Genomic DNA, 69,131 nt, shown 5'->3' with positions numbered 1-69,131 from the left:
GGCTGCCTTCCCCCTGCTGCGGGTAATGGAGAATTGACTTCATCCCTGTTGCTGATCCTCCCTGGGAGCTGTGAGGAGGATACATTCCCTAGGGACCAATCTCCACTGGTCTCTCTCATTTCCAACCAGCCTGTGTGCTCAGTGTAGCTGGAACAAGGGAGAGTGAAAGTGTCTCTCTGACATGCCTCGGTTAGCCAACGATGGTGCTTGCTCCCTTGTGGGAACACCACTGCTGCTGGAGTATTAAACTAGAGGTATTTGGGGATTTGAGAGGAGAGCAAGGGAGCCAGGGATGAGCAAGACGTTGTTGTACATCTCTTGAAAAAGACACCACCACTGCATGGAGCTGAGTTCAGGAGACTGGGGAGCCCTGTCCCTGGCTCCGCAGAAACAGGGGGTTCTGCCACTGACGGGGTGGTTTGCAAATCTTTCCTCAGATCTCAGCCGTTAGAAGGGGATTAAATCCATTTTATAGTCCTCAACCTCTCAAGCCTGTGCTAGCACACTACAGCCCTTCCTGGCTGCTGGGCATGAGCCAGCTCTTGGAGACATTTGATGGCAGGAAGCTCAGGGCACCTTGGCCAACACTACAAGTGGCCAGGATCAGGATAAGAAGCACAGGAAGTCATTCTGTCCCTCCTCTAATTTCTGTGGCTGCACTGTCCCCCTTGACCCTCCTCTCTTCAGCCCTTTCCTACCCTCAGGGTAGCAAAATCCAGTTTTGCCCACATCACCACCCTGCTACCACCTGCACTGGCTCCTCTCCAGTTTCCCCAGTCCTCAGAGAGGTGTATCTCGCTCTGCCCCTTCCTGTCAGTGGTCCCTGTGAGGTACCCACAGCTCAGCAAGGCTGAACAGAGTTTTCTGCATCTTGCTCATGCTTCCCAGGCTCCTGTGCACTTCTCCAGCCTGCTGTCCACACTAAAACCCCCACAGTGGGAATGACTCCAAAACCGAGCGCCGCAAGCAGCTTGGCTGCACGTGAGTCCATTCGCCAAGCCCAGCTGGAGAACTGCTCTGTCTGAAAAAATCCTCTTTTAAATTTTTTTTTTCTCCTGGCTTATTTTTTAATCCAAATCAGTTCCTCTACCTGGTTTCCTCTGGTTCCTCCAAAAGAGCCAAAGGGCAGCCTGGGATTAAGCGAGAGGATGGAGACACTGCAGAGTTCAGCCCACCAGCAATAGAGCTGCAATGTCAGCAGTCCAAGATGAGTTCAAACACTAAACTCTGGAGCTGCTTCCTTCTCCTCTTCCCCATAGATCAGGAGTGACACCTATCCAGTGCCCAGAGAGCACGGCCACTGCTCTCAGTTAGCAGGAGCTGGCTCGGAACAGAAATTCCTTCTCCTCTGCTGCTGAAGCCCTTTGAAATGTGTTTACATACCAGGCGGGAATAAAAAGTCAGAATATCATTGGTGTTTGGCCAGGGAATCATTCCTATTTGAAAACACTTGTGTCACTTGGATTTTTTGATTGTGCTAGCAAAAATAAATGGAGGCACTGAAACAGGCATGGAGAAATCAGCAGATCAGGATGCTTGGACATCCCAGCTCCATAGGGCTTTCTCACTGGAGGTTGTCCAACGTGGGGCATCACACCAAACCGTTTTGATTTTGATGCCCATTATATTTTCCTAATGTCTCAGTGGTTTGTGCCCACCAAATCTACATGCCCTAGCCCACTTTTGTGCTACCTCTTGGCCATGTGCCTACCCTAGATGGTCTGCTTAATGAGGTTTAGTGAACATACCTTATAATGAGGCCATCACGACCCCAGCGTTGCTGCCTGGGAGAGTTTCTGCAGTGACACTGCTGCAGCTCACGCTTCTCAGAGCCATTTTCCAGCATAGGGACTTCATCAGCCCTGGATAAGCTGGGAGGCTGTAGCAGCTCCCTTTGCCATCCTCCTTTGAACCCATTAGTGAAGGTGCCAAGGCTTGACTAGATATTTAGTTCGCTGGCACTTTCTTAGGCCTCTGTGCCCTAAATAGCACTCAGCAGTCATTTGTCATCGCAGTCCAGGTTCTTCAGGCAGTGCACTTTCGCATAGCTGTATTTATAGCCTTGTCAATTTTCATTCTCTTTTTCGGAGACACAAAAATGCTTATATTATCTGCTGAAATTTCCTGTCGAAGCTGCCACCCACCTGTGGTTCAATAAACTCCAGCCACCTGGAGTTGGTTGTGACAACATAATCTTCTCTCATCCCTCAAACTCCAGGCATGTCTGCTCTTCTTCTGGAAACTGCCCTCATTTCTCTGCTGCTGGGCATGAAGTTGGCTTTCCCAGTGAATGCAGTACCTTGAACACTTGGACTTCACATCTCTCCCCTGTCATATAGTAGAATTGTTTAGGTTGGAAAATATCTCTAAGATCATCAAGTCCAACCATTAACCCAGCACTGCCATGTTCACCACATTTTTGTTTGTGTCATGGGGTTTGGCTGCCCTGAGGACACCAAAACCGGCATGCACCCATCTAGTTGTGAGGTGTGGGAGAGGCTGTGGCAAAAGGCTCAGTGCAGCAGCGTACTTCCCAGCTTCCCTGCATGGGGGGTCCTGCTAAGTCCATGGCGGGTTTGGCAAACAGCCTGTGGAGCCGTCCATTTCTATAGGAATCGCAGCCCTGCTCCAATGCCTGGGTTTGAGAAATTGGTCTAATTAGAGAAGAGTGAAATGCTTCTCCTGCTTGGAGAGCCTCAGGTCCCCAGCCTACTCAAAGCTCCACATAAGACCATTAGCACGATGTGTCTCCCCAGAACTACACATTTGCTCACACGCTTGGCAGGCGGCCGACCAGATGTAGCCAGGCTGTCTGAAGGTGCCAAGCATAACAATTAACAGCGGGTTTGTGGTGGGATCGGCAATGGCAGCTGCAAATTGCAGGCACGTTCGGCCGCCCACCTTGCTGCCAGGCACAGCACAGTCCTCCTGCACCCCTCCAAGAGGCAACGCTGGGGTTCAAGGAGATCACAGCGAGGGTCCCTTGGTGCCCAACAGCTGCAGGACCTCAATGACTTAGCGAGAATGAAGTCCAATGGTGAAGAGCACCAGCTAATGTGCACCTCAGCTAAATCGTTGGACACTGTACCTTATTTCTGTCAAAGTGCTGCATCTGTTTGAGTTTTTTCATGCTGATTTAAGCTGCAGTTCTGCAAACACAGAGTAACTTCATCCAGGTGAACAGCTGTGTGGAGTTTGGGAGGGATGCTGCCACGTTCCTTGCTTGCAGCAGCAGGCACAAGCTGCTTTATTGGGTCTTAATTACATCCTTGCTATCCAAAATTCTTAAATTTGCCACTAAAGGCAGATAGAAATAAAAATGTTGCGCTTTTGCAGCTCAGATATTTGTAGCCATGAATAATACGCTCACACACTCATTTACTAATGGATACACTTCTCCTCTAATTTCTTTCCCCCTCCAGACATTTGCAAAAGCTCTTTTCATTCCCATCACACCTTTAGTGAGCAGCAAGCCATTCTGTGTTTTGTTGCTCTTATCTCTTCTCTGAAAGCTTTTATTGACTGCATCTCGGTTTTGTTTCCTCACCTTTTCCGTTTCCCGTATACCCTTTTTTTTTTTTCTTTTGCTGTTGTTGTTTCAAGCCTTCAGATCACCAAGAAGTCCCTTGTGGAGCTATTTTGGATATTTCTCACTGCAGCAGCTGAGAACTCCTGGAAGAGCTAATGACAGGAACAATAAGGAAAAAGCAGTTGGCTCCAGAATACATTTGGATTAGAGGGTGGGGAGTTCAGTAAATTATTGAACTACCTGGATGAAGAATTCATATTAAAACCCATTTTAATTCAGTGCCTGACTCATTTGTATTTAAGAGTTGTGAATGTTTTAGGGATGAGCTCTGAAGCTGCTCCTCTGTATGTTTCTTACTCCAAACAGAGGGATGACCCTCTTCCCTCTTCATGCAGCAAGTGGCTGCAGGTAAAAATTGCTGTGGGTCACAGAAGGGCTGACTGGGGCCAGTCTCCATGCTGAACCAAAGAGCACTGCCTGGCCAGCCCATTCAGAGATGAGTTTCTGTTTCTGCTCTCACAGCCACCGTGCAGTGGCACCCACAGGAAACCTTTAGCCAAGGCTAAACTGTGTGACCCAGCCTGTTTGCTCTGCTTTGCCTAAAACTAGGCCCAGAAGTCATCCTTTCCTGACGTGGGTGGCTGGTGCCCCTCACACAGGGATTGCACAGTGGGTCTGTGGTGGAGATCTGGTTGAGACAAAGCACTGGAGCTCTCCCCTCCTCCCACACGGTACTGTCTGCATGAGATAACTGCCTGCCTGGCTGAGCAGGACCCTGCCCACCTTCCTTGGAGGTGATGGATGCACCAGGTTTTTGGCCATTTTGCTGAGCAGGATTGCAGCCAAGACAGAGTTTGAGAGGCTCTGGCACTGACAAGGGCAGGAGGAGCCCAGAGCACACAGGCAAACGAGAGGGGCTACCTGTTTTGCTTCAACTGCCAGTTGCCGCTGGCTGGAGCGAGGGACTTTCCGAACCGCTGAGGCATAAAACCACTAATAGCTCGGCTTTGATCCCCCTACTTTGAAAGGAGTCCTGAATTTTCCAAAGCAACCAACTCTCATCAGAGGTTGGAGGGAGCTGCCTTTGCCCATTTTCATTTTGGTTGGGAGCTCTGCCCCATGTATCTGGAAAAGCCCAACTAAATGTAGGAACCTCAGTTTTGGATGACTGGGCTTTTGGCTGCTTTTGGAAACAAACCACCATGGCTTCCCAAGATATTTTGGTGGCTGCTGGCCACCTTAGTCCACAGTAGCCATAAGGGCTTTGTGCAGAAGCATTTCTATAGCTTCCACACTGGGAGGTGTAGTGTTTGCTGCCCTTCCAGAGCCTCTAGCTTTCTGAGCCTTGCCTTTCCTTGTTACCAGTCCTTTGGACATTAAAGCAGCTGGTTTGCTGAGGACCCTTCTTCACAGAAAGGGGCTGCTGTTGCTCCCTGCCATCACTTGATGTTTTTAAGGCAGAGAAAAGCTCTTTGCCCAGCTCAGGCAAAACCAGCAGAAGAAATGCAGAGTTTCCAGGTCACACTGTTCTTGAGAGATGAGGCAAAAAGCAATAACAGGTTAGAAGACTCTTGAAACATCTAGCAGTGAGAGGGCCAATGCCCAAGCACTGCACATCCCAGAAAACGGAATCCTCTTTCTTGTGGCTTGGAAACACCTCATCCGACCTGCATTCTGATGTGGCAGATCCCTTCTCACAGGCCTCTTGCTGTTTGCAGCCAGTGAGCCCATGGGTAAGCTGATGCTTGTTTGGGGGAAGCATAGAAGGAAAAATTCACCTCCAAGAAAGAAGCCATACCACTGAATCCATCCTATCTGCTCTGCCTCTCCTGAGCATTTCCAGGCTTTTTCTTTCCATGCTCCACTGGAGTCTAATCCTGCATACAGAAAATTCCTCATGCGTTTTGCTCTTATTCCTTCAGGGCATCTGTATTCTCTTTCATTCTGTCTGGCTGTTCAACAGCCTGAACTCAGTTACTCTAATCCCTCCATCTTCAGTGATGTTCTCAGCTCCACATAATAAATATTAACAGCTTACACGTATCTTGGGGTTCTTATGCAAGGGCTCCAAATAGCTTTATGGTTCATACGCACACGGGGCTCACTTTATTTGCCAGCAAAATGCAGCCACTGATCAGACAGCAGTTGTTTAGCAACCTACAGTGACAACACACAATAGTTAAGACAGGAAGTGAAGATAAATATCGTATCCATTTGAAACTCCAGGAGGGGATTGGAGTTGGCAGAATACAAGTACTCATGCTGAATTTTAGCCAAAATGCTCCGAATAGCATTCCTATGCTTGCAGAAAGAGCTATAGGATTTAAAATACCTAACCCATCCCTGGTGGTTTATTTACAATTCACGTTAATGGCATGGACGTTTTAGGATGCCAACGATGCTCTTCACCCGAGAAAAAGTGTCACTTGAGTAATAAACTATACAGGATTACTCTAAAGCCCTTCCTTAGAAATTCTAAGGAAGGAAAAATCAGACTATTTTGTATAAACAGCTATCTATTAGCTATCAAATTAAATGATACATCCTTTAGGCAGATTCACCCTTCAGCTATGGCTTTCTCCACTCTGTGACAACAGGAAGCCAATTGTGGCATTTTTTCAGTGGTGCCACAAACCCTTCTGCTATCTCCTAACACTGTCAAAACCTTAATGTGGTGGAAAAAAAACAAGGGGAACACATTCCTCCCTCTTCAGAGCATGGCAGCTGAGGGAGCAGAGACACTGGTTGAGGATGCTACATTATCCTTGCATGGTGCAGGGAGCACTGATGGCACTGACATGGCCTTCTCTTTCAGACAGCTCTTTCTGAAGGTCCTTACAGGCAGTGGGGGGCTTACAAAGCCCTTTCCAGTCTTTGCTGGGTTTTCTTCACACTCCTGGTGTGCAGCGAGGCACACATAGCTTCAGTCCTCCCCAAGAGCATCTAAAGGCTTTGGATCATCTTCAGCCCTGCTGAATCCTCCACACACCGCTTCAGCCTGGTTGCCTGCTTACCTCACTGCCTGCCCACAAGAACTGGGACCAGGACCTTCTCCTAGCCTGTCTCACCGGCCTGAGCACCTTTAATGACCCTCAGCCAATGCCCACAGCTCAGGGACATGCGGACATGCAGAGCATTCCCGCTGCTCATGTTCCAGGGATAGGGCTTCTCATTTCTACCCCTGTCTCGCAGGGGGATAGCTCTTGAAAAAGAAGATTAGCTGCCTTTATGGCAGACTTATCGTGCATAGTCAGATTTTAATTTGCCAGCTCCTCTCCAGCAGTCCTGTGGAGCGTAGCTGCACTGTTTCTCTCTCTCTCTATCTGGGACTTTAAATTTCTAGTGGTTTTGAATTTCACTACACTGCAAAAAGGCCCCTGCTCTTGTTTCTCCAGATCACTCTGTCCTATTCCATCCACTCCTTCATTTTAGAGGGGCAGAGGAGAGAAGGTTTTTCCACTGATTTTACTGCCTGCATCTTCTTATCGCTCCCTGAGAATGATATTAAATACCAATATTCGCTCATGAGCCTCCTTCCCTTGTACACAATGTTCAGTTTGTTTCTTTGACCCAGAATCCTAAGCCATGGCTTATGTAGCATGTACAGAAAAACCATTTTCCTCAACTTTTTCCCAGTGGCTGTACAGACACAGCTTAGTGTGATCCACCCGCTCCTACCCACTTTATTTTTTTGTACTTCCTAAATTGGTAATGATGCCAAAGGATCAGTTTGTTTTGCATGATCTGCTTTATATAAGTGTGTTTGGCAATTCTTAAACTTTTATCTGGAGCATCCACTTGCTGGAATATTTCCCATTGGAACTGTTCTCGGTATAAGTTCGCAAATACCATAGATAAATGTGATGGGGGAATAAGCAAGAAAAACTTGTTTATACAGCTATTGAAATTTGTGCCAGGTTAGGGAACACAGAATAGGATAAAACCTTTTCAACTCCATTTTAGTCCATACCAGGATCACACTGTCCTATTAAATAGCCACACAACAATCTGGAGGATACGGTCCCCTGGTCAAATGACATTTCGGAGCAGCTCTGCACAGCAAGGCCAGGCTGGGCTCAGATACCTGAACTCCCTGCTCCTCGCAGGGCAGAGGCAAGGGCAGAGGACAGGGTTGAGGGACAGCCAGCCCCTGCCTTGTTCAGCCTCGGGGACAAGGCACCAAACCTCACTCAACTCTGCTGCCTTTGCCTCCACATCATTGAACGCCACCTCCCTGGCGGGGCTGGAAGGGTCTCAACTGGAGGTGTCTGTGCTGGCACATTCAGCACACCCAGACTTCCTGGGAACTACAGGGAGGCAGGGAAGCACAAGCTTCTGCAGGCAGCCCAGCAGCACCCGAAACCCCGCAGGGCAAAGCTGTGCCAGTGGTACCTGGAAAGGGCAGTGGCAGAGAGCCACCCACCTACGTGCAAGGGATTCCTGTTGTGCCTTCCAAGGAAACAGGCATTTCTCACAGCTCTGATCCTGCCCACGTATTTCTCAGTGAACTCAGGTCTTGCCTGAGGGCACTCAGTACTATTTCATTTATCCAAAGGGATGAATCCCCTTCTTCTCCTTTCCAAGCTGGCATGCCACAGGTGCCTTGAACCTGCACACATCAGGTTTTGGCAACACACTGGCCTTAACTGTAGCATCCATCCCCTGCTACATCATCCTTTTACTCTCCCACTCCCCTTCTTCCTAAGGTGACAAGCCTGAAAACAAAAATACATCCAGGAAGGAACCCAGACCAGTTCTTTCACTTGCCCCTTCTCCTCTATTCCCTCTAGCCTTCTCGTGTCTTTGCTTGGTGCCTCATCACAACTCCCCGCACAGGTACCAGGCGCTGCGGCACAGCGGTCAGACCCCCCAAACCCTCCCGTGTTTGCTGGGGAAAGGCAGAGAGGGAGGCGGGCTGAAGGGGACGGTTGGAGGAGAGAGGGAAGAGCCTCGCTTGCCGCCTGCCGTCAGAAAGCTGAACTGAAGATCGCTGTGACCCCGAAGCCTCCACCAGCTAGTCCAGGCCTCGGCTCACCCGACATGCAGCCAGCAGACCAGCAGGAACCCTCCTCTCCTCCCTGCACACCTCCTCGCTCTGACACGAGGGTGCACATCTGCATCTTAAAGGCATCACGATATGATTGTGCATTCCAGCTGTGCACTACCAGGTGCCTGTACAGGAAAAATGCATTACAAACTCCACCTGCCCTATACAATTTTCCAGATGGCCTGCAATAAGGGAAATAATGTGCATTTTAACTACAAAAAACAATAACCTGAATTTATAACTTAACTCCAATCCATAATTCAGTGCCAAAGCTCAGCAAAAAAGTAAGCAAAGAGCTTATGCTTTTAAGTCACCAGCAAGAGCTCAGGCCACTTTACAGCAGAAGCTTGCCTGCTGCAAGGTGCAACCCTCTGTTCTGGAATAGAGGGTTTCACCAGGAGCTGTCACACCCATACATGACATTATAAGGAAGAGAGCAAGCCACATGGGTGCCAATGACTGTAGCTATAAGTTATTTATTCTGCAAAATAGAGGTATCTTCTATGGAGTTGAACACTGGAATCACAGCATTATGAATTGAGTTGTGGAAACTTTATGACAACACACACGCAGGCACACGTGTACACCTACACACACACACACACACACACAGCCTTTGTACAGGCCTTGCCTCTTGCACCATCCAGAAGGAGCCCTCTCTGCATCTTTATTTGCAAAAACCTGCAGCGAGGGTTGCATTCAAGACCCCTTCCCCTGTTCACAGGGCTTCCAAGGGAATGAGGCTGGTCAGGATTGGGAGCATGGCACAGGCAACACGTGTGTAGTGCACAAGCTCCCCTGCCCAGTGTCCAGCACATCCTGTGTAGGAGTTAGCTCTGGGCAGAACACAGCCCTCAGTGGAGCACTCACTCTTTGCCTCAGTCTTTGCTCTCGCAGCCGAGCTTCAGGTGTCTGCAGGAGGCAGATCACCATGTTAGGACACAGTCAGTGCTCCCTGCTCGCCATGGTCCATGTTCCAAAGCCGGTAAAACTCTGCAAAATCCACGTAGGGCTCCACACGCCCATCCTCATCTGGCTGGAGTGAGTGGGCAGGCCGGGAGCGGAACAGACCTCCATCTGAACTTGAGCTGCTGCTCTGTGTGTGAGTATTAGTCGACTGGAGCGTCACAGTTGGGCTTTGGCTATGGAGAGAAAAAGAGAGAACACAACCACCTTTATGTTAGACAAGAAAAGCACCAGAACAAGCACCAGTTTCTTCACAGATCAAGCTATCCTAGCAAACAGTTGCAGTCACTTGCTCTATGAGAACACTAGTAGATTTGAGAGCTGATTGGAATTGACAAACATCAAAGATATCTGATTCACATTAACTTGAAGGCCTTAAATACAACCAGGCATCTGATGAACAGAGGAGAGGCAGCAGAAAAAAAAAAAATTTAAAAAAGTCCAAAAAAAAAAAGGCATGCACTCTGCCAGCCTCCCCACACCTATAACAGTGCAAGCTTTATGGGAAGAGTCAGGGAGCAAGGAAAGCTATTTTTGTGTGGCCTGTGCTGCAGCCAAAGCAGCTCTAGTGTGTCAGCTTCATTGTTTCTGGAGCTACAGAACACAATACCCACAGCATTGCTTCACTTTGCAGTGTGTACATGCACCATCCTGTGACAAAGGCTCAACCTAAACCACAGCCACTAAGTAGTATGATCCCGCAAAGTGGATCCAAATAGGACCCAGTTCTAAGCTTTATACACTTTTTTCCTGGCCTCTGAGGCAGTGCAGCCTCTCCAGCAGCCTTACAGGTGGCCTGCATAGTCTCTCTTCCTCACTAAAATGAAGGGCACCCACACTCCCTCTGTGCACAGTACCCAACACACTTGACACACAAGATCCAAAGAGAAGGGCTGCTCGCTGCCAGTGCCCTCCATGAACAGCAGCAGATGCTGCTCCCAAGGCATGTTGCCAGAGCTGGCTTCAGAGCTGCTCGCTTCACTCATTCCCACTCCTCACACAATCGCTTTCCAGCTAACACAATTTGCTGGCTGTCAATACTGCAGTCAGGGGGGCCATGCTACAGATAAGGGAATGACTGACGGGTAACTGACAGGTGTCTCTACTTTGCAACCACTTTACACCGTGTGAGGTGCAGGAAAAACTGTGAGTAGCAAGAGAGCAGGACTTTACTTAGTGAGGGTAGGCGTGGCTTCATCCAGAGTTGAGCTGCTGTGGGCACCATTGACCATCTGGCCTTGGGAAGGCATTACAAGAGACAGCGTGACACTTGTCTTGCTTGTGCTTTGGGAGCTGGAATATGGCACAGAGACTGGGTAGACACGGCCTCCTGAGAAGGGAGAAAACAGAAGTTATAAAATGCAGTTGAGACATGAGCAACTGAGGGTGCAGCACAGCAGCAAAGAGGGCCCAAAGAACCCAAGAATTTATTAGAAAGTGCCTTTATTAGATGCTGTACTGTATTCTATAAAATTGTCACAGACTCCACATGTCAAAAGCCAATAATCTGTTTAATAAGAAAATTCCTTCTACCCCAAGTACCTCCTCTCCTGATATGAAGTCAGTTCTGGATCAATCAAGAGATTTTATCTTCCCCCCCTCCATTTTGTCTCATTCTCACCCCAACACACCTTGCGTTGGTGTCAGCGTGGGCTGGCTCATCTCACCCAGGGGGTACCCAAAATTCCTCACAAGCAGCGTCATGTCTTCATGACGGGGACAGAACTTGGATCGCTCCCCACCACTGGCAAAAGTGTCACAGTGGATCCGTTTAACCCGGTCCACTACTGCTTGTGCCACAGCATCCAGAGACGTCTGCTTGGCAAACTCTGTGGCTATCATGGCTGCAATTTCCTGAGCAGAGAAGGAAAAATAACATCAGAGGAAGGATGTTTAGGAGATTTTGAAGGAAACCTTTTCCTGCCATCTGATCTAAGAGTTTTTATGGCAACTCATCTCACTGTGAAGCTTGCCCATCTCACCTGCTGATATGTGCCCTTGTGCCTTGAATCATCCCATTCCCTTTTGATGGGCTACTCTTAAGGGACGGGCAGCTGCCTAGAACTGGCTTGGCAAAGCAGCTCCCATACTATTACAGACTGGAATGTGGTGGCACAGGCATTCAACCTGGCCAGCACTGACAGGACATATGAGGAGGACAGTCTATAAGGGAGCAGCTGAAGTGAGTCAATAGCCCAGGGAACGTTTCCTGTGTGAGCCAGCTCACCTGGTTGGCCTGCCCAGGCCCATGAGCTGCCTCCAGCGCTTTGTAGAGCCCTTCAGACATGAGCACCAAGAAGCCAGTCACCCCATCGAGCGAGTGCCCTCCGTGGATTTCAGGCTCTGCTATGATGGGCTTAGATTTAGCAGCACTGGAAAGAGACGGTGTTATTTAGCATTTAATGGTGACATATGGAGTGATGGTGTGAATGGAGTGATCAAGAAGAAAAGGAGGGCTTGAAACTCCAAAGCTGAGTTTTTCTGACCTGAGCAGTTCAATGTCAGTATAGCCGTATTTGACTTTGTAATCTCCAATGCGTCGAGTGCTTTCCTGCCCACGAATAGTTCCCACTTGTTTTATTTTCCCTGCATCCAAGCCTGCCAGATTGAAAACCAAAAATGTTTAATTAACTTCGTGAAACTTGGAGAACTTCCTCTGAGAAAAGAAATATCTGCAGCTAAATAAAACTGTAATACAAAAGAAGATGCTGAAGATTCATCAGGAGCCATACAGGGAGAAAAGGAATAGCAGTTTGCTGTGTTCCAAGGGACACCTTTTCATTAGTTGTGATCCGGGAAGGAGAGAAAAGGAGGGAGACACGTGCAGCCCAAAAGGCACACTGAATGCAACAGTTGGCCCCGAGACAAAGCCCACATCCTGGTCCAAAGCCACCAGCAGCAGCTGGCCTGGGCACACAGGCATTTGCCGAAAAGCCAGGAGAACATCTGTGCCTGTCAGCTCTGGACTGTGTGATGGGAGGAGAAGGCAGGAAGGAGGAAAACATATGTGAAGGATTCTGCTTCTTCTTCTGTCTAATACTGATCCCTGTCCCTAAGCTCCATATGACAATTTCCCTAGTACACTAGACTTCAGAGAGAGGTTGTGGAGTCTCCCTCATTGGAGATATTCAAGAACCATCTGGATGCAAACCTGTGCAATGTGCTCTAGGATTGCCCTGCTTGAGCAGGGAGGTTGGACCAGATGTGGTCCCTTCCAACCTTACCCAGGTTGTGATTCTGAGATTCTGAGAAAAGGATAACTATCTAGAAGAGACACTGAATTTGCTCAAGTGCTCAAATTGATGTGGGCTGCTCCTAAGCTAAGAACACTAACCAAACAAATATTTATAAATTTAAGGGGATATACCCCTGGCAGGGGCTAGGAAGTAATCCCAGCTTGAAGAAGGTTCTAACAGAGACCATCTGGGTGCACCTACTATTTGAGGCAGGACTCAGACCACATGAGCCACTTACCTGGCAACCCCCCTTTCCTGGTTATACCTAGAGCTAACAGCCAGAAAACACTGAGATTTTATCTAGGGATGACTGTCCTCAGTACAAGGTGAAGGCAGGGGTCCAACTGAAACGCTCCCTTTGAGTCAAACCAAGCCTCGCTGCACAGATGGCTCCACACCTACCCCAGCAGTAAGACACAACTCCTCCATCTGCTGCAGACCACAGCTGACTCATCAACACGGCCTGGCTCATTTGCCAGCTCCGGGCAGGGGGGTACGTGCCACTGACAGACACAAACACAGGGAGGCCCAGAGCACACTGGAGAGGTTGTGTCTAAATCACTCTCCCAGAGCACCAAATAAGTTGTGATGTGCTGGATGAAGAGCCACAAAGGCACAAGACCTCTTCCTCCGTTCCCCAGAGGGGTGACACAGGGACCACCATGACAAATGCTATCCCCACTACCTCTGAATGCTGTGCTTCAACCTAGCCCTACAACCACCTCCTCTGGGCCCCCAAAACAGCCTGTGCACACTGTCCTGTTCCACAGGCTCTTCCTTCTCCTGGGACTGCAGGCAGGAGCGCCACTGCTGTGCCAAGTTAAGGTCAGTATATCTAACAGATCCCTGTCCTCCTATGGACTGCAGCTAAATTCTGCATTTTTGGCAGTAGAAAGGCAATCAAAAGGTCTCCTTCCCAGGATTCTTTCATTCAGTCTTCTGTTTCACAGCACATATCCCTAGTGCAGGAATAGGAGTAAAAGAGGAAATTACAGAGAAATAGAATAAAACAAGACCCAGCAGCAGAAATTACCACAACAGCCTCACCAGATAAGAATATATCTGCCAGGTGAACCTAATGAAGAATGCCACCTTAGATCTACCTAAATAAAAGTACAGAACCTAAGTATCTCAATAAGAAGAATTTGGTACTAGCTATCACACAAGTGGTCTGGGTTAGCTCTACACCAAGAAAGAAAACATGTCAAACACTGTAAAGGAAAAGGGAAATTGCCTAAAGCAAAATGTCAGCTCAATAGTTACTGATGTGAGAGCAGTAAATGCCAGTGCTTGGCCTGCCTCTCTCTGAAGTGAAGCTGCTTTTTTGCAGCAGCAGCTTGTACAAAGGCATATTGAAACGTACCATCCTGAGGGTGCAGCATCACACAGAACTTAACCCAGCTCAACTGTGGTTTGCCTCCACAGGAGCACTCATATATTGTCCACCTCACTTCTACCCTCTGGCTGTGTGCTTCCACTCCTGCCTTCCTATTGACTCCAGCAATCACACAGCTGGAGGGCAAATCAATGCCAGTTTGGCAGCAGGACACTAAACTACCACTCAAAACTTGAATCAAAAGGATAGTTTTCTACTAGGTCAGTGAGCTGAGCTTACTCACTCTATAGCCTCAGAAAGGCACAAAAAGAAGGCACTGAACTTGTTATCCGAAAACATAGTAAGCTTCTTTTTGTGGCCATTTATTGTTTCCAGTGGCTTGAGTCATTCTTGGTGCCCCAGATAAACAGTCATGCGATGTTCTGCGCTAAGAACATGAAACTCAAACTCACCCAGCTGAGAGAAGCGAAAAAGTTCATCCTCATTCTCTGTCGTATGGTCCACGTTGAGCTGAGTCACTTGCAGCCCATCCACCGTGGACTTGCACAGCAGTGCCCGATTGGTACCTGCAGTGGGAGCAGCGAGATGAGGCACCAGATAGCTCTGCCGTTAAGAGGGAGAACATATCCCAGTGGAAAAGGAACAGACGGGAATAAAGACAGAAAAGAAGAGAAAGGCTCATGTACTGTCTCATCATGATCTTCAAAAAGTAGACTTGCTAGCAGCAGAGTAGGCCTGCTAGGCAGCTCTTCATCCAGACCTGAGCCAGTACCTCACAAGAAAGTTCCCTATTTCTCACTGAACCTGCACCACTTCTCTCAACCCACTTTCCCTCTGTTCTTTGGTCATACAGCCAACCTCTGTAGGGATAAAGAGCCAGGCTGATTTCAAGTGCTCCTGTAGTAATAAGCATATCACTGCTTGGTCACAGACCAAAGAAACTGTCCCCCACATTCAAATTTCTTTTACTTCCTACAACAGCTGCCATTCTCAGGAATGCCGAGCGAGCCACTGACAAAAACCAACTCACCCACATTGGCAATGTAGAGCTTGTTGTTGAGAACGACAGCCACAATAGCCATGGCTCCTCCAGAGATCTCCTGCTCTACAACCTTCAATCTCTCCACAATCTTCTGGTACTGAGAAGGGAGCTGGTGGTGAGGGACACCCTGGAACCCAAAATGAGGGAGAAGCTTGAACACACAGTCCACAACACAGAAATCACAGCTGAAATAAAAATTCAGTAGGGAAGGGACTTGACATGTCTTAGCTTTGTGTCAAGCTTGTGCAAGACACAGTATTTTTTGTTCAATCCCAGCAAATGACATGGCTTCAATAAGGTTCTGGAGCAGACAGTCCAGTACACCTGAAGAACAGAACACACAGTTGCCCAGATGCCATGCAAATTCGAGGCCTTGCCTCTCCTCTGCATCGTATGGCTTTGTTCTGGAAGAGCCACATGTACAGCCTGAACTCCTCTCCATGATACACTCAGTTCCTTACTCAGATAACCAATGATGGGTCTAAGTAGTGCCAGTATGAACAGTGGGAACTCTGGGAAATGGACCAAAGGGCTTGCTTCACTTCATGCAAGCTCGCAGAAGAGAACCACAGAGAAGTAATTTTCACTTACAGCCTCCCTTGACCAAACTGACTAATATGCCCAAACCTTATCCAGCAATCTGGAGCATGGGACCTCTCTATCAATCTCTGCTCTTAAGGTTACATTACCTCTGGTAGCTGGGACTGCAGGCTGGCCTTTTCTGCCAAGGCATCGTCAATGGACTCCAGGAAACTTCTTTCCACCACATCAAAAGCCTAAAAAAAGGCCATAAAGAAAAACTAAGCTCTTATCCAATGCCTACAGACCTTTGAAGCTACCCATCCCCACCTATCTAAGACTGGCTCACAGGAGTGGATGATCACTGTACGTACAGATATTCAAGGATCACTACATACATTGAAACACAATTGTTTCAGTGCGACTAGTTAACAGCTTGTAAAAACAGCCTGCAACAACTCAAACCCATAAAAATTACATTCACAGGAATGTCAGAGACCTATCTGATCTTGTGTGTTGATTTTAAGAACTTGCCTTTCACTCAAGAAAGCACACTCACAAATCCATCTCCCTACACATTAACTTCTCCCTTTCACTCACTATCATCTCCCTCACAGGCTGACTTGTTCCTACATGTCCAAGGAAGAGTAGCTGCAGCTTCTTGGAGAGCTCTCAGCACTGTGCTGACGGAGCCAGAGGGACAGATGGGTTTGAGGCGGGAGTGAAACAAAGCACTACAGATGCTCGCCATGAGTGCAATTGCAACCAGCGGCAGATGTTTCCAACCCACACAGAAACCAGATGCTGCTCCCCTGATGGCAAAAAGTGTGAAAAGCAGCAGCCGTTCCCACTCAAAGCTTCTTTACCTGCAGAAGAACTCGACGCACGTCAGCATCGCTGTGATCTGCATGTAGCTGGCCCAGCAGCAGTTCTGCAGAGAGCCTCTGACCCACAAAGTTGGTGACTCGGTTGCCATCGTAGCCATTGAAGACACCATAGAGGTAGCAGTTGTTCTCACTCCTGCCAAGAGGACAGAAGCAAAGAGGTCACAGACGTCTGTAAGACACAGACACAAGTAACAAGTTCCTCCGGGCACCTCCTGCATGCTCAGGCTCCACCCTCTTCTTCTGAGCCCTGTGTGACAAACTACATATCACTTTTACCTGCCCTTGTGCATGCAGGAGTCTGTCCCAAGTGCAGCCCACTTACCTGAATTTTAGCCAGTTATCCTCCAAGGGGTGACCCTCTGTGCCCTTGCCATCTGCACTGTACGAACGGTTCGGAGCAGAGCCCACCCCAGAGAGATGGCAGGATGGCAAGTCATCTGTCCAGCTGGGCTGCTGTTCCTGGGAGACAGGAAGAGTAAAGAGACCATGTAAAACCCAAGCAGCTTGAAGTGAGGATCCTGGTCCAGTACAGGTTACAAGTCCATCCCCACTCTCTTCTCAACCCTTCTCCCTTTGCAAACAAGGCAGCACACCACACCAGCTAATAACTTCACATCCCCGTGCTGCAGAACAGGACCACTTATCACCTCCCTTCCCTCTGAAGCTGAGCTCTGGCTGCACTTTGTCTCTTGCTAACAAGAAACCTGAAGTTAAATTTGCATGGGATTACGCTTGATACAGCACTGCTCTAGCTTAGCTATTCCTATGGCGAATCAGACCCTCACGCATCCCTGGCACGGGAGTGCAGGGAAGGCTCTGGATCCCCGCTGGAGTACTTACCCAGGACAAAGGGACAGGGGCCCGGTGCTGCAGCCAGCTCTTAGGGAGACACCCCTGGGGCCGCCATCTCCCTCACGGCCTGCAGTCGCCAGCTGCCCCCTCACACAGCGGGGCACCCCGAAGCCCGCAGCACCGGCACGGCCCACCCCCCCCTCAGCGACCTGTGGCCCCCCCAGCGCTGCAGAGCAGCAGGTCAGCCCAGGGTGCGGATCGCTGACCCCGCAGAGACGCTCGCCAGCTGGAACCCCCTGCCCTCAGACGGCACGGGGGCGGCAGGGCAGCAACCCACCGCCCCGCTCAGGGCGGACCTCCCCCTTCCCACACGGCAGCGCGGGGGGCGGGTGAGGAGGAGGCCCAGAGACACCCTCGCACCCACCTGGGGGGTGCGTGTGCGCGGAGGGGGGGAAGGTGCCACTCACACTCTGCAGCAGACTCCTCCTCTGCGCCGCCATCTTGCAGCAGGAGCGGCCGCCTCCCGCCCGCCCCGCGCCGCCCCAGCGCCGGGTCCGCTCGGGCTCCGCCTCCCGCGCTGAGGCGGCGCTGGGCAGAGCCGGAGGGAAGTCCCGCGGAGCTGGAGTAGTTCGAAGTTTCCCTGTCGTTACACTTTCCTTCTTGTCGAGGGGGAAGGAAGACATCTCCGTTTCTTACCCATGACCTTCGGTTGTGTGAGAAAGAAGCACCTGTTGCCCGCCACTGCCAGCGCGCGCGCGCGTGTGTGGAGGGAGAGGGGCGGGGTTGTGAGGATCATGGAATCATCGAGGTTGGAAGAGACCTTTAAGATCATTCAGTCCAACCATCAACCCCGCACTGCCTCTGTAACTAACCCCAACAGGACTAAACCATATCACCCATTGGCAGATCCAGATACCTCTTAAATACCGCCAGGGATGGTGGCTCCACTATCTCCCTGGGCAACCTATTCCAATGCCTGACCACCATAACAGTGAAAAGAAATGTTCTAATATCTAATCTGAATTTCCCCTGTCTCAGTTTAAGGCCATTTCCTCTAGTCCTCTCACTGCAGACACGGTAGGAAAGATTGGCCTCCACCTCACTACAGCCTCCTTCCAGGTAGTCGTAGAGAGTGATGAGGCTCCCCCTGAGCCTCCTCAAGACTAAATAGACCCAGCTCCCTCAGCCATTCCTCATAAGACATGTTTTCTAGACCTCTCAGGAGCCTTGTTGCCCTTCACTAGACATCCTTCAGCATGTCAATGTCCTTTTTGAAGTGAGGGGCCCAAAACTGAACACAGTACTCAAGGTGCAGTGTGTACTCTGAATCCTGAATCCTGTGAAATGGGGTCACCTTGGGTGCCAGAGAGCCCTGAGGGAGCCTGGTGTTGAAATGGTTTTCTTAGCAGTGCATTATGTTCCAAGCAACCTCCAGGGAAGACCTAGCCCAGGTACAACTCTCAGCTGCATCCTTCTCCATAGATGCCACATGAGACATCAACGTGTTTCAGCTTTGAGTCTGTCTCCTGCCCTTTCCCACCCTCTTTTGCAGGCCATAACAAGGACATAGCTGGACCATGCCCTCAGGGCAGCAATGGGAAGGTGTCTAGAACAGCTGACAGGTGGTTCTCAATACCCGCCACGCTTTGGAGCAGTTCTTGGTGGTCTCGAGTCAGGTACAACAGTAAAATCACTTGTGTGTCTGCCTGAACAACACAGACAAAACCAGAGATCACTGATTTTGATCTTTAAAATCCTTTCTAGGCAGACACAGTCTGTTTCCAATGACTCGGTTCAGCTAGGGCAGGAGGGAAGACACGAGATTCATTCTCACCACTTTCTTGACATTCTAATTTAGCAGAAGAGCCCTCCAAGAGTGTGAGTGGCATTGGCTGGCAGTCAGGCTGGGCAGAGGGGGGCTTGGGGAAGAATGTGTTTCCCTGTGTGAATCATGGCTGAAGGGGCTCCAGCATGAGAGACGTGCAGTTTCAGTCATGAGTAGTAGCAGTGCAGTTGTGGTGAGGGTGGGAGTGTTAAGTAGTCTTGACTTCCAGCAGTGGCTTGATACTCTTTTAATGACATCTTTGTGGCAGATATATTTGATTCAGATGCATTTCAGAAATAATTGCCAGTTAATTAACCTCATTCTATGGAACCATGGGTTTTGCTGCAGGGGATTCTGCCGGAGATTTTGAGCTTCCTTTCCTGCAAATCTTCTGTCTATTGTTTTGTTAGATCTCTTTTTCCTGAATATACAAAGATTACAGATGTTTCCCCTTCACACAAGGCTCTCAAATACACAGCCATTCAGGCAGAGTTATGTATACAGGCAGAATTACTTTTTTTTAATATTATATTGGGCAAAGATAGATGAAAATGCTAAATTTAGAACCTCAGTCTACAAACAAGTTTCCTCGTGGTTAGGCTTCTGTATAAGCTTGGTCTCACTGATGTCATTTGGAGTATTCCCATGGATAAAGATGTGAATGGGTACAAATAATTAAAGGAATGGGTCTCAAATCTGTATTAAAAGTAGGGTGGACAGATTTTGTACTGACAAAGATTTGTTTTCTTACCAGTATCAAGAATTCCCAGTGCTGCAGAAAAATGCAGAGCACAGCATTGTCCATGCCATTAAAAATCTACAGGCAAGTGTCTTTGCTTTAAAAGGCGATGACACTTTTTCAGCATTGCAGCAGCAGCTTATGGTTATTTAATGCCATTGAAGGTTGCAGTCATGCACCTTGATGAGCACAGTCAGACCCTGTCCTTGCTTAGAGCACCACTGAAATCAGCAAGGCTTTGGGTGTGCTCAGATCTGCCAGCACGTATTGCACTGCAGGACTGGGAATTTAGGAGTAATTTCTGTCTTTTTCTATCCATAAGTGAGTGCTTTTGAGACCAAAAAAAGCAAGAGTCTGTGTGAGGGTGTGATAAGGCAGAATGTGAACTCAGTGAGAGAGCAAAACAACTTTCCTAAAGATACAAGATAGAAAAGCTGCCACTTTCCTTGTTTATACAATGACTTGTCACATCTTGCAGTTAAAAATGTGCCCTGTTCCTAATTTAAATATCTGGCTTCAGCTCATAGTCACTAATCTTTGTCATTCTGGTTTATATTTTTCTGCCAGTTTGGGCTGAACATAGACCTGGTGCAAAGCATGTTTTTCTTGATGAAAATACTTGTGCCAGATTCTGCCTGGATATTTCTGTAGTTCTGTCACTGAGCTTCTGCTCTAACTTTGAGTGAGACAATTAACTACTTGTCCTGGAAAAAAAAGTGAATGGTAAGATTTAGCAAACAAGGCCATTTGCAGTGTTAAAGGCACATTTGTCCAGCATTTCAGAGTCCTCCAAAGGAAAGTGCTACTGAAGCTGGTGTGCTGCTCTGTGAATGTCTGCTCACGGAGACCAAAAGCTTTGTGCAGCACTTGGAAGATGAAATACTGCACCGAGTTTTTGTTGGCTGTACCAATCAAGCTTATTTTATCTTTCACTTACCCTTCTTACTTTCTGTAAATCCTCTCAGAAATTACCATGCTTTATTCCCATGCAGCCAAAATCTCCCCAGGAACACAGGACATTGGTCACTGAACCTCACCATCCATGCACAAGTAAATGAATTATATGATTCAGTGACTGCCAGATATACTGCTCCCTCTCTCATGTTAAACTCCCACATTTCTCGTTCCTCTTTCTCTCTCTCTCTCCCCCTCTCTCTCCTTCTGTAATTACTCTCATATTTTCTCTGTCCGCAGTGCTAGGGATTATACACATGGTATTTCTGGTGCCAAGCTGTACCGCTGCCTTCCTGTTTTTACCAAAGTTTTCTCTGCAGGAAAGGAAGAAGCATGGTCACTGCTTGGCTGCTGGATGAAAGATGAACAGCATGACTGAACAACATGCCATGGGGAGCAGAGAGCTTGAGGCAGCCTCAGTGCAGTGCTCTTGTAGGCACTTAGAAACCATACACAATGGGAAGCATATGCAAGATCGCTGGCAGAAGCCATCACATCACATTTAGTTTCTCTCTACTGATCATGTGTGAGATATGTTTAGAGAGATTTTTTTTTTTTTTCTCCCTTGTTTTAATGATAATGGAGGCTGGGGCTTGTTGCCTTGGAGTTTTTGATTCTTTAATTTTTATAGGTTTTAGAAGTAGTTATGTAGTGAATGTAGATTTTAGAAGTAGCTGTATTATATCCCTTACCCTTTAGCGTAGTAGTTACACATATACCCAACCCTATTACCCCAATTCCATATCAGTTCCCCTAAATTCCAGTAGCATATTTAGTCTTCTTTTCAAGGTAGGCCTTCATTCTGTTTAAGAACATCTGCCCCCTGGCCTGGACAACAAGATATCACCCAGGACTTTGGAAAGCCTCCAAGGACTTTACGTGCTGCAAAGAAGAAGATGAGGAAGAGAGGGTCCCAAAACACCTCCAGACTCAATTCCTGAGGGGCAGGGCAGGGGCAAAATGGGGCAAAGGCCGGGGGATGGACGAGCAGGAATTGGCTGGACATCATTATAAAATTATAACGCCCGGGTCAGGGGGTGCACGCATGGTTTGTATCTTCATTAAAACCTTCCCTTATCTTACCACCTCCTTAAATTCCCCCCGAGTTTTTTTTCTCCCTAAATCTTTTAGGTAACAGGCTGGAAAGTCATGATTTTTGGCAAGGCCTGCAGGAGGTAATATGGAAAAAAAGAAGGGTCTCTCTGACAGAGCCAGCTTGCTGCACTGGCTCTGCTCCTACAGCAGACAGAAGGGTGGTGGAGAGGGTGTTGTGAGCCCTCACACGCAGCTCCACCCTGAGGTCTCTCCGTCTACCTCTACCAACTTTAGCCTGATGCTTCCCACAGGCACAGGTGCCCTAATGCTCCTCACTTCTCTGCATGCCACTGTTTCCAGGCATGCTGGAATGGCAAAGAAACAACATGGGGCAATAGAGAGAACAAGTATTAAGGAAGGAAACTGGAAAGAACAGCTTCCTGCCCCCAGCATCCTCCAGAGAGCTGGAAAGCCAATGTGAAGAGCTACTGACAGAGGAAGGGGTAATGATGAGAGTGCTGATCCCCGCAAGAGGGAACCAAATATCACTGCAAAACAGTTTGTACAGAGCTTTAGGCCAATAAATGGGGTTGTTTCAGTTGTGCCAAAATATATTAAAATATATATATAAAATACATAATTTTATTGAATTTCTTGATACACTAAACAAAGTTGCATCTCTTTGAGTCCTGGGATTATGTGACCTTTTTTTAAAAAAACCCATCTTTATAATAGAATTATGTTTCTGGATGTCATGGCTACAGGGAGAAGCTTCAAAACATGACTCATAAGTACTTCAAATACCAGAAAACAAAATGAAAGAGATTTCAAATTATTAGAAAACACAAACTAGTAATGTTAAGAGTCTTATTCATCCGAAATGCTTGCTTTTGGCAACATCTCTTGTCTCATCAGTTTTTAACTCCACCAGTTGCCAACGCAGACATTTGCCTTTCTGTGGGCACAGTATCTCCACAACACATCCACCCCAAGAGCTGAGACTGTAGGAAGGGTCTTGTCCAAACAAAGATTAATCATGAAACAGATGAGTTGGTCCATCAACACTTTTGCATATAATTTGATGTGCAGTTGCAATGTGTGCTCAGTTGTGTCTCCAAGAGAAGAGACAGTTTGGAGGACTGGATAGAGCCTGTTCACCACCATGTGCCTCTGCTTACTGTCCTCAAACCCCACAGGGGTTCGGAAACGTGATATTCAGGTACGTGGTGACAGACTCATTACAAAGGGATGAGAAGGAAGCTTTACCTAAGCATTAGTGTAGGATGGGATTTGGAGTTTCATTTTTACTGCAGAGACCGTTGAAACAAGATCCTTTTTAGTGGTGGGCTACCAATCACTGACAGCCACTGTCAGCAATGTCTTGACAGCTTGTTTCCCAGAATTTGATTATGTTTTGAAAACTTAATGCACTACACCAGACACTCGAGCAATGATCACACATAGATGAATAGAGGTAAAGACACATCAAGGGACTAAACAGATCTGCTTCCCCAGGTGTGGAAATAGAGGAGTGTATTTTCATATAGGTTTGTATCCTATATTCCTGCACTTCCCCCTTCCACACCTCCTATTGCCATATCCATTTCACAGTGAAAGTCCACTTCTAACATGGCACGTCAGGTTCCTCATGTTTTCCTACTGATTAGGTGAAGACACTCGACGGTGTGTGATTTGAAACTCAGGCCAAGTAAAACAAGTAACCATTAGCTCCCCCTGAAACATCTCAATAAGGGCAGTTCTTTAGGTCTCTTTCCTCTGTTAAAGCCACTGCTTGTCAGTAAACTTGCCAGCTTGGCCATGGAGGAGCACAGGAGCCAATGCTCTCATAGCAAACCAAGCCGAAAAAGCCATCCCTTCCCAAAGAAGAAAATCCAGACCATTTTTTTTCCATATAGTTTGGTTATTTTGAACATCATAACTTTATTGAGACACCAGTAGTTACCACCTTCACTTTGTTAACCACAAATATATAGGACATTGTAAACACAGGTGCCGAGGTGGCGGGGTTCGCTGTAGTTGGATTTCGGAACAGACAGGGGCAGGGGAACAGGGAGGAGGGGTGAAGGGACACTCGGGCTTAGACAAGACCACTCAAGAGGATCCTGTATGCGGCAGGCCATCCATGAGTCATCATATATACGTATATATGTATAGCTTTATATTATACATCTCTTTAAATATATATATATAATATATATACTATACACAGGCAGTAATGTGGCAGGGGAAGGGGCCGGGCAGCCCAGGTGGTGTTACAAATGCCACACAGGCAGCAGGGAGTTGTCTGGATGGATGGTTTGAACTTGCTGCATGAGGTGGCCTCACTGGGCTCCTTGCCTTGTACCTGCTCTGGGGACTGGAGCTGAGACTCCTGTGGGAACCACTCTGCAGTGCTGCTTTCCCAAGTCCTCCCAAGTGCTTGCGAGGGAGCAGAGACAAAGACACCTCCTTCCCTGACGGAACTGCCAGGAATATGGCGAGGAAGGGTGTGTGTGATGAGGTGATGAACAGGGTGGTGGTTAGGATATGGGTGAGCCAGGGATGGGGACAGGTCAGGAGGCTGAAGCCACAGATAGAACTGGGGCAAAATTTCATCATCCCTTTGCCCTTCAGAGCCTCTGCTTCCACAAGACACTCCCTTACTTGGGGGCTTTGTAAGATAAGAAGACATCAAGGGGACATTGTTCCCAACAGGGGATAGTAATCCTCTGTAATCTGGACAAACGGCAGAGGGAGAAGAAAGCTGCCTTATGATTTTGCTTATACAGCCTTCCCTCTGACCTCCTAATCTGTAGAGTGGGGCTGATATCACCCACATTTAGAATATAATAGACATGTTCCAGCCAGCTGTTCAGGTCTTGCCTATGATAACCAGAAATAGGCAGCACCTTATCAGAAGCGCCTAAGATAAGATAACCAGCCCTTTGGGTAGGTCTGTATGTCTCATCAGCTGCAGAACAAGCCAAATGCCATTGGAAATTGCATTTTGCATTTTAAAGAGCTACATGCAAACAAGGAGACTCCCACCCCCAGGTCTGTCACCACCAACCCTCCACTGCAAAGGCTGAAAGCACATCAACCCAAGGAGCCGTATGTCTTCTGCCATGAGCAAAAGCAACAAGTTGTCTGAGTATCTACTGTTGTAGTGTCCTCTGCCACACCAATGCCTTTCTTACAATGCAAAGCAAGGAGGAGAGGGACAGAGAGATGGGTAGTAACCCAGGATGAAGCCACCTGGCTCTGAGGGGGAAGCTCATACCTGCTTCAAGCCCATCTGAGACCATCAGCTGGTTACATGAAGGAAGCAAGCCAAAGAGGATAAAGAAAACCTTGCTCATTAGTCAGCCCCAAATGGTGTTTAGTCATCTACGTAACTCTGATGGGAACAGGCTATGTAAGATGCTCCTGTGCCACACCCTAAAACAGAGCCTCAGGTAGACCCTCCACATATTTTCCATACCTCTCCCTATGTGCCTGGTCCCTCACCCAGAGGGGACAGGCACTGGAAAGTTCCATCCAAAAGGTACAACACATTTTTGTGCTCAGGGCTGGTTATTTATAGCATCCTCCTCCTCTCGGTTCCCTCCCCACACCCCAAATGAAAGCATGAAAGATGACACAGATGAGTTTGGGCGAGTACAACTAATTTCTCTCCTCCTCAACATTTGTTTACTCTTCTCCCCCAGGGGGAGATGGACTGGAGGGAGCTCCCCCCACAGCCACAGTCAAACAAACCTCTCTCAATAAAGTAAACCCATCCCAAGCCTAAATATTAGGCTGAACCCACAGAAAATGAAGCTCAAGAGGCTTCCTTCCAAAAAACACCCCTCCTATTTACAGTATTGCGTTCACTCGCAGCCCCAGAGCAAGGGACGTGTACCCAGTCATTGCTGCTGTGTCCGTGGGGCTAGCTGGTCCCCCTCTCCTGTCTTCACCAGTGGGTAACTACCAGCACAGTGGAGCAAGCCATGGGGAAGACAAGCCATGGCAACAGCCACCAGCAGCACAAGTCTGCTGGTAGGAGCAGGTAGAAACGGTGTCTGTATACAGCGGAGAACACTGCTCCACTTCCCTCTTGGGGGCCTGCTGCTCTACAGTCCCTACCCCATCCTGATCACTGTGGGGCAGATGGGAAGGAGTCATGCTGGGAGGAGGGAAGGACTAGTAACTCCAGTGTCCTCCAGAAGAAATGTTCACACAGCCACAGACCAGACCTGCGTCTCATCCTCCTGACTCCTAAGGGTGCTACGAGGAATAGGCTGGATGCTCAGCAGGAGCATCTACAGATTTTGGATCTGCTCCCCATCTCTGCTATGGGGACCAGTGTTGCGTCAAGCAGGGTGGCTTCCTGGGCAATGGAGCTCCTCACTGCTGCAAAGTAAACCCTGCATCTTGTGCTCTGAGAGATGTCTGTGCCAGGGACAATTGTCCAGGTAGCTATTGCTGAATTATTTCCCTTCAGGGGAATTCTGGGAACCTGTCTTCACACAGAGACCTTGCTTCTATCCTAGAACAGAGTGGGCTTCCACAGCTTTGTCTTTACTTGAAGCAAAATCATGAGGAGTGTGGAATGATATCCATATGAGCTCTATTGAAGAGTCACTGCTGCCACCTAGGCGAGGCTTTAAAGCCAGCCAGGATCTGAGATGCTGCAGAAGAGCACTAAGGTATGGTCTATGGCAAGTACAGAAAGACCAGTCCTCAGAGAGCTCAGTCTGGCCCCACCCAATTCTCTGCACACCAAGACCACCTCCCCATCTGAGTGGGAGACAAAGTGCGGCTGTGCAGGGCAGCATCCTTCCCCACTTGGTTGCACCCCTGTGCAAGAGCCAGATGCATGCTGGCCATCCCAGCAGCAGCATTTCTTTCCAAGTAGTGTCCTGCTCCATTCCTGTGTGCTACAAAGATGGCATCAGCAAGAGGCTTTGCAATGTTGTAGCAGAGGTAAAGAGGAAGGTAAGGACCTGAGGAGCAAAACTGTCTTTCTCCTCCTCCTCCCACCCAGGATGAAAGGACAAAGCTCCCCTCTCCCCCTTGAACCAACCCAGCTGGGGTCAAGGACTCTCAGGGTGCCCAGAAGCCCACGTCCTCCATCCTTCCTCCCAGGGCACTGTATCTGGGCCCAGGGACTGGGCATGGCTCCCCTCCTGCCTCATCAAACACCAGACTGAGAAGAGCAGTGAGCAGGATGCACAGCTGAGGGGAACTACCTCCACCTCAATCCCAAGGGGCTGGATCTCATGGCACTGCCCCTCTGCTCTGCTCAGTCTCTTGCTGTAACCTACAGACATGTCTGTGATTCCTGATTGTACCTGCAGATCTTCCTCTTTCCCTTCCCATTTTTTTTCTTTGTGCTCCCCCACTCCAATATCACTTCTTCCCAAACCTTCTAAAAATAAAGCACCCTTCACTCACTAGCATGTGGCAGAGAAAAGCCCGCATCTTTACTGTTCCTGCTGCCCTCCAGGCCCCATCCTCACACTTGTGTATGCTGACTCCAACACCACTCCCTTCCCTGAGCCACCAGGTGCTCCAGACCAATTTGGATGCTCCCACATCTACTCCAGCCTTTAGCGACACCATCTCTTCTAGGAAGGTCCACAGTCCCTCTGATTTCTTCCCTTCTGCCTTCAACACCCTCTTCCCTACCCTGCTGGTACCATAGCCCCTCTCCTGCCCACCAGACACACTATGCCATCTGCAGCAAGGCAGGAGGGAGAGGAGGAAAGGGGGGACTTTCCTGTCACAATGTAGATTTTGGGAAAATTTGGTTCTGGCAGGTAGCTTGGGGGGAGAGGAGAAGGAAAAGGTGATGGGGAAACCTTTTTTCTTTTTTTTTTTTTCCTTTTTTAAAAACAATAAATAAAAACAGATGACCCAGAAGGCTGGAGCATAGCTGAGAGCCATCTCTAGTACCACTATGCACGTGTCTGGTTTGTGCCTCGGCTTTCTGCCGGCAGTGGGAAAGGGGGCAGAAGGGAAAGGGGAAGGGAAAGGGGCATCGGTGGCTCAGTAGTTCTGTGTTTGGTACCCCTGTGTCTCGGTGTCAAAAGCATCTGCTGGAGGGGGCTGCTGGTATGTCCCCACCGCATCTGTAGCATCCTCCTCGTTCGTGTAGGGAGCATAAGGCATGCCGGAGTCCTGGCTTGGGTCCATGTAGTCCTGGGAGAAGAGGGCCGAATCGGCACCCAGCTGGAAACGCTGATATGCCAGGAATGCCTGGCCCACCTTTAAGGGAGGAGGTGGAGGGAAGGAATGGGAAGCAGAGAGGGGAGGGAAGAGGAGAAAAAGAGGGGGAACGTACCGAAAAAGAGAAACAAACAAAAGTGGGGTTAGTAGTGGTTACGGATTAGTGCGCGAGGCCCGCCTGGCAGAGCACCGGTGAAACACCCCAAGAACATGGAAGTCCAGGCTGTCCCACAGAAAGCATGAGCCCATCAGGAGAGAGGAGCACTGGGCAGGGATGTCTGCAAGTGCAGCTGGCTGTGTGCAGCTTGTCAGGGCTCCCTGCTCTCTCTGGGATGTGATGGGCACCTCCTGCCTGGCAATGGGGTTTCACCAACATGGCACAGATCACAGAGGCTCAGTTGGCACGTGCTTATTCCATTCTGCCCCTCCTGCCTGTGGGAAGGCAATATCTGCCTCAGCAAAACCACAGCGGGTTCGGCTGCCAGGCTGGATGTACGCTGCCATTTGGCTTGGAGCAGCCAGGAGGAAGAGCAGGATTTGACACAAAGTAGTGAGGTAGAGGTCACCCCCTGTAACCCCTTCACCAGTCAACATCCACATGAGCACAGACCTTGGAAAGGAGCAGCAGGAGGCAAGGTGGCTGCTTCCTAGACCACAGGGTGGTCAGCAAAGTGCTGCCTCCTACCCCAGGCACTGCAGGCAGGACACCTTTTGGTGAACTGAGGGAGCCTGGGCATAGGGTTCAGCACTGTGGACCCCAGCAGGCATGATTTGTTGTCCCAGAGCATCGATGATCAAAGTGAGCAATCTAGCAGGTGATGGGGGGAGAGGTTTTTGGGGAGTGAGGTCTGGAAATAAATGGAAGAGATAAAGTGGTGGGGGCAGAGGGTATCTCCTGGCTGAAGTATTAGGTCTGAGCAGTCATCTAAAGAAAGGCACAGTGGTGTTACAGAGCATTAGTTAGGGTATGGGTGAGGGAGAGAAGGGAGCAGAGGAGGAGAAGAAATTGCCAGTTCCAACTCTCCAGAGGGAGATCCCCCGTTCAGTGGATAACCCCACTCCAGTTCAATGGCCCATGTCTTCCCATCCTATGCCCTGCAGTGACCACACACCCATGGTCAGGGCACTGGAACCGGCTCTGCTCAGTGACCTCCTCCAGCTGCATCCCTCCACTCCTTCCCCCAAATTCTCCCATCAGCAAGGGGCACTAAGGCAGCAAGGATGGGGAGTTAGGGAACAGGGTATTGTATTCCTCCTGAAAATTAATGTCTCTGAGTCTCCGGAAAGCCAGAAATGCGAGGATGCCCTGTGAGGAGAGAAAGGGGTGTGGGAAGGAGAATCAGTAAGGTAGAGCAAACTGGTGTTTGAAATAAAACCCCCAAGGAACCAGGGGAAGAAGATGCCTGTTTAGCCACTCACAAGCCTGTGAACTGCAGAGGACCACTGTAGGTGATGGCACCTCAAAAAGGGTCCTGAGGGACCCCCTGCAAAAGCCTTGCTCCTTGTCAAACTTTCTGCTGGAGCTTGCAAGGGGATTTTGGCAGCACTCAAGTGCAGGACACAGCTCATGAAGGGAACACACACACTGATGTTCCTTGATCCTGCTTGGTGTGACCTTCCTCTCTGGCAGCTCTGTGGTCTTATGGCACCCTTTCTATCTGGACCCTGCCCAACGTTAAGGCCTGTAGGAAGGGGAGAAGACAAAGCCACAAGCACTTATGCATGGAGACAGGGTTAAAATGCTTTCCTGCTTGGAACTATCCTGTCACTTCAGAAAAAAATCACTTGTGCTTGGTGCTTTCAGAGGCAGGAGGAAATCATCAAGGACATTTATACTGCACACAGCAGTTTTTCCAGAAAACTAGCAATAAAGAACTGCTGGGGAAAGGGCAATCTTAAGACAGCACCATCACCTAAGAGACGACCCAGTGAGGCAGTGCTGCAGACAGACAGCCCAGAGGGACACTCATTGCAGCCTCTTGTGGCCAGTGGTGACAACTCATGACAGAAGCACAGCAGGGAGGGAGATGGGTACAACCCCTGGCCTGGAGCCCCCTTCTCTATTTAGTGTCTGTGAGGTGAAAATGCTCTTGAAGTCCCCTGATGCAAAGGGGAAACAGGTTAACAGCTTGTCCAGAGAGGTGATGGATGCCCCATCCCTGGAAACATTCAAGGTCAGGTTGAACTGGGCTCTGAGCAACCTGCTCTAGTTGAAGGTGTCTCTGCTCATTGCAGGGGAGTTGGACTAGATGGGCCTTAAAGGTCACTTCCAACCCAAACTATTGTATAACTCTATGATTAGGGTGCTTGGGGAGCAGGTTTGTCCACAGTCATACTGGAAGTCTGTCAAGGACACTACTTAATAGGATATGGGACTCTCTTTCCCATTGTGCTTGTAAATGCTCTAAAACCTTCTTTCATGTAAGTTTTTGAGTCCTTGTTTCCCAAGTTTACCTCCCAACCACCTCCCCTCCTGCTTTTCCTTCTCAGAAGCCATGTGAACTGAGATCCCAGAGGGAACCACTCTTAGCCAATCACCTTCCATTCCCCACAAGATAATACAGTACAGAAGACATTTGATCCAACATCATGACTCTGTACTCACCCAGGTGAAGATGGAGAAGAACGAGAACGTGATGGCTGCTCGGGCTGCATCCCCTCCCTCATTCAGTGGGTTGTCCTCTTCTTTTGAAGCTTGCCACTGGTTGGTTAGAAAGCAGAAGCCAACGAACCAGAGGAATGCCCAAAAGGCTGAGATGGATCACCATGGACATGCCAAAGGGGAAGGACAGAAGATGTGTGTGAGCAGAACATATACATATCACATTTCTCTGGAGATTTCAGTCCTCTGAGACCCACTAGGATGTTGCACAGCCAGTCTAAGCCCAAGTGAGCTGGTAAAGCTCACTGATGGCTACATTGTCAAGGTGACAATAGGTGTCTGCAGAAAGTACCTCTGGAGAGTTCATTTGCTTGTGTTTGGTTTGATCACAGGACTTGCATTTGGCCTTGGGAGGGAGCCTGAAGGGCTTCCAGTACTAGAGCGATCACCTGGGCTGTCCGAAACAGCCACTGCTTTACAACCTTATCCTGCAAGGACAAGCAAAGAGTAATTCCTTCCATGGGAGCTGCAGAAGAGTGGGAAGCAGCTGGCCTGCAGTTGCACAGAGACTGACTTTTGTCAGCACAGCACAGCACAGCTCAAGGACTCGCATCAAGGAAAGGTGGTGAAGGACCATTAACATGCTGTGCCCCCAGGAAAGGGGTGAAGGTAGAGAGTAGCCTCAAGGGGGAACTGACTCTCTTTGCCAGGTGCAGGCAGATACCCAGCAGTGAGGGAAATGGACATTCCTAAGCAGCAGCAAAACAGGGCTCAGTCGCTCCCCTTCTCTTGTCAGCTGTAAAAGGAACTGCCAGGCAAAGGGCTAACTGTGGACAAACCTGCGAGCCCAATGTCCTTAGCAAGTTCAGATGCTTCATCTGATCCTGCCCTCACTCCACTTATGGCCCCTCTGGCATACTCTGGGGAGGGCCTGATGTTGAGCAGTTTGCCTGAATGGGTGGAGTAAGCCAGGAGAGTGACTGAGGATGACAGCATGAGAGCAAAGCACCTCCTCATGATCCTGCTGACTGGCCTTACACACACACATACACACACACTGTCACTCTGTCACTTTAACACACTGCTGGGGATGGAGAGATCTGACTGTAAGTTAGAATAAGCCTCAGGGATGGATGAGGTCCTGAACAGTTATTCATATAGGGAATGCCAGGTAACCTAGGAGGACTAGTTAAGTCAGCCTGCATGAATCCCTCAACTTTTTTTTATGTTCAATCACCTGGAGCTGGAAGAGGAGGAAGTACTGTCTCCAGAGGCATCCATACTTGGTCTTAACAAGCACAAGGATGCAGGGAGCCAAGACCTGCTAATCCTAAAGGGCTCCCTGAGCTACACCTATGGAGAACAGCTGAGAGGCATCAGCCAGATTGTCTGAGAAGAAGAGAAAGGGAAAAAAAAGGAGAGAGACAGAAAACCTGAGAGAGTAGGGAACCTAAAGGCCTCCTTGCAAGCAGGAACCTGACCCGAAGGGCAGCAGAAGCTCCCTACCTCTCCCTTGCTGGCAGAGGAGAGAGGCACTACAGCCAACCAGCCAGGAAGCTCACCCGAGACTCCGATGTCTGAGAGCACTGCCTTCTTGCGGTCCTTGACGCTGCTGATCTGCGGGAAGTAGGCATCCAGAGCCAGGTAAAGAAGGCAGCTGAGGAAGGCGAGGACACCCACGGTAATGCCATAGTTGCAGGCATTGTGATTGCGGTTGAAAATGCAGTGCTCTTCTGACTCGTCCCGGCGGTTCACGTACCCTTCATTGACAATGGAGCCAAACACCACAATGGAGAATATCTGGTGGGGAGGGAGGCAAGAGACATGTCAAGGCAAGCCCCATCTATCCGGACCAGCACAAAGGAGCAGGGGACAGACACTCTTTGCAAGCACATCTCTGCTCTGCTGAGCTCCCATCCTGCTCTCTTGCCTGGGCTGTAGCCACAGGGAATTTACTGGGGAGATGGTCTCATTTTATTTCTGAGGATTAACTTAAAATAGGACATTTTTAGATTGAACCTTTTTATCCATCTGACCTAAAGCAATGCCAAGCAGTTGCAGTCTGGAGTAAGGGTGGCTTCCCACAGACACACAGGGAGGCAACATGGAGTGTAAACTGGGATATGGTTTTGGTGCAGGTGCCTGCATACAATGGCTTCAAGTAGAGGAAATCCTCTTAGTCTGCACTTATTCTCCCACTCACTCCTTTCCCGTCAAGGGATTAATTGTTTCTACCGTGCATTTGTTCACTGATTTTATCTATCAAGCTACTATGCTCTTTTCCCCATCCACCCTCCCACAATCCACAGCCCTGCTTGCTCTGCAGCTCCATTTTGCTGGGCTCCCGTTCTCCCCATCTCCCCACACATCATACACCTCTCTCCACCAGTTTTCCATCAGCCCAGTCCATGACACCACCTATCCTTTTGCCCACTCACCTGTATGCCAACACCCTTCAAGCTTCCCCACAGATTTTAGGGGCCAAACATCCTTCCTCCAGGTCCACCTGTCAAGGCCACTGTGAGTCCTCCCTACTCATCGCCACCACTGCCACTGCATGTTATTTTAAATCAGGTAGAATTAAGGATGAGTCCAGGTAGAAATGCCCTAATCCGCAGTTGCTGGTCTAATCTTTGCTCATAGGCTTAGCCTTCGTCTCCTGCCACAAGGCTGTCCCTCTTTGACACAGCAGGTTCACCAAAGCAGAGAGCTATTTACAGCACCCCCAGTCCTGCATCTCAAATAAACAGCTTCCCCTTGCAGCCACAGGAGAAAGAGGGAAAGATCAAGGCAGCATGTACAGATTTTTCTTTGCAGGGCATCTGGAGACTCTCAGTAGGAACTGCCTGCAGGAGTCTCAGGGAGACAGGAAATGGGACCTTCATGGGATGAACTTACATCTAACAGGCACTAGGACATCACCAGGGCACTATGCCAGCCCAGGAGATTTCTGCACAACAAGACCTGGCACCCTTGGAACCACCACTCAGTCCCCAAGGAGCAGCAGCACACAAGAAGGTGAAGAGGCCAAGTCTCCTGCAGGGAGTGGAGTTAGGTCTGAATGTTTGCTAGGTCAGAAGGACTCCAGTACCACTTAACCCAACCAAGCACCAGAAGATAGCCCAGAAAGCAGAAAAGTAGCTTTGTGAGTTCAGGGAAAATTGCTGATTAATGACAACCCAATACACCACTTATCATTGGTGGAGTTGGACGCCTGAGATCCACAGCACAGACCTCTGCTGTTTGGCCTGTGGCTTCAAGAACGAGAGGAAAAACCTTACTCACAGTCCCCAACAGCCCTTGGGCAGATACTCAACACCAACCATGTTTCACCTGCCAAACTCTAAAAAGTAGCCACTGACACATATTTTTTCACTCCAAGACTCACACTTGCATTGCTGAAATTGGGTGTATCACACTAGAGCAAACTAAAAAAAGCTGGGAGCTGGTGTTCCTAAGCACAGAGACTGTATGGGTTCTCTGAAAATTCATAAGAGCTTTTTAAGCTTAGAAGTAAAACAACTGATTTGTCTTCCTCCTTCTTGAAAATTGAGATTGATCATATTTTGCAGAAATTGCCTGTGAAAATTTAATAAGAATCTCTTCTGCCAGAATCAAAAAGTTGATCCTCAAAATTTCAGCCTGAATGGTTTGGAAAGCAGCAAAATTGTACACAATTACAGCCAAGCTCCTTCAGTGGGACGTCTCACACACCTTTACAACAGCCTGGGCTGACAGGTCTGCCTGGGACCATTGACAGTAACACCTTGTTCCTCTGACCTGAGGGGGAGCCAATAGACTCCTGAAGTGACATCCCAAGGTGAGGCTGTGACCAGCACCGATGCTGACACCTGAAGTACCAACCTCCATATATTGTGATTACAAGGTGGGTGACCTGTTTTCTGCAGCACTAGACAGAAAGCTTATCTTCTCTTTGGGAGATAAGGAACAGCCTCAAAAGTGGCATAGTCTAGTGTTCAGTTTTGGTTTAGGGCTCAAAACTGGTAAAATGTTGATTCCCTGAGTCAGGTCAACCCTTGCAACAAGCTGTATTGTGAGTCTCTGCTTACTCATTCGAGATGAATGAACTTCAGTAATGGCCTGTCCCCAGAGACACCTCTGTTTACTCAGCTCATATCCTGATACATATCTTCCCTCTGCTCTTATCTTTGGATTTGCTGCTTGGCCTGGAAGAGCTCTCAACTGCGAGCAAAAGAAGCAAAATAATTCCTTTTTGCATTTGATCTTTCATACCTTTTTATGCTGGCATGTCATAGAGGCCCAGCTCAGAGTCACAAGACCAAAGGACATCTCCCTCTCCCTAATTTTCAAGCAGAGGTGGCAGTCCTAACTTCCTTTCTCCATCTTCAGTCAGCCAAAACACCGCAACTTCTCTCCTACAAAGAGAAACCTGTTTCACAGCCTGGAGGTGCCCAAGGTATGATTTACAGGCAAATATCTGATTTCAGATGATCTTACGAGTTTTCTGGGGAAATTCCACTAAATGTGTTCTCACTTGTGAGCAGAACAAGACACTGCAGATGCTTATCTTCTGTGTCCTGAAACAGCTACCCCAAAGTACTCTCTGTCCTTAGGGAAGCTTTCAATGGACCAAAGCACAGTAGCTTAAGGGATGTCTCCTTCTATCTGTGTGTTCCTCACCACTGGCATCAGCTCTGGTCCATGCTCCACTCCTCAGCACTGCAGAGAGGGCACGGAGAGGGCTTGCTTCCTTTGCCAGCCTCTCACCACCCTGACAGCACAGCAAAATGCTGTGAGGACCCACTGTGCACAGAAGCCTTGAGCTGGGCTGAATAACACCTACTGGGCAAGAACAGGCAAGCTCAAACCAGAGGTTCCAGACTGACAGGCAGAGCTGGACAGCAGAAGAGGCAATTGCTGCTGCTGCTGACAGGCAACATTGCCTGTTTTATTCCTGTGATGTCTACACACAGAAACCATTGTGACAAACAATTTTCTAAAAAAAAAAAAAAATCATAATTATGAGAGCTCAGATCTTGCAGCCCTAAGGAGAAACTGTTGCACACTTCATCTATGGCAGCTACTCCTTGTTGGTAAGGAAGCAGGTGGGTGGAAGCTCATTGATGTGGCAAGTCATCTTAGAAAGAGCAAATATTTTTTATTTCCTTGATTTCACAATCTGTGCCCTGCAAAGATGATCCAAGCCACAGGTGCAGCATGAATGATTGCCTGGATTATAAACAAAGCACCAAGTTTTCAAGAATGAAGCATTTACATTCCCATTCCCATCACATCTGCAGCACTTCTGAAGAAATGCCAGCATCAAGCAACACTGGCACAAGCCTCTTACTGCCCTGCATTATCACTGCTTGTTTCTTCTCCCCCCATTTGGCATAGCCAATCCTCGCTGCACAGTCTTGCCTATGGCTACTGATAAAATGGTCCAAAATACGCATCCAGCTGCAAAGATGAGGTGAGGAGAAGATGGCAGGAGTCATCTTCTGACTGAGCACCGAGATGCAGGTAAGTGGCTTGTCTGCAGGCTGACAGGAAGCATCCCGAGGTTCCCATCATTTCACTCTGCTGAGGGAGGTGCTAGCCACTTTCTTGTGCTTGGTGACAAAAAACAGCCAGCCATCCCCAGCTTTGGGCACTTGAGAGGCCTCATTTCTTCAGCGAGGCTGCTGAAGTCAGCTAACAGGGCTTGAAGTAACTAGATTTTTTGGTTGAGATTTTTAGGTTTCTTTAAGCCTCCAAGAGCAGTGTTAATTGGGCAGGTGTGCAGGGACAGAAAACAGCACTTGGAGAAGATCTGACCAACTCATTCCTGCTCCTGAGACCCAGCTTTTCTCCACTTCGCCTCTCCTTAAATGTTACATCCACACAGGTTGCTGCAATCATTTTCCTTGACTCCTGTTTTTATCCAAGAGCTCCGAAGACACCAAGTGAAGCCCAGAGCCAGGTGCACTGCAAAGCTGACAGAGACAGAGCAACTTGCCAAAAGACGCAGCAAAATGAACTTAATGCTTAGCACTGTGCGGAGGAGACAGGGAGAAGCTGAGAGGTTTCCTCTCCTCGTTTCTCATGGGGCTCATGCAGCCCATTACAGACATGTAAGGGCTTATTACAGTGAGAAAATTGCAGAACAGGCAAAATTCTGCACCCTACCAAAACATACTTTTTTTTTCCCCTCTTGCTTAACTCGCTTATCTGATTTTGCCAAAGCCAAAGGTGAGTGGTGAGCCCTCAGAGGAGAGGTTCTCCAGTCCCTCCCAACCTCCCCAGTGCAGGCTCAGCCCTGCAGAGAGCTGGGCAAAACCTCCTGAGCATCATGTGAGGCTTTCCACCACACTGCCCATCCTCAGCCGTGCATCAGATGCTCCTGAGCATCATGTGATGGATGCAAAACACAGCCAGCCTCCAGCAGTGCACTAGGATTTTCCTGCTCCTCATCCCAGGAGTTTGTCATGCTGCCTCCTGACTTCATCCCCAAGATCCCCAGGATGGCTGTGGTGGGGATGAGGCTGAAGAGGGTTTCTGCTGAGCTGCCTGCCTGGGCTCACTGCAATGCCCGCCGGCCACAGCCTCTGTCGCACTGCATGCTGCCTCTCCCTCTCTCACCCCCCCGTTTTTATCCTGTTATAGAAAGGAAATAGTTTGGTGACATAATATTCCTTGTGGGACTTCAAATCAAATCGCCCTCGGGAAGAATGAAGCAATAACCTCTTCTGAGTCTGATCTGGTAATGACCAGGAATAAATCTGTTTAAAAAGAAAGCGAGAGCAGGGGAGAACGCAAAGGATAAACTGGCAGAGATGATCTGTCTTTCATTTTCATTCAGCCTCTTGCAAATGGAGTCTCTGGAAAGCTTTGGAGTGCCCTGCACAGACATGGATTATTATTATTATTATTACCGTCATTAAATCTACTTGTATTTAGTTCATTTCGAAGAAAACATATGCAGCTTTTGAGACGCATGGGACTGGCAGCTTGGAAACAGGCGGCCTCTATTTATTCCCTCCAGCCGGCACCACACAGGCAGCAAACAACTCCTGCCCACGGTCTCGACAGTGTGTCTGAGCCCTGTGCGGGTGCTGGAGGGGGCCAGTCTCCCCATACACAATTCCCCTGAACATGGGACAGGGGAAGAGCACAGCTATGCCAGCACTTCCCTCCAGTTCACCCTCTCTGGCCACCAGCCACATGGCACCAGCTCCCAGCTCACCAGCTGAGGCTGAGCTGGAGCAGGTGACTGAAGGGAGAAAGGCTCCGAATCCCTAATTCCTGCCACGGGATCTGGGACAGGCTTTCCTGGCCAGCCAGCTTTTTTTTTCACACATGGTTTGGCAGCTGACAGGCCAGCCATTAACCCTTCTGCCTCCCACCAGACCTGTGCCCAGGGTGATCTTCCCCACTACAACATCCCAAGCCCCAGATGATGATGGAGCAGCCGTGCCTGCAACCCTGGGTAGGAAGGAAGAACTCTGCCATTGGAAGATGCCCATGGTGTAGCAGGAGGCTGAGCCCAAGAGGACAACTTCAGGAAGCTCCATCCAGTCCCACAGGTCTCATGCTCTTCCCCTGGTGAAAGAGCATCTTCGGTCCCATCATGACTAATGACAACTCCCCTTGACCACGTCTCCATGGTGGTATCCATGTCTTCTGTAGTCCCAACATTGCTACATTGCATCTTTTTCCATAAGGAAGAGTTCAGTTTTCTTTCTAGCAACACATCTCTCCCTCCTTGGCTTGGCTGTGCCAACCTAAGCAGAGAACTGCACCCACTGCCACCTGCGCCTGCTCCTCTTGCAGCCTCGTGAGTCCTCTCTGCTGCCTTGTCCTGCCACAAATGATTGCCTTGTCCCATCACTATGCAGTTTCTCTGCTTCTCATCTGTGTGCCTCTCTTGTTTTGAAACAGCAGATTACATATGATTGTTATTTTTTGTTCATGTTTCTGACTGTCTTTGATTCCTATGTGCTACTTCTCAGATCTTTATCTGCCAATGCCATTAATGAGAGATTTGTTCCTGTTCTAAGATTCTTCCTGGAAATGCTATGCTGGGAACAGCACGACCTTCTGTATCCAACCTGAATCACCATGCAATTGTGCACACTTATTGTTCATCTTCTGACATGGTCTCTCACCTAATCCCAAAAATACCCAAACTCCCAAAAACCCTTCTGAAGCAGGCCTAGGGATGGGCATTCCCTTAAGGAACTGTACCTGAGGCTTGACTGAAAGCACATGCTTTGAACTGCTGTGTTTCTTTCATCATGCACCAATGTATCTCACAAACACACAGCCAGGGAGCATGGTGGCTGGGGCAAAAATCAAGTGCCCAAGAACAGAGAGCATGAGCTATGGTCCAGGAACATGGGGAATATCTCAGTTAAATTTACTTGAGACAGAAAAAAGGTGGGAGCCCAGTTCCAGCTGGTTTCGGACTAATGAGGCCCCCAAGCTTTAAGGCTCAGTTTAACTGCCATTGCAAGCCCACACTGGGTGTCCTTGGGAAGAGGCAAGCGGTGTCATAAGCCAGGCATGAGCATGGCAAGCCAGGCTGGCGAGGGAGGAGATGAGGCTCCCTGCCATGCTGTGACTTGTTCCCACCCTCCAGCTTGCAGGTGCCAGCCTGCTGTGGTGGAGCAAGGGATGTGGTTCCTGTCCTTCACCTGCCTTGTCTGCTCAGCCAGAGCTGTTTGGGATGTACCATGCCTGTAGATACAGGAGACAGCACTTCCTGTCCTAGCTTGAAAGGTTTGCATGCTCCTACCAGCCAGGGGACACAGTGGCAATAGCAGCAGGTAATGGAGGAAAAGATGGAGGGCAGGCAGCACCTCTCCTCACTGAACCTCCCTTTGGAGGGGCAGTGACTGACCTTGGCATCAGAGGGGGCTCGGGACCTCAATCTGTGTGACAAATTTTAACGGGCTGCTTTGTCTGTGCAACTGTGGTTGGAAATACTCTCACTCAAACCCACATCCAAGCAAGCTGGGCCTGCTTCCAAAAAGCTAGTTACTTTTGCCTTGTTAGGCTTTTACACCGAGCAGCACATCAGTTTTTCCAGCAAGCAGGTTTCCAAGCAGACAGGAGCACCTGGAACAACCTGTTTCGATTAGCGTTTTACTTATTTATGGCACCAGTGCTACATCCAATGCCTGCAGGTTGCGAAGGAGCCGTCCAGCTCCCATGTGACAGCTGCAGAGAGCACTGTGGGTCCAGGCACAACGGGACTCGGCAGGGATGTGCTCACACTCACCTGCTTCATTTCAAGAACAATCCTGGAGCTGTGCAACTCCAGCTTGGTGTGGGTCACCCAGCTCCACGAGCTCCAGCAGTAGCACCAGTAGCTCCAGCTGCTGGGTCACCTAAACGGGCTGAAGGCAAGTCTATATGCCAAAGTGGTAAAAAACCAACCCATGCACCCATGTCTCATCTGCTGTGGGGCACCAGAGTCACAGGGTACTTTGAGTAGGAAGGGACCCGCAAGGATCATTGATTCCAGCTTGGGGATGGACCCCGTGACCTTGGCATCATTAGCACCATGCTCTTACCAGCTGAGCTAAACAGTTGTGAGATGCAGCTCAGCTCTGAGCACGTCTCTGTGTTGCAGCTGGCAGCAAGTGAAGTGGCAGGACGTGGAACACTGCCTTGAAAGACCAGGGAGTAAACTGCAGTGGCAACATTGCAACAGAGTAAGTTGCTTGACTTCTCTTGACTGCTGTCACTGGGAATAGGGAGGGAGTTGTTCTGCTCTTCCCTACAGAGGTGAGGAAGCCTCTGGGATCTTCCAGTAACACACTGCTTTTGTCAGCAAGCTTCAGTTCATCTGAATTGGACAAGTCCCCTCACTGCAAGATCCAGATGCTTTTGGAAGCACCTTCAGCAGAGATGCTCAGGAGGGATTGCTCCATAGTGCTGTTTCCTTGCTCTGCTATTTCATCCTGGCAAGCACATCTGGGGAAGGCAGCAGCAGAAAAATGGCTTGTGCTGAGGCTGAACATCCAAACCTGACACAGGCGCCCTGCAGGACCACTACTGCTCACCAGCACCCATACCAGGCAACCTTTATATAGGGAGATGCATACTTACTCCACCATGCCCGACCTTCAAAGCACCCACAAAACCTGAGCTGCCTCACAACACAGTCATAGTGAACTGATGCTCCAGAATTGCTAACCTCTTTCCATAGTTCAGCATTCTCCTTGTCAAATTTATCTTGTCTCCTCTTCAGCAAGGAGCAATATAAATAATCTTCGGTCATCTCATCTGCTCCTGATCCTACAGTTCTCCCTAGAGATTTGCCACCACCTCAGTTGGGCTGCAAACTCCCTGGGCAGGAGCCAGTTTTGGTTTCTGTTGGTAAAAAGCCATATGCACCTCTGTGCCATCATGAAGTCTGCTAAAAGGCTGCATGACCCGAGCACAAGGTCACTGCCTGAGGAAGCGATCACGAGAATTTCTGCTCTCAGCGAAAGCTCATCATGTGAAACAGGCCAAAATGAGCCTTTAGCTTGCCCTGGGGAGACAATGGACCAGTCACAACATGAGCAGGATAAACGCAAATGAGATTTCAGGAGATGGCGGGCAAAGTACTTCCAGTGTGTGCAAGAGCAGGTGAAAGGAAGGACTCTGTTCACCAAGACCACAGGGAGGGAGAGCCCTTTGCCACCAGAAAAGTTTGGTTCACAGAGCATGGCAATAGGAAAGCTAAGTACAGATGCAATCACGGTCTATAAATACACTCAGGGGAAAACACCAGGGAGGGAAAAACACCATTTAAACTGAAGGGCACAAGATCACAAAAGCAAATGGATAAAACCCTAACCATGAATAGATTTATGGTGGAAGGCCCTGACCATTGGAACCACTGAGCACTCTCCCAGACAGAGTGAGAAGGCCAAAAAAAACCATGAACTAGTCTTTTTTCCAGCAAAGTTCAACCAATTTATGGAAAGGGCCATAAAGGGTATGATGCTTGTGACAGCCTGATAGAGGACTTCACTGCCCACAAGGACCTGTCTTGGTCTCAAGTTAAAAAAAAGACCAAAACTACAACTGAATATTTGGTGTGAGCTTGTGGCTCCCCTGTTTTGTGAAAGGAGAGAGGACAGACAAGACCAAGACAGTGGAAAAGCAAGAAAAGGAATACATAGACTTGCACCATGATGGCCATGCCAGCCTCCCTCGCTGGACCACTGACCTGGAGCACCTCCAGCTCCTGCAAAAGGACTTCAATTTCTACGGCCAAGTGAAGTGCCTGGGGTAAATCCCATCCTGTCCTCTGTCAAGGTCAGATGACCAGGGGGAAACAGCACAGGGTCCCAAGGAGATGCCAGTCCCTGGGAAGTGCTTCTTGCCCAGGGAGACCTTGCAGGGCACAAAGCTGAGCTCAGCAAGCAAGCCAACAGTGTACTCTGAAGCAGACTAGGTGCCTAATTAAAAAACAAACATATTTCTTGTTCTCTTTCCCTCACTGGTGCCTCTGGGAAGTCAAAATCCTGCAGTGTTTGGATGAAGGGGAAAAAACCCACCAGACAGAGTGGCAGAGAGAGAAAGAGGAAATTCTGCCACAGAGATTAGCAGTGGGAGAGCCTTTGTAGGTCACATCATGTCCATCATCCTGGGGCATGCAGGCTGGCTGCACTCCAGCCACCCAGGAGCAGGGGGCACACATACCCCCTCGCCTGGCCTCCAGCCACAGCCAGCCCGCTCCTGGCATGATGTGCTGTAGTGTAAACAAGCTCAGGCACATGGACAGACAGACAGAATGCCCGCATTAATCATGTCCTTAGCTGTCTTGGGGCTCTACAGCTGCCCTCCGAGTCACATCACCCGGAGGGGACATCACCCACCCACCCAGCTGGGAGGAAAAGGGCTGCCTCCCCACCACCAGCAGGGAGCCAGGCCACCTTCCCTTTTCCTCCTCATTTCCCCCACCTAGCACTGCTTTTATTTTCCCAAAGCCAGCCTGCCGCCTTTCCTCTCAGCTTCCATGCGCATGTGTCTCCTCCACTCTCTCTCCCTGCCCTCCCTTCTCCGCTACCGGCCGAGACCTCAATCTCTCCCCCGCCAGCTCAGTGCTGCAGCACTCGCTCCCTTAATCCCAATGACCTTCTTGCACATATGCGCCGGCCCCACGGGCAGCCATGGGATCGGCATCACGGGAAGAGGAAGAGACCTTCTCCTGACAGCCCCTTAAGACCCCCCTTTCCCTCTACCCCCTTCTCCACAAATTATGGAGATGAAAACATTACAGGGAAGGGAGCTTTGGCGAGGTGAGAGGATTAGGGTAAAACACAGAGTGACACTGAGCCCCCCATAGCCCCTCCAACTCACCTCAGCACGGCCTGAGCCCAGCACCCCCAACCCACCGGGGAGCCATCCTAGGACTGCAGCATTCTCCCCTCTCCCAGGTTCCCCCTGTCACCCCACATCCTGCTGCCTCCCAGCATCTGCCAAAACCCCACAGGCATGGGAGGGTGAGAAGACACCCCACCACCACCCCCAAACCAGCAGGGATGGAGATGGGGTCATGGTCATTCATGCCTTCCCCCCCAGAGAAGAAATCTCCAACCAGACTGCTCTCGCCCCATATGGCCCTATATCCACGCATCCAGATATGTAGCTGTATGTGTATGTGCACACATATATGTGGATATATATGGACTTTTATACATACATATATATAAACCCAGAGACAGATCCATATATCCAAACATACCTGCACATATATATTTTTGTAAAAAATATATATATATAACAGAGATAGAGCCATAAACGGTTATGGAAGTATATGTCCACATCTGCGTGTGTACTGATCTAGGATGTGTGGAGACAAACCGACATACGCATACACATGCATATATAAAGCATATAATAATAAATATATAATATATAATAGCATATTATTATAATAACATATAATGATATGTAACATAGGGCATAACGATTTTATATATATATGTCTGCGTGCGTGTATAGAGGCAGGTGAGTAGGAAGGGTCGTGGTCGGGGTCGGTGGGGGGAGCCCCGCCCGCACCCCCGCAGCCCGGCGGGACGCCCCCCGCCCCGGTGCCGGTGCCGGTGCCCCCCCCGCGGGCGGCGGGGCCTTACCCAGGAGACGAACCGCAGCAGGGTCTGCGGCTGCCGGATGAAGGCCTGCGGGTCGAAGGCGCCGCCGGCTTTCCCCGCTCCGAAGGCGCCCCCGTCCATGGCGGTGCGGGGGTGGGCGGGAGGCAGGCGGGGGGCTCGGCGGGCGGTGCCGGGCTGCGCCGAGCCGAGCCGGGCTGCGCCGAGCCGCGCCGAGCCGAGCCGTGCCTGGCAGCTCGGCGGCGACGAGCCGCGCGCTCCCGCCCACGGGGACGCGCCGCGCCGGGAGCGCGCACCCACCCCTTCCACGCTACCACCCCCCCCCGCCCCGCCGGCGCTGCCGCCCGCGGCACATCGCGGCGGTCCGGGGCAGGTCTGGGGGCAGGGCGGCGGTGTCCGTGGGGCTGGAGTGTGCGCGGGGAGCTGGGGGCGCGGGCACTGCGGGTTGCAGCATGGGGGTCTGCGGAGGGCCGTGCGAACACCTCCCGGTACAAAGGCAGCCCACCCCAGCGCCCCTGGGAGAAGGATGCAGGGGTCATAGCACGCTTTGTTTTGGTAGGTCCTAGCAGAAGCGCGGGGTCAGCCCCCAGCCACTCACACTCTCTCCTTGGCCCTAATGGGACCACATCTGGAGTGCTGTGTCCAGTTCTGGGCTCCTCAGCATACTGACTGAGGGAGAAAAGGAGCTACTGGAGAGGATCCAGCGAATGGCCATGAAGATGCTGAAGGGTCTGGAGTATCTCATGAGGAGATGCAGGAGCTGGGCCTGTTCAGTCTACGGAAGACTGAGAGGGGGTCTCATGAATATAAATATAAATATCTCCAAAGGCAGGTGCCAAGAGGATGGTGCCAGACTCCTTTCAGTGATGCCCAGTGATTGGACAAGGAGCAATGGCCACAGACTAAAACACAAGAAATTCCACCTCAATATGAGGAAGAACTTTTTTACATTGAGGGTGGCAGAGAAGTGGAACAGGCTGCCCAGGGAGGAGACATTCAAAACCCACTTGGCCACGTTCCTGTGTCACCTGCTTGAGGTGATGCTGCCTTGGCAGGGGAGTTTGATTAAATGATCTCGAGAGGTCCCTTCCAACCCTAAACAATTCCGTGATTCTGTGATGCTACCCCATAGAGGCTCCCACAGAGGGGTAAGGCTGGGCCTGTTATCCCAGAGGTGTGGTCAGTGCTGCTCCCCCACTGGACACCTGCCCCCAGGCAGAGATGCCTGATGAGCCTCAAAATCACACTGCAGCGAAGTCTAGGGCTCTCATTTGCAACATCCCTCACCCTGCCCACACCGTGTCCCTGGGAGGGGGCAGCAGGAAAAGGCCCTTTGTGAACATGGGGAATCCAGATTTTGGGGAGAACCCCCAACTCTGGGAGGCAGAGACTGCAAGATACACACCTTGCACTCCTGAGGCTGCAGCCTTGGGAGTCACCTGGACTTCTCTGGCACCCACAATACCACTAAGGTCACCAGCACAGCGAGGAAGGGATGTGTGAGGACAAGCTATCTAGCCTTAGGGACAGTTCAAGCAAATTGGCCCATGCCTTCTGCACAGAGTAGCTGCACACCAGTGGCCTACTGGCTGCTGCAGAGTCCCTGATAATCTGTATTACATGGACTGAAATGGAAAGCAAGCCCTTGGATTGTAACATGGTTCCCTAAACTCAGCAGTGGAAGCCAAAACCATGCAAGAGCTAGAGAAAAAATGTATGGGGGAGATAAAAGAGCATTTAAAGCTGGCCTATGGTCACCCATTTGGAGCTGCGCTCCAAAAAGTGGGCAGCCATTCCGCATCTTTTGTGGGGCTCATTTTGAGGGGCAGGCTGGAGGTAGAGGATGGACACTGCTCCATCACATCCAGCCATAGAATCCTAGAATGGTTTGGGTTGAAAGGGACCTTAAAGGCCATCTAGTCCAAGCCCCCCACAATAAGCAGGGGCATCATCGCCCTTTCTAGGGAACCAGTCTGCCAGGTTAGAGCAGGCAATGAAATGTCCTCCAAACAAAGCACATCTTGGTCTGTATGGGCTTTTTCATGCAGGTTTGCACACAGATCCCTCCAGCAAAGCCTCCAGCCTTGGGTTTTACTTAACTTGCAGGGACCGGAGTGGGGGAGGGAGGGTGGAAGGTCTCTGGGAGTTGAATAAGTGTGTTTAACAGCTGGATATGCCCTCCTTAATTATTTCACACTAGGTGGGTAACCAGTCTCCCCATGCTGAATGGCTTATTCATGTTACACCAGTGCAGCTGGCAGTGGGATCTGGCTCTATCATCATCATCATGGCTAGGCTTTGCGAACGAAGATTTGGGAAGGACTCTATCCACATTTGCTACAAGCACGCTGGTGGCTCTATAGGTTGATGTTGTTTAATTGATGTTTGCAGTTACTTGATATAACTGTAATGTGCAGCACTACCATTGCATGTTACAGGTCAGCATCCCCGCAGTGGGAATTCTGATGGTTGTGGTGCCACGGTCCCTGGCAGGGAGGGAGGAGGCAGGGCAGGAGTCATCCCAGGGGGCACCAATCTCCGCATGGTGTTGTGTTTGTCAAACACATCCTCATCTGTAAGCCCTAGGAGACAGTGCGGGCAAACTTTGGGTGCCCCATGTGTAAGAAGCTCCAGACCACCCAGCTCTGGGTTCCACTGTTGTTGTGGCCTTCAGTGTGCATCCCCTTTTGTACCACAGGCTGTGGTGGATTAAGGCCCATGTTTCTTATAATAAGACAAATTTATCTACTGATTCCCAGTTTATTCAGCCTCTGGATGTCGTGAGGCTGGATCTTACTATTCAGCAGTTTAGTTATTTTCCACAGATTGCCTCGTGGGTGCATCTAATACCATCTCAACCACCCAGTATTGGCTTCCTTGCTTTGCTCATGTTCTGCATCCTTAACCCAGAGAGGGGCTGTAGGTAGCAGGATGTGGCCATCAGCTGAGCTGGCCAGGCTCTGAGGTTTACCAGCCACCTGGATGCCTGATGCCATGCCTGTTATCTGAAGCCTGGGTTCAGCCCACCTTTCTTGAGCTGAGGCTCTCAGGCTGACCCAGAGGCAACGTGACACCCTGATGATTACAGCGAGCGGCCAGTTGTTGTTCCTCCAAAGGCATGACTCCTCTTCTCTTTTCTCTTCTCTCCCAGCTGACAAGTGTATGTCCTGCATCTCCAGTGATGCGAAAAGTTGGGTAAGCACTTTGTATGTCCTATGCTAACCTGTGGTGGTCCTTGAAGGGACCATGTCTCACAGCATCATTTTCTTGACACTTCCTCACCTGATCTTTAACTGGGCAGGCAGCTGGGCAAAGTGGGCAGCTCTGCTCAGCCCTCTTACCCTCTCCTGCCCCTCAGACATGGGTCCACCATTTAGGGTGGTCCTCCTTCCTCTCCTCGGCTGAGAGATGCAAGATTTCTGGCTGAAGATCAGAGCTGCTTCAGGGGATGTTTCAGCCAGAGCTGTGAAGCACATCGGTTATCCTGTAAGGGTGCTGTGCAGTTCCCAATCCAGAGAAGTCTGAGAGAGCTTCTTCAGCCGGGTCCCGTCTGATTTCCTGGTGTCGATGAAAGGAGAGTGAATAATTTATCTCCTGTCTCTCAGCTCCTTCCCTGTTCAGGTTTCACCTCAACTTTGCTTCACTCCTGCCCAGAAGATGTGCAGCACCAGCTCCCATGCTGGCAAGTTTCTGATGTGGTCTAAGCTATCCAACATCTCCCAGAGACACAGCTGGTCCTCACGGTGCTCATCCATGTGCCAGAGCAGCAGTAAATGGAGCAGGAGAAATAACAGCATGAATAGCAACTAGTCCAGGCAGCTTCCACTGAAAGCCTTATTTTCAGTTTCTCTCTCACAGCACAACTTCAGCACGTACATTGGTTTTATTGTTTACTATTAATTCAACTGCAGCACACAGAGGCCCTGATTGAGTTTGGAGCTGCGCTGTACCAAGCACCGTGGGAATATACAGCAGGACACAGCCCCTGAAGAACACGCAATCATGTCCCTGCATGAAGGAAGAGAAGTTATTTGATACCTTTTTCTATTTTGAGATACACGCAAAAATTGTGGGATGGCGATGCTGGCAGTGAAGCCTATTTTATTTAATTAATTTTTAATTTTTTCTCTCTTTTTAGTGTGTTTCTTCACATTACCTAACATCATCTCCAAGCTGCGATGTAGATTTGTCAGGTGCCTTTTGCTCAGGGCTCATCAGAGCCTCTCATGGCTGTAGAGCTATTTGAGAAAACCAGTCAAACACTGCATTGGGACACCCCATTCAGGCAGGCACTCGCTCCCAGCTTGGAACCAGCATATTGTTTTCGTGGAAAGGAAACCCCTGGCCTGTTCGGGGAGGGAGCCTGCAGTGGGACACACTGTCTGGCATCACATACATCCGAAGGATGACACGGGGACGTCATGGGTTTGCATAACGCGATAAAGAACCACAGCCAAACGTTTACGTGTGGTTTACTACGTTCCTACCTTACCCTGCGCTCTTTTAAACCCCAGTGCCACATTATCTGTTACGACCCGTGAGCGTGGGCACCGAAGTTCTCGACAAGCCCCAACAGACGTTTCCATGTTTCTGTCTTTCCGCGCATCGCCGTCCGCGTACCTTTCTGGCCCCGTTCGCCGCCCGTAGCAGTGCGCGCGCACCACCCGCCCTCTCGCGAGATCTGGAGCGGGGCGCTTATAAAGGCGGCGCGTGGTTGGAGCGGCCCTTCCGGCGGGCGCGGGGACAAGATGGTGGGTGAGAGGGCCCGACACGGCCGCGCCGTCCCTCTCCATCCCTCGGCATCGCCGCCAACCCGGCCCCGGCCACCGCACGGGCCCGCTGCCGGCGCATCCGGGCCCTGCGCGACGCCCTCCGGGGCTTATTTTGGGGCGCGGCCGAGACGTTTCCGCGGGGAGGGAGGCCAGGGGGGCGCGGGCGGCCGGGGGGGTGCTTGATGCCTCTTTTCCTGGGAAGGGGTGGTGGTGGTTCTCTGGAGAGCTCCTACAGTAATGTCGTTTTGGGGCTGTAAGCTTCGCTTGGCGTAACGCGTGTGGAGTATTTTTTTAAATTAAGATATACTTTTTATTAGCTCCGTGGTTAGAGGTGCAATGTTTACTTTGAATTTGGATGTGAAATTGAATGCATAATTTCTTTTTGGGCCCGAGAAGATAAAACCCAGCTTTACATGGCGGTCAGGTTGCAGAGAGAGGCTGCAGGGGTGGAATTCAAGGGAAAAAATACTGCACTTCCATCCAAAATGGCGGACTCAAAGGAGGATGTTAAAATACTGTTTTATTGAAGTTTTTGAAACTGGAATTGCTTCTGTAACACCTATTTTTATATTGATTAGCTGAAAAATGTTGTGAAGTTTTTTGTGCTCTGTTTTGTAGATTTGTGGGGTGGACTAAAATTATGGTGGCTTGCTGTGGCCAAACTGCAGCTTCTGTGGTTCCTCAGTTACAGTGGGACTTAAAATAGGCTTGTAAGGAAAGGGATGTTAAACGTAGGAATGACATAGTTGGGGCATGAGGATTACATTCTTATAACATAATGGAATTCAGGAGCTACACAGCTGATAGCGAGAAGAATTTCTAGAATGCGAGTTGTCTGGTGCGTACATGATATTCGTGTTTTCAGGCGAGGAGAGAATTGACCCTTGAGTGGGTGTAAGTGAATCCCTGTAACAAGCGCTAAGTGTTTGTTTTCTCTCCGCAGTCTCACCGCAAGTTCTCGGCTCCACGGCATGGCTCCCTGGGGTTTCTGCCCCGCAAGCGCAGCAGCAGGCACAGGGGCAAAGTCAAGAGCTTCCCCAAGGATGATCCCAGCAAGCCTGTCCACCTCACTGCCTTCCTGGGGTACAAGGCTGGCATGACCCACATCGTCCGGGAAGTCGACAGGCCTGGGTCCAGTACGTATCAGTGCTCCTCCTCATGGAGGAGGAGCGTGTGTTAATGGATGGTGACAGGTGGCCTGTTCAGTAGCAGCTCTGGATTTTAGCCCTGGCTTCCGTGCCCTTGAGCGGGTGGCGTATGAAGCACCTAAACCCCTCCTACTTCCATGTGAGTGCTGTTCCAGCAGCAAGACTTCCATGTCTGACAGCCTGTGGTTAACGGTTCCGTTCCTGAGCTGCACAGTGGTCTGGTTTGGTTTAGCTGTAGGATAACAGGCTCCTTAGGATGGCTCTTCTTGATAGAGGGACATCAGTCAAGTGCCTTTGGCATTTTTTTGCTGATTGTCCAGTCCTGAATGTGGTTCAGTTACTCACTTCCATCCATTTTGCCTGTTGGGATTTGCTGTCCTTTCTACTGAGCTAGCCCCTAATTTTTGCAAGGCATTAAATTACCATTTAGAGTTGGTTACTTTACCTGTATCATCTCTGTGAAGAGAGCTTGAACCATTTAACCTTTCACATGAAGGGCCTGGGAGTGAGAAAGAACAGGTGATGTTTAGTAGCTGATGCTGGTGTTAATTGTGCTGAATTTCTGTCTTCCTTCAGAGGTGAACAAGAAGGAGGTGGTGGAGGCAGTCACTATAATAGAGACCCCTCCCATGGTCATTGTGGGCATCGTGGGGTACGTGCAGACTCCCCGTGGTCTCCGTAGCTTCAAGACCATCTTCGCTGAGCACATCAGCGATGAGTGTAAGCGTCGCTTCTACAAGAACTGGTAAGAGAGCAGGGCCTTGACTTGTTGCTGTCATCTTGTGCTGTGGTTTTTTATATTTTCTCCTGGGTTGCAGATGATGCTCGTACAGCTTTTTGAGGAGGCTTTTCAGCAATTAGTGTTTGGCCTTGATGAACTGGCCTAATGATACGATAGACTGTAGGGATTTCTCAGTGAGGGTGACAGCATGATGTTCGTGCCCTTCTTAGCATGGGGGTGACAGTTCTGTTTTTTGCCTGAGATGTCCTTAACAGGCTACACGTGATGATACTTCGACGGGCGGACATAAGGAAATCGCCTCTGGCGCTTGTTGTTGAGTGTCGAGTCCTGACTGTAGCCCTGTTTTCTCAGGAAAGGGGAAGACAAGTGTTACTTCTGATTGCTGTTCCAGGCACTGTTGTTGTGATTAGAAGTATGTGCATTTGCCTGAGTGTGGCTCCAGCGTGTCTAGAGCTCACAGCCTGTTTATGAACTTGGCAGCCTGAAAAGACGTCAGAGTTGAGCAATAAAGATCTCAAGGGTGTTTCAGTAATGACCTTGCTGTCGGGCACACAAGGGGGGGAAATTGTGGTATTTTGAAGCAGATGGCAGTCACCTCACAATTGCTTTAAAGGTCTGTTTTTTTTCTGTTATTGTTCGACATCTTTCTACAGTCTTTTGTCTTCTGTACTCTGAATGTTAATCTGCTTTGGAATTCATGGCAGCTCCGCTCAGCTTTGGCAATTTTGCCACTGTCTGATGAGCTCCAGGCTCCTCTTGCCAGTGGAAAAGTCATTAGAAGCTGGCAATGAGCCCAAACCAGCTAAGGTGGCAGCTCCTTCCGCTCATCCCCGATTGCCTGGGGATTGATGAAGGGCTTAGCCAAACCTTGTCTCTGCTCTGCTCCTGAAGGCACAAGTCCAAGAAGAAGGCCTTCACCAAATACTGCAAGAAATGGCAAGATGAGGAGGGCAAAAAGCAGTTGGAGAAAGATTTCAATAGCATGAAGAAGTACTGCCAGGTTATTAGAGTCATGGCTCACACTCAGGTAAGTGCGTTCAGGACTGAAGTATGCTGGAAACAGCTGAGAGCAAGAATGAAATTTGATCCACCTCTGGGGAGATTTCTGCCCTCCCCTGCAGCCTGATGGTGACTGTTCAGCACAACACAAATTCATTCTGTACAAAGCTGTGCTCAGAGGATGCTTGAGCAGCCTTGAGGGCAACCGCTGGCAGTCTTCTGAAGGAGTGTCCAAAAGAAACTGAACTGTAGTAGGAACTTCTTGGGCTCAGTCCTTTCCTGATGCCATGTAGACCCAGACTTTCTTAATTCCACCTACAAATAAAACCATGCTGAACATTAAACTCTGGGGTTTGTGTGCTCAGCATCGTTTCAGGCTGCAATCTGTCTAAACTGCAAGTGCTCAGAGACACTTGGTGGCTCCTCTTGCTCAGCTGGAGGAGATGTACTGCTAAGTGGTGTGGTGGTGTCTCCCTAGTTGTCAGTACTCTGCCAGGCTTTCTTGGGAGATGGAGTTAAGTCTTTTGCTGTAAGTGCAATAAAGATGTCTAGTTATGGCATGGCCGATTGTACTAGAATTAGTTTTCTGTATTAAACAGCAAAGGTAGTATTGTAGCTGCTGTTGATACTCTCACCAGTCCCTCTGTGCTAAATATAGTGGAAGTAACTGTAAATGTGACCTGACCCAAAGTGGCCTTTGGTGTGGCAAACTTTATCACAGAATGGTTTGGGTTGCAAGGGAACTTACAGATCATCTTGTTCCAACCTCCCTGCCGTGGGCAGGGACACCTTCCACTAGGACAGGTTGCTTCAGGGCACTGTCAGAGATGACTGAACACTTTTAAGGCAAGGTGCATCCACAGCTTCTCTGGGCAACCTGTGCCACTGACTTACCACCCTCATAATAAAAAAATGCCGTCTTGGATCCAGTCTAAATCTATCCTCTTTCAGTTTAAAACAATCTGTCCCTTGTTGTCTCCTGTCCTTCCTTGGTGGAGTTTGGTTGGTGCTTGTGGGGTTAGAGAACTCTCTGGTCCTATAGATGGCATATAACTTCCAGATGCAGTGAATTGTCATTTCAGTCACAGCCTTTCTCCATGATGTAGGGCCTTGTTGAAGTTTTCTGTATTGGAAAAGGATATATATATAGTAAGAAAAACTGATTAGGCTAGGACTAAAAGGATACTTGACTTATTAATATAAGGTCCATCTTGGAAGAGTGGGAGCTGAATTTCATGCTTTCTGTTTTCTAGATGCGTTTGCTTCCCCTGAGACAGAAGAAGTCTCACCTGATGGAGATCCAAGTGAATGGTGGCACTGTTGCAGAGAAAGTGGATTGGGCCCGGGAGAAGCTGGAACAGCAGGTGCCTGTGTCAACTGTCTTTGGCCAGGATGAGATGATAGATGTCATTGGAGTCACCAAGGGCAAGGGATATAAAGGTAAACACGTGGAAGTTCTTCTCTTTGTGATAGGATACAGTTTTTAATGAAATCCTAGCCTTGAGTTTTCACAAGCATGTGTGCCAAGGGCTGGAGAGGTAGATCCATATTGCTGTCACAGTTCAATGATGAGACCATGGAATGAGCGCTGGGCACAGCGCCTGACATCTGTGAGGAGTCATTCCATGCTGCCTTCCTTCTGAGAACACAACCCAGGGACAGCCAGGGGGGAGCTTCACCAGGAAATTAATTCCTGGGAAGCTGGATCTAGGCTTCCCTTTGGTTACCTGGGGACTGCAGCTTGAAAGGTGGCTTAAACTCTGGTTTGGTGACAGCTTGACAACACTGCTTTGGTCCGTTGCAGGCGTGACCAGCCGCTGGCACACCAAGAAGCTGCCGCGCAAGACTCACAGGGGCCTGCGCAAGGTGGCCTGCATCGGCGCCTGGCACCCGGCACGGGTGGCCTTCTCCGTGGCCCGGGCTGGGCAGAAGGGCTACCACCATCGCACCGAAATCAACAAGAAGGTTTGTGTCTCTGAGCTGCTGGGAGGAAACGAGAGCTGGCTGATGTGACTTGCTCCGTGACAGTGAACAGAGTGAAGAGATTTGCTTTGCGTGTTTTGCTCTGTTAGAGTGTCATCCTGGGGACAGTAACCACAGTCTGTTGTGTTGACTAACTGTAAGATTCTTGTTCGTTTTTAGATCTACAAGATTGGCCAGGGTTACCAAATCAAGGACGGAAAGCTGATCAAAAACAATGCATCAACTGATTATGACTTGTCTGACAAGAGCATTAACCCTCTGGTGAGTTGCTGCAGCTCTGCGCTGAGAGTCTTCTTATGAACCGCAATCCTAAGGGGCAAATGGGCCTGGTATAAGTTGCAAAATAACTGAATGAAGAGCTCTCGAGATAAAACTCTGCTGTGGGAGGTGGTGTTGCTTAGTCAGTCTCAGTATTGACTTGCACAACTTGCAAATTGAATTTATGTGGCAGTAGTACAGAGATGTTACAAACCTAGGAATTGTACTTGTAAATTTAAAAGGAATTAAATCAGCAAGGAGACCAGCTTTTGCTGTTTTGTCAGCTTCTTCTGCTGTTCTTAACAAAAGTCTTACAGCAGCAAATAAATTGCTGTATCAAGAAATTTGACTAGCGAAAGGCAGTACTGGAAACAGGATTTCAGTAAATGTGGGAATGGCCGAGGTCCAGAAATGGGACAAGAACATCAAACTGTAGACAGATGTGATTGCTGGTCCTGTTTTGTACAGGCACTAACTGTTCTCTCCTTGCTCAGGGAGGCTTTGTCCACTACGGTGAAGTAACCAATGATTTCATCATGGTGAAGGGCTGTGTTGTGGGGACCAAGAAGAGGGTCCTAACCCTGCGCAAGGTGAGTAGTGCAACCTGCTGTCACGTGGGCTGGAACAGCTTAAGTGAGCTGTACTGCCTCTGGTGCAGGCGTGTTTGCAGCTGTTGGGAATCATACAGCCTGCTGGAAAGAAAAGCACAAACCCACCTCATAGTAATGACCTCGGGAGTGGCATGAGGTCCTTTCCCTGGTTCATTCAGTCCAGGATTGTTTAGGCTTAAGAATTCTTAAGGACAATAAGGACACTGGCAGCCTGACTGGGGCTCACCTGCTGCAAGCTGACCAACCTCAGAGGCCAAGGGTGCAGGATAGGATAGGTAATTGTCAAGTACTCCTTGCACAATGTCGCAGCTGAAGTCTGAGGTCAGAGTGACTGAGGAGGCATTAGACATAGAGGTGACAAGAAGTAGCCAAGAGTACTGGCAGTCTGGAAGGATGCTGCTGCATACTCACCAGGCATCTCTCTTTGTAGTCCCTGCTTGTGCAGACCAAACGCCGGGCCCTGGAGAAGATTGACTTGAAGTTTATTGACACAACCTCCAAATTTGGTCATGGCCGTTTCCAGACAGCTGAGGAGAAGAAGGCTTTCATGGTAAGGGCACTTCCTGGTACCTTTGTGTTGTATACCACCATATTGTGTCTAATGGCAGCTGACAGCTTGACCTTTGGGCTGTCACATGGCCAAAATTTCTGTGAAACAAAGTGTGTAGCTTCAGTCAAGAGGCCTCCTGTCAACTTGGTCGTAACTGTAGCTGGCCTGGGGTCTCACCTCCTCTATGACAGTACTTGGTGTCTGAGGGGCGTTGCCATGTTTGGGCACAAGTTGTTCAGTGGCGAAGCGTGGAACAAGCAGTGCTCCAGTTCCTGTAGGAGCAGCTCTGGAGGATGGTGCTTGCAGTGGTTGGCATTCCCAGTTTGTCACTTACTGGAGAAAGCAGCTGGGAGTGGGGCCCTTGTCAGGGTGGAGCAGTGCTGTGCTCGGGCCTGCGCAGGAGCTTCCCCGCCAGGTGGCACCAGCGTCACTGCTCTGGCGCATCCAAAGCCATCTGATCGGTGCAGTGCGGCTGCACAGCTTCAGCTCTCCCTGAAACCTCTGCCCGTGGGGACGGGGCTTAGGGTTTCCAGTGGGTTGCAACATGGAGGGCTTTTTTTTTTCTTTGCCTTGATTTCTTTGCAGCAAGAGGAAGAGAAATTACATCATTGTAATTGGGATGTGATGTCTTTGGTGCAGACTGCTGTTTACATAGTTTGGTTTTCATGGTTTTTTGTTGGTTTTTTTTTTTTTTCAGGGACCACTCAAGAAGGATCGTATTGCAAAAGAGGAGACGGCTTAATTGGGTCGAATGGTCCTGTGGCCTGTGTGCTCTCAGACCAAAAAATAAATATTTTAAACAGATTAACTTTGGCTCTTGGTTTATACATTGCTGTGTCAAGTCTGGTACTCACTGCAGGTTCTGCCTGTGGGACCAACCAAACCAAAGAAGCAAGTAAAGCTCAAGTTCGTGAATATCCACCTTGTAGCAGGGTTCCTCTAATAAGAATGAAGCCGCTATTACTGGTTTTGGAGAGCAAATATTTTGGGACAGAGCAAGGCTTCTCTGGTCGTGTGAAGTAAAGCAGCAGGAGCCCTAAATGTGTTTGCACTTACTGAGGTGTTACCCCACATCTTAATCCTCTGCTGGATGGCTGGAGAGCTTCATGTCAAATGGGCTCTTAAATAAACTGCTCCAGACAGTTGAAACCACTACATTTTAGTTAGGTGGCTGGCCCTTGTTGCCATGGAAACCTTCCAGTGTCTGTATGACAGGGGTTGTAACCTGCAGGTTTTGCAGATGCAATTTTTTTGCTATTCCTGACAGCAGCAAAAGGCAGCAGGTACTGTGACAAATTGGAAATTCTCAGCAGCTGGCTATTCCTGAATCCATATCCTTTACCTGCTGAATGGTGACAGGAAGCAGACCTGCCTGGCTGGGGAGGAGGATGACTTCTGTATCCCACCCTCTGAGAAGGAGGGAGAGCAGTGAGTGCCACTAGTGTTGTTACTGCCTGACTCAAAATAATAGATGGTTTGGTATATCCTTCACTGACCATAATTGGAGATGTGGCCACAGTTGAGGCAGTGACTCCAGACCTTCCCACCGAAGTGTAGTGCAGTCCTGAAACAGACCTGGCTTTGTGCTATTTGCTCTTCACTGAAGTGCAGAAAGGTGGGATGTAGAGATTTATTTCCTGTGGAGATGCATGAGAGCCTTTAAGAGTTAAAATGTGGCAACAAGGAGGAAAAACATTTACCTTGTTTCCCTAGAAACCAGACTGGGTGACTGCTCAAGCTGGCTGCCTTTCTGTCAGCCTCATTTAACACATGAACCTGCTGGCTGATTTCAGCCATGTGAAATAAGAGGTCTCACCTGCTAAATTTTTTTTTTCCCTCTCACAAATCTCAAATCAGCGGGTACATAGAGAATAACCTTGAATTAGTATTTCCCTGATGCAGAAAAGTGGAATTCCCAACCTCTCCATCCTGAGGCTGCAGATTTATGGGCAGCTCTGAGGAATGAGGTCTCTCCCCCGCCTGTTAGTGAGCCTTAGGTGGGCTTTTCAAGTTTTTAAAGCTAGTATGTGCTAGGAACAGCATGTCTCTGAGCCAACCCTGTCTTCCACTGTTGCTTCTATCACACCATCCAAGGGAATTGGGATTATCAGGATAAATGGATGTGTTGGGGGGTGAGCATCCATGACAAACTATGCACTACTGTGGTGAAAATCTGTAAAAGCACCTAATGTTACCAAATGACACCTTGTGATGGGAGCTCTGGGGAGACTGGGGAGATGCTGATTGTATTTGAAGTGACAATGGCAAAGGAGGTAATTTTTAGTCAAATTGGCATCTAAGTAGATGGAAGCAGTCCTGAAGAAAAGTCCTTGTTGAAGATGCTTGGCATGTCTGGAAGGAGGAGTTGCTTTGTCTTGGACTCTAGTGCCAGACTTGAGTTTGTTTATTCTTGAAGTGATTGTTGCTGACTGATAAAACACCGGATGGGAGAAGAAAACCCACAAAAGCGGTTTCCTGGAATCCTGGGGACATCCAGCGTCAGGAGGTGGCGCTCCTCCCTCTGCAGATGGCATGTGAGACACTTGTCCCGGATGGCTTGCTGGTGGGACTGGCCTGGAAAAAAGTGCTGCTTAGCCGAGGCTGGGTCATCTGGGCTACGTGAGCCCTCTCGGCCCCTCTGAGGGCTCCCTGAAGCCCCACGGTAACACCCGGGCACTTTGCTGGGGAGCTCCTGGGATCCTGATTTGGGATATCCCTGCCAAGCCACGTGGCTGGGGACAAAGCCAAGGGATGCCAAGATGGCTTTGGCAAAGCCTTGTGCTCCTAAAACCTGGGTCCACCCTGCAGCCCTTGTCCCCTCAGCCTTCCTGCTCCTCTGTTTTGGGGACAGTCCCCAGTGCAATAGGCAGCAATTGTTTTAGGTCAAACACTGGTCCAGAAGCTCCTGAGAGCTAAGAAATGGTTTGAGGATGACTGATGTTGTTTTTAAATGACCTTCAGCTTTTACTCTTTGGCACTGTCATCTCATTCCCTGCAGCTCCACAAATGCCTTGGTGGTGCTTCTTGAGCTCATCTTCCCTGCTTCAAAATGTCCGACAACATCGCAGCCTGGTCAGAAAAGATTCTTCACCCTGGTGAGACTCAGACCAACCCGAGAGGACAGGAGGACAGGGACAGCCCTGACCCTGCCAAAATAACATTGGGTGCCATGGGAACGTGCCCTGTCCCAGCTGCTGGTGGGAGGGCTGCGGCTGGGAAGTGGGACTGGGTTTCACCCCCAGCACCCGGTGCTCCCCAGCTGCCAGCAGCTCAGGGGCTGGGACCCAGGGCTCCTGGTTGGGGGGCCGCTTTTCCAGCGGCATCTGGCTCCAGCACTGCCTCTTTCCCTTGCTGGAGATGAAACGAGATGCAGCTGGGATGCTGGAGCGGAGACCTTAGAAGTGTGTTAGGATGCCTGGGAGGGGGAAAAAAATTGGGTTCAAGTTGGAGGTCTTGGCTCCCACAGTCAGCTTCACAAGTGGCCCAGCTGACACCCTGCCTCCCACCCCAGCCCCCGCCTTTGATCCCAGTGACAGGCAGGGAGCTTCAAGTATGCTTGATGGGGGAGAGCGGCTGACAAAGGTGCCCTGGGGGAGCCGTGGCTGGGTTCATGCACTGCAGCAGCTTTTCTGCCAAAGCAGCTCTGCTGGGCTTTTCGAGGGTCGTGTGCGTTTGATTTGCAGCCCCCCCTGCCTGAGGACTTCTTTTGTAGCTGACAACTTGCTGGCTTCTCACCAACCCTTAGATGTGCCTGTGGGACCTGGGGGGAGGGATGTGGTGGGGAGGTGGGTCCCCACAGAGGTGCTCTCTGCATGAGGCAAGGGGGTGGCAGGTGGCCCTGCTCCAGGATTGCAGCCCTGTGGGCACTCAAGCTCCCAGCGCCAAGGCAAAGTCGAAGCTCCCCCATTCTCATGACCACCAGAATCTCCTCGACATGGGGATGTCAGTGGTCCCGGGGCAGCGCTGCTCCACAGCTGGGTATGGGACTTATGGGAGCCCATGTGAGTTTTGGGAAGTCTTTTCATCCTCCCCCCCAGTGTGGTGCTGGGGAATCACATGTTTCTGTGGCGACAGACGGGTGCAGTGGGGAAGACTAAATTTATCTTCTACAGTCTCCCAACTTCCCCAAAACACAGTGCGGGGCTATCCTCCCATCCCAGCAGGGACAGCCCCCGTGCCAGGGTCCCCTGGATGCCCATGTGCCACTCAGCCCCCCACAAGCCCCAAAGAACTTCAGTGTTGGGTAGCGCTCTTGGTAGCATGTGTGGTACCAAATTCAAACCCAAGGATTGAATCAGGAAAAGACATAGGCGCGAATCTGGCCCGGTGACCTAAGGGATACAGGGACACCTCTCTGAGGCTGTCCACTAGGCTCAGGCATCACTTCATACCCAACTGCGCCATCACAGGCCTTTTTAAACATATATTTTTTAATTTCTTTATTGACACCAGCAGCAGTAGAGACTGAATTAAGCCAACAAGGGCTGTTCCTTCTGGGCACAGCCATGCAAGGAGAAGCTATGCCCACATGCATCATTCCACAGGGATAATTCCCCCTGTCTTTGTGGCTGGAGCTGTCTGCTGTGTGCTATGCTCCTATCTGCCGCCATGTTCAAGGGGTGGATGGAAACCAAAGTTCATTTTTCCCCTTGGGAATCAGCCAGCAACTGGGGCTCTGGCAGACCAGGTCGGAGAGGAGCTGTTGATGGCGGGAGGTATTTATAATCTTTGTTTGGTTCCAGCAAGGCTGGACGCCCACTCCCGCTTCCCTCCATACAATAAGATCAAACAGCTCCGGGACATTTCCTTGCTCCTTGCAGATGAAATTCTTGCATCTGCCGACCTGCTCCGCCCTGCCTGGGACTGCAGCCTCTTCCTTTGCTTGAAGACCTGGAGGGTTGCTGATGCTGTTTCTTCTGCCCCTAAATAAGGGAATTTTCTCATTTTTCCCACCTCGCCCCCCTCCATTTTCAGAGCTCATGAGTAACGGGTCAGGACTGGGACTGCAGCACCTTCTCCGTCTCACCTTCATCCCCTTTCCCACTTTTGAGAGTCCTCAGCCAGGTCTGATGGCTCATGCGCAGGCTCTGCACTCTGCGCATCAGTGCAGACAAGTGGCAGGCAAGAAAGCAGGAGTGTGCTTGCTCATGGCAAGGGCAAGGTGCTCAGCAGGAATTTGTTTCAGCCCCACATGCCCTGGTGATAAGCAGAACCAAGGAGAGGGTGAGGTCCTAGGAGTGCAGTACAGCTGCATGGGACAGGTTGTCTGCATCCCTAGTGATGTGGAGGCAGGATGTACATCCTTGCTGTTGGAATCTGCTGCTGCTGGCCCCATCTCAGCCAAGGGCCCTCGCCATGCAGCCATGTTGGGGATTTCCCCAGACTCTTCCCCCAAAGGCCATTTTGCTCTGGGAATCCCTCCCAGGTGCTCAGCAATTGGAGACCACCACCACTGCTGCCAGAGATGCAGAAGCGACAGAGCTCAGCGTTCCTGGGGAGGCACTGAGCACTGACAAAGGCCATCTGTCCCCTGGGCTCTGCTTGGGGCAGAGTGGAATCATGCCCTGGTACTGGCAAGCAAAGGGGATGGTAAGCAAATGTCAACCCAGCTTCACTTGCCTCCCCTCCAAGAGGAGCTTTCCTGTGGGGCAGGAGCAGGCTCTAAGGATACCTGCCAGTCAGCAGAACCTATGGCTGGCCATATCCCAAGCCAGGTTGTGCTTTCCTGTCCAACTCCCAAGCAGGGATCCACTGTCCTCTCCCAGCAGGAGCCTTCCCAGGTGTCTCTGGTGTCAAGGGGTTGCTGGTGTGGCAGGGGGGCCTGGCTGTGGGTAGGGCATGCAGCTCCTTTTCATGTCCCTCCTCACGGCACAGCTCACACTTAATCTTTCAGCAGGTCCCTGTGATCTAGGGGTAATTATGGGTGCCAGGTTTGGGGCAGCCAAGAGGGAGTTTTAGTGGTGGGGAGGTGGCAGGGAACAGCAGGAGGACAATAAGTGACTGGGGAAGGACAGAGCAGGGTGGTTGCTAGCCGGATTTTGGCACCTTCACAGCATCTCTTCCTGAAGCATGCTGGGGTTTCAGGCTGTGCTTGGAGGGCCAAAATGCACACATCACCCCCACTTCAAGCCTTCGGCATCCCTTCTTCAAACCAAGCCTTCATCCCAAAAGGAAACCCTAGGTAATGTCCCCCATGCTTCCTGCTCCTCCTCTTTGCCCCAGGTTGCTGAGCTGGGTCTCTCCACTGCGGCGGTGTTGGATGTGTGCCAGAGGAAACAGGGGAGACAGCGGCAGGGCAGGGACCCAGGTGCAAACCCACACAGGTAGCAGGGCTGTGACTCAGCCATCCGAGAGAAAGCGCCGCGGTGCCCCAGCCGTCGGCACGGCCGTGGCCGGGAGGGCTCTGATGGGGAAACCAGACAAGCCACTGGCCTCACCACTCACGGGTGTTTTGCTCCAGCAGCTGTGCTTGGCTGCCCCCAGGGCTGTTGGGGTGCAGGAGCACTGAGCTTCCAAATTTAGCTCATTTCATTTCCATGGAAAAAGCACCTCTTTCCTCTGGAGATCCAAGATACGTGTACCCCAAAAGTTTTCCACTGATCTGTCCAGCCTAATGTCAGAGTCTGATGGGGACCAGGCATGGAAACCCTTGCTCCTTGCAAGAACCTTCCGTCTTCCTCCCGTTTCTCTGCAAAGAGTTAAATCTCTCTCCAATTCAGCACTTCTCCCCTCCCTCCTGCCCCCGGGATAATGTTTAACCGAGCTCATTGCTAATTAAATATCGATGACCTCAGGCAGGTTTTGTTATCGTCTGGAAACACCTGATGCATGTGTCACCAGAAAGAGTTTTTCTCATCTCAAGTACACCGGCAACCCTTGAACTCACGTTGGCTTTTCCCTTCCCACCCCGCCGCCGGCCGCCCCTGCCTGCGGGCACCGAGGCCTTGCTGGCTGCCGAGTGACTCGTGTGGGCTTGTTGTTGCCACTCCTAATTGCAGGGGACAAACGTGGGAAAGAAAGGTTTATTCTTCCTTTATTCCACGCCACTGCTGCCTGCCACCCGCAGCTGAGCAGGCTCAGCTTGAACTGGGTGAACTTTCTTCTTCTGGGCTGGACCTGTGCTTTCCCACCTTCTGTGAGCATGGGGATGGCCCACCTGGGAGCTTGGCTCTCCAAAATATCTCCTGGGCTTTCCCAGGGAGTCAGCAAAGTCCCACAAGGAGAACTCCTCACCCCCTCTTCCCCTGTCCCCCAAGGCATACTTGAAGCAACACCACCAGGCCGAGCAGGTTGGAGCTGAAAGCCTTAAAGGCTGCAATGGTGAATGGGATAGAAAAGAAGGGCACAAAAGAGAAAGACAGTGAGAAAGGAGAGGCTGTAAACAGGTTGGAGATGTTCTGGGAGGGGGTTGTGAGTCCATTTTAGGCAAGATGGACTTTTACAGGGGCAGAGCCATATCCTAGATGGGTTTGGGACAACTGTCGCCCTGAGCTGAGTGCATGAAAGTAGAGGGGACTCGTCGGGAACTGCATGGCAGCTGGAGTTTCCTGTCAGCTCCACCAGCCTTGTGAACAGGCTCTGAGCCTTGCTGCTTGGGATGGTCTCTGCAAAAATTCTCGAGGCAGGTTTTCTTTGTGTTGAAGAGCAGAGGCTTTGCTGACATCATTTTCACACTCTGTGGTATAAATAGCCAATCTGAAAAACAAAGGAAAACTCCCCATGAAGACCATGTAAGGCAGAGCTACAGTTGCACCATTTATTTATTCGCTCACCGTAGCTATTTCCTGCCTCTGTTGGTCAGAGACCTCCTGTGTTGGCCAAAAGTCAGCTTTTCCTCCCTCAGTGGGATTTTATGGATCAGCAGCACCACTGTTAACCAGGGGATTACAACCTCCTGGTCCTGGCAGGACAAACTCACACCTATGGTTGGCCTTGCTCCCACAGCTGCTCCAAGGTCAGGTACATCTGCTGAGCATCTACAGGGCAGTGGTCATCACCCATTGGAGCAACAAGGTCAGGGCTAAGGCTGGAGGGATCAGTAAGGCTGAAGGCAGCATCCTGCTCCAGCTTTGCTCTACAAGGCTGGTGTTCACTGGGTGTTATAGCAGGCAGGACTTCTTCTTCCTCCACCTCTAGGACATCTCTTGCATTGCACCACCTCCAAGACACCGACAGCCCCAGTGGGAAGCAGATGCCCTGTTAGAGTGGGGCAGTGGCTCCCAGGCCACAAAGCTGGGGCATGACGCTCGAGCACATCCAGACTGTTTTTGCTGCCCCTCAATCTGCAGGTCCCTGCTGTGCAAGGCAAAGGGAGCACTGTGTTAGGGATGAGCCCAGCACCTGCGAGGGGGAGGGTGGTGCAGACACTTGCATGTGCACAGAGCCAGCTTGTTCAGCAAGCTAGAGCGAGGCTACAGATGCATCTTCTTCAGGCTCCAGCTGCACTCCTGCTCTGCAGCCCCTTCCCAGCACTTGCTGCCTCCAGGCCTGCCAGCAGATCAGTCTGTGCATGTGCTTCCTAGATGGCTTCAGGAACCATCAGCCAGGCTCGCTCAGGCCCCTTCTCCCTTGCCTGAACTGTGCTGGCCAGCTTTCCATGGAATGAAGTGAGCAGTGCTTCCCCCATGGCTCCACCAGCATGCTGGGAGGGCAGCAGCTCCTCAGCAAGAAGCAATGGCCAGCAGCTGGGGGTGGGACCTCCTTCAGAAGATCTAGACAAACATTTTGGGTCATAGGTGAGGGTTCTCTGAATTTCGGATCTCCATTTGAGATGGTAAGCAATCCCAGCTCTCCCTCAGGTGTGCCCGAGGTGGAGAAATGGACACAGAGGTCCAGGGCTACTGCTGCATGGGAGCATATCTTCAGGCATCAGATCCCTCACTCCTGCCTGTAAGCCAGATCTGCCTTCAGTTCTGTTCATGGATGAAGCCAAATTGCAACTGCCCTTATCTGCTCTCTGAAAAGCTGGGAAATGGAGCTGGGCTGGCAAGGGAGAGCGTGGCATGGTACCTGCTGCTCTGCCAGCTGCTGATGGGGACAGGAGAAGTTGTGGGGACAGTGTAAGAGTTGCTTTGCCCTGCCACCATGGCCAAGGTGTGGGGATGGAAGGACCTGCTGGCAGGGAGCATTTTCCCTTTCTGAGTCATTCCCCTACTTGAAATCCCCCCTGTGCACCAGCAGCCCTGGGGAACAGGGAAGAGGGGGTGACAAAGGTTGGTATAAGCTGTTCAGAGGTTCCACTCTGTCTCATTCCAGGGAGGGTCCCATCCAGCGGACTGTCTCCTTGGTCATTGTTATCAGGATAATTCTCCAGCAGCTTGAATCCTGTTTTTGTGTTGGTGTTGCCTGGCTCTACGGGAGTGAGGGGGGAGAGAGAAACACAGGAAACGGCAGCAACGGAAGCAGAATCATCTCCTGGAGGGAGCGAAGAGCTGCTGACGCCACTGAGGGGAACAAAGACTGAGATTCAGAAGGACTTACACATGAGCTTGTGCTGGAGACAGCCCAGAAAAGTAGTATCAGTCCGAGTCCCACCCCTCCAGCATGCTGCACCTCCATCTCCCCCAGCCTGAAGTCCCTCACACTGAGCTCTGGGGTGCAAGGAGACCTTGGGGGTCCCCGCTGGGGAGAGGAGGCAGCTGTAAGCTAACACCGATGTTCTTGGCATGGAGAAGCCCTAGGGAGGGTGACCTGGGGGATGTCTTCTGCTCTACCCCAGCGGCTGCAAAAGCGCTGGCTGGCATGGCAGAGCGAGGGCAGCCATGGGAACAGCACAGCACACGGTGGCAGCGTGGGCGCCAGCCTCGCCGCTGTCTCAAAGCTGTCCCCTCCACCACTCTGAAATGCTGGGGGGGCTGTCCTTGTGCTGCCTTGCATGCACAACAGGCCCTCTGTCCTGCATCACAAATGGAAACTTTGAGTAAAAAGGTCAGAGGGCTTGGCCATGTGTGTCACCCGGGGCCGGGAGGAGCATGCAAGCCTCTGCCTGGCAGAGTCACAAACTGCCCCTCTCCTCATCCCCATCCATGGCACCTTTCATGTCCTGAGGAAGCCGCCTTTTGCTTCCTCTATTGAAGGTGCAGGTCAGGAGTGCTGCATCCCAAGTGCCAAGGGCTCTTCTGCATGGCTCTGGGGCAGAAAACCCACTCTCCCAGCATGGGCCAAAGCCCTTGGGTCTCCCAGCTCCTGGCCCTGTGGGATGCAGGTGTCCCAGCCAGGCTGGGCTGGGGAGCTCGGTAAGTCCTGGCCTTGTGCATGACAGTGGAGAATGGTAACAGTGGACATAGCCTTCTCCACAACACACTTGTGCCAAGGAAATTCCCCTCATCCAGTAGCCATACCCCTAATTCTAAGAAAAGAATGTGTACCACAGCTGCAAGTGATAAAGACCCTATTTTTCTGTTACAAGGGGCAGCATTCACATCTCAGACCCTTCTGTGGCTGAGGAGTAAGAGCCTGTCCCAGTCCCATCAGATGTAGACCCCCTTGGTCCACAACCCTGTCCCCATGGCATGTGCACTGCCTACTCCAGAGCTAGGGAGGAGGATTTCCCCCATCAGCTATGCCACGAGGCTGAGTGATGCTGTGGAGCACTGCTGACACCTGGGAGAGCACTGGGACCATGGAGCCATTCGGGGTGGCACTGCTAGGCGGAAGCTTACAGCACCCCTTACCCTGCTGCCTGCAGGAAGGGCAGCACAATCAGGATAATGCTGCTGCCAGGAGTGCTGCTAATTCCCAGAGTCTGCCTTCGTGAGCTGTGTTTGTGGCTGGAACATAAGCACCAAAATGTCATCAGTCCCTTATCTGCAAAGTATCTGGGTCTTTTTGGTACCCACTCAGCCTCCAAAAATAGCTCAGCAAAGGAAAAGAATACATCCCTAAAATAGCACAGCCACTTGGGCTCTCCAGTGCTGGAGCTGACACCTGGTTAAATGCCCACTGCGGCTTTGCAGGGAGATTTCAGGTCTATTCTTCCATACTTTCCCAGCCTAAAATAGCAGCCACACCTCACCACACTGGGAGGCTGGCATGTGCTTTCCAACTTTTTCCCAAAGCAGTGCCATCTGCTGCCCAGCTGCCCTGTGCTGCCCCACGGCACCACTGGCAGTTGCCTTGTGTGAGTCCCAGGCAGGACCCCTGTGCCCACACTGCCCATGGTGCCCAGGGCGGGGCAGGGAGGTGAAGCCCTGGAGCACAGAAAGGGCCAGGGAATCATCCCTAAGGATATAGTCAAAAGATGCAGGAGGAGTGGGCCGGCTGGCTGCCTCTCCTGAAAAGGAGAGCTGCCAAGGAGGAGGAAGCTGGGAGGAAGGAAGGCCTTGTTTGTCTGTTCCCAGAGCGGTGCAGGAACTGCTATATGAGGAATTACCTGACCTCACTTACATCTCCAGATGCTTTTCACCAGCTTCCTCATTTGAGCCTCCCCCAGTAATCTTGCCCTACATCATGGTGCTGCTGCTGCCTCTCCTGAGCTACCCAGCACTGGCAGCTGGTTTCCTCCAGGCTGCAATTCCTTTTCCGTCTCCTTATGCTCTAAATTTACCTACACCTGCTATTCCTCCTGTATGGTCCACATTCACTCTCTGTAAGTAGATCCAGGGACCTGGCTCTGCTGGTCAGGCAGGGCTTGGCCACAGGGCTCTGCACATCTGGGAAGGCAGGGAAAGCCATGGTGAGTGGGTAGTTCATGAGCTTCCAGTCAAAGGGAGGATGCTGCAGGTGTGGGATGTCCTGTGGGATGCTCTGTGGGACCCAGATGAGAAACTGGGGGACTCAGGAAGAAGGAAATTGAGGCTCTGCATCGATCACTGATGCATGTTGTCCTTTGGCAGCACATTCCGATTCTACATTTTTCTTTACAGAGAGGGTGATCAGACATTGGAATGGGCTGCCCAGGGAAGTAGTGGATTCTCTGTCCCTGGAGATTTTTAAAAAGAGACTGGATGTGGCACTTAGTGCCATGGTCTAGTAACCGCAGTTGTAGTGGATCAAGGGTTGGACTTGATGATCTCGAAGGTCCCTTCCAACCCAGCTGATTCTATGATTCTATGATTCTATGATTCTATACATATCTCGTGTTTCTCCCTGTGCAGCCCCTGCCTCATGCAGTGTCACACAGCCGGAGTTCTCGGCATCCGTGAAGGATGAGGGGATAAGACCATGACGCAAAGGTTTCATGCTCTTTGTAGACTATTGCTTCCTCTCTTGCCCAGCCCTTTAGAAGATCTGGGCAAAGATGTTTATGCAGAATACAAAAGGTTTAAGGATGTGTGTTAGATACTGGGGGATGTAGCCCGGCATGAGACAAATACTGATGTGGAAGCAGGATCCAGCACTGCTGCTCTTCATATTGAACAATGTTTCCTGGGGCAAGTGATGAGGAGGGGTGAGGCTGTTGAGTTCAGGAGGGCTGGGAATCATGAAGATAAGGTACTCCCAGGGAGTAGGATATAGTCAGGGGCTGGTCTGTCTTGGAGCAGGGATGGAGGCATATTTTGCTGCAGAACAGACCTAGGACTGTCATGCGTGTCCAGGAGCAGGGCTGGAAAAGGAAGCGTGGAAGAGTGTGCAGAGGAAGGGGACATCCACAATGGTGTGTGCTGAATGGTGGCTAGAACAGGGATGTTTTTGGATCAGGGAAAACTTCTCTTTCAGGGACTGTGCTGGAAAGGGAGTAGATGCTCAAAGTACCTCCAGAGGCAGAGGTCCCCCCAAAAGCAAGCTTGAGGGATAGAGGCCAATGGAAATGGCTTGCTGAGGTACACGAGAGAGAGCTGGGAAGGCAGGGAGTGGCAAAACCTCCCCACCATGTGAAAAGCTTTGTTTTCCTCCGGGGAGGTTCTGTTCAACTGGAGACTCTCCAGCTTTTTGCGACCTCATAGCACCATCAGCCATGAACCACTAACCCATGGTCAAATTAGGGGCTGAGACCTTCCAGGCTGGGGCAGAAAGGGGGATATGAGTCAAAACAGCAAAACCAGCACTCTTGAGGAGGCCAATCTAAAGACTGGGAAGGATCTTCTAAAATAACAGGTTATTTCTAGACTTAGGAAATGAACCAAGTAACCCACTGGCCCAGAAGGGACCATTGGGAGGCCTCATATCTCTGAATTTAACAACCTGCTGTGCGAGCTGAAGTCACTGGTCATTGCAGAGGACAGGAACTCAGGGAGAGGAAGAGGAGACCGGATGCTTGGCCAAAATACCTTAAGAAGTGATGTTAAGGATATCCCCTCTCCTCCAGAGCCAAGATGTGACAGTACCTCCCCAGGGCTCAGTGGAGAGCAGTGGTGAGGAGGTTGTTTGCACCAGGTGTTCCCAGGAGTGGGTTGCCCCACACCTCTTCCCAGTTCCATCACTTTTCCTAGCCTTCCTCTGACTGTAGTGCTTGTTTCTCCCTGCTCCCCTTTTTTTCATTTTGACATGAGAAGCAGCAAGCGAACTCCTCCAAGCCCAAGCAAACAGGATACACATGAGTCAAGACTGAGCAGGGAGTGGTGTAGTGGCAGAGGCACAAGACTGCTCACCTGGGAGCTTTGGAAGAGATAACAGGCTTCTGCTGCTGCAGCAGAAGAAACAAAAGGCCAGCTTGAACATCATGCTGAACACCATGAGAAGGGCAGACCCTTCTCATCTTTGAGGGCCTTACAAGCATATTGGCCTGTCCAATTCCATCCGAGTGGAAGTTTGTCATTGCTCAAGTCAGCTGTGAACCCCAGCAGTGTTTTCCCAGGGAGGTGTGCAGAAGTCCTGCCAGCATGGGGATCAGAAGTCCTGCAGGGCCGTGCCCATACTTCTTGGCCTGCCTCTGTCTAGCAGAAAACTCATGGCTGAAGAACTCATGTTCCCTCATGCAGGGGAGGTGGTACAGCCCCTTAGAGTCTCTCTGGTCACATGATGCACAAATGTGACTATTTGAACCTTAAAATCCTCAGTAGACCCCTGTGAAATGCCGATGGTTATCCAGAGAGAGTGGGCTGTGGTCATGAGAGAGAATGTGTCAGAACATGAGAAGAGATGCACAGCTTTCCTTGTTCCTGGGAAAGGAAGTCACCATCTGTTAACAGGAAGAGGAATCCTGATGGAAGAGCAGAGCAATTTAATTAGACAATCTCTCTAATTAAGACAGGTGACAGGCTGCAAATTTCCCTCCTGGAGAGACCTTTGTAGAGACCTCAAGCAAGGATGCTCCTGACCTTGTCCTTTCAGTCAAGGCCAAGTGCCAGAGTGAGAAGAGAAGCTGCAAGTCCACAGCACCCTCCTTGCTGGTC

At 50.2% G+C, this 69,131-nt stretch overlaps 3 protein-coding genes, 2 long non-coding RNA genes and 1 other non-coding gene across 7 annotated transcripts; 3 read left to right on the top strand and 3 right to left on the bottom strand.

Moving 5' to 3' along the window:
* Positions 1–9,026: 9,026 nt before the first annotated feature.
* Positions 9,027–18,169, bottom strand: TAB1 (TGF-beta activated kinase 1 (MAP3K7) binding protein 1). The gene is made up of 11 exons (XM_064655131.1): positions 17,822–18,169; positions 16,885–17,021; positions 16,542–16,695; positions 15,846–15,932; positions 15,145–15,283; positions 14,567–14,680; positions 12,029–12,140; positions 11,770–11,914; positions 11,174–11,396; positions 10,716–10,872; positions 9,027–9,718 (listed from the first exon to the last, which is right to left on the bottom strand). The coding sequence occupies exons 1-11, from the start codon at positions 18,035–18,037 to the stop codon at positions 9,511–9,513; spliced, it is 1,692 nt and encodes a 563-aa protein (XP_064511201.1). The 5' UTR covers positions 18,038–18,169; the 3' UTR covers positions 9,027–9,510.
* On the top strand, positions 17,465–21,967 carry LOC135414407 (uncharacterized). Its single transcript, XR_010430684.1, has 2 exons — positions 17,465–17,594; positions 21,193–21,967. It is a non-coding gene; the product is annotated as an uncharacterized LOC135414407 (long non-coding RNA).
* Positions 21,968–23,820: 1,853 nt separating this feature from the next.
* SYNGR1 (synaptogyrin 1) lies at positions 23,821–44,042 on the bottom strand. 2 transcript variants are annotated; one of them, XM_064655138.1, is made up of 4 exons: positions 43,820–44,039; positions 32,282–32,519; positions 30,723–30,868; positions 23,821–28,156 (listed from the first exon to the last, which is right to left on the bottom strand). In XM_064655138.1, the coding sequence occupies exons 1-4, from the start codon at positions 43,916–43,918 to the stop codon at positions 27,938–27,940; spliced, it is 702 nt and encodes a 233-aa protein (XP_064511208.1). In that variant the 5' UTR covers positions 43,919–44,039; the 3' UTR covers positions 23,821–27,937. The 2 variants fall into 2 exon arrangements, with proteins under 2 accessions (XP_064511208.1, XP_064511209.1); XM_064655139.1 differs by having other exon boundaries at positions 28,098–29,423; positions 43,820–44,042.
* Positions 44,043–46,151: 2,109 nt separating this feature from the next.
* LOC135414405 (uncharacterized) lies at positions 46,152–48,406 on the bottom strand. The gene is made up of 2 exons (XR_010430682.1): positions 48,288–48,406; positions 46,152–47,803 (listed from the first exon to the last, which is right to left on the bottom strand). It is a non-coding gene; the product is annotated as an uncharacterized LOC135414405 (long non-coding RNA).
* A 23-nt stretch (positions 48,407–48,429) lies between these two features.
* Positions 48,430–55,666, top strand: RPL3 (ribosomal protein L3). The gene is made up of 10 exons (XM_064655137.1): positions 48,430–48,546; positions 49,511–49,703; positions 50,292–50,460; positions 51,349–51,484; positions 52,710–52,896; positions 53,261–53,421; positions 53,599–53,700; positions 54,192–54,287; positions 54,739–54,858; positions 55,556–55,666. The coding sequence occupies exons 1-10, from the start codon at positions 48,544–48,546 to the stop codon at positions 55,598–55,600; spliced, it is 1,212 nt and encodes a 403-aa protein (XP_064511207.1). The 5' UTR covers positions 48,430–48,543; the 3' UTR covers positions 55,601–55,666.
* LOC135415318 (small nucleolar RNA U83B) lies at positions 53,014–53,106 on the top strand. Its single transcript, XR_010431081.1, has one exon. It is a non-coding gene; the product is annotated as a small nucleolar RNA U83B (small nucleolar RNA).
* Positions 55,667–69,131: the final 13,465 nt, after the last annotated feature.

The sequence above is a fragment of the Pseudopipra pipra genome, chromosome 5, assembly GCF_036250125.1.
Source record: "Pseudopipra pipra isolate bDixPip1 chromosome 5, bDixPip1.hap1, whole genome shotgun sequence".
NCBI lineage: Eukaryota > Metazoa > Chordata > Aves > Passeriformes > Pipridae > Pseudopipra > Pseudopipra pipra.
Note: the sequence above shows the minus strand (reverse complement) of the source record. Positions and strands in the feature narration are given on the sequence as shown.

Excerpts from the sequence above, each read along its gene's own strand:
- TAB1 (XM_064655131.1), bottom strand. The coding sequence starts at position 18,037 with ATGTCTTCCTTCCCCCTCGACAAGAAGGAAAGTGTAACGACAGGGAAA. Across the intron at positions 15,933-16,541 it reads TGCGTCGAGTTCTTCTGCAG|GCTTTTGATGTGGTGGAAAG; the intron begins GTAAAGAAGCTT and ends GCCTTTTTTTAG. Across the intron at positions 11,915-12,028 it reads ACTGACATTGAACTGCTCAG|TGCTGCTAAATCTAAGCCCA; the intron begins GTCAGAAAAACT and ends GTCTCTTTCCAG.
- SYNGR1 (XM_064655138.1), bottom strand. The coding sequence starts at position 43,918 with ATGGACGGGGGCGCCTTCGGAGCGGGGAAAGCCGGCGGCGCCTTCGAC. Across the intron at positions 32,520-43,819 it reads TGCTGCGGTTCGTCTCCTGG|ATATTCTCCATTGTGGTGTT; the intron begins GTAAGGCCCCGC and ends CCTCCCCACCAG. Across the intron at positions 30,869-32,281 it reads CTCAGACATCGGAGTCTCGG|CCTTTTGGGCATTCCTCTGG; the intron begins GTGAGCTTCCTG and ends GATCCATCTCAG.
- RPL3 (XM_064655137.1), top strand. Across the intron at positions 49,704-50,291 it reads AGTCGACAGGCCTGGGTCCA|AGGTGAACAAGAAGGAGGTG; the intron begins GTACGTATCAGT and ends GTCTTCCTTCAG. Across the intron at positions 54,288-54,738 it reads GGGTCCTAACCCTGCGCAAG|TCCCTGCTTGTGCAGACCAA; the intron begins GTGAGTAGTGCA and ends CTCTCTTTGTAG.